Source organism: Barbus barbus (genome assembly GCF_936440315.1).
Source record: "Barbus barbus genome assembly, chromosome: 23".
In the NCBI taxonomy this organism is placed as follows: domain Eukaryota; kingdom Metazoa; phylum Chordata; class Actinopteri; order Cypriniformes; family Cyprinidae; genus Barbus; species Barbus barbus.
In genome coordinates, this window is record NC_136751.1 from 12021051 (window position 1) to 12093139 (window position 72089).

Genomic DNA, 72089 nt, shown 5'->3' on the forward strand with positions numbered 1-72089 from the left:
TTTTTACCCCATTCTCCATGAGAATTACTCTCCATAAGGGCTTTCAGCAATTGAGCCTCAACTCACCTGTTTTCCTGTTGCATGTTCTTTTGCTCCAGTCCAGGCATATTAAAGTCTGCAAAAGGGAAGATATCGTCTAACCCTTCTTTCTTTGCAGGAAAAGTGTGAGCTTGCACTTCTTCACTAAGCCTCTCTCTGTGTATGTTTGTGTAAAGTAATGGGATTTATTATGTAGTTGTGGGTGGTGGTATTTATTGTTGAGATGGCCAGGGTATGTGGTGCAGGCCTGTCCTGCAGTCTGCAGGGCAGATCTGTTTCAGAAAGCCTGTATAAAGAGGGAGATGTGATCATGTTGAAGCACCAGAGCCTGATCATGCTTTCACTCATATACAGCATGGTTCTCGCTGCCAGGGGTGAGCATAAAATGAGTGTCCAAATGAACTAAAAGGCAGAGCTGTAGAGAAGCCATTTATATAATTAGAATGCAACCTTTATATGTAGTTTTTAAGGGAGTTTTCTACCTACAATTTACCTATAACAATTTGTAAAGATAGTGGAAAAAATAATCTAGTATAAAATTAAAGGTTTTTCTTTTTTTAATTTATATTTATCAGTGTAATTGAATGCAGTCAGTTAAATTATATTTTGTACCAGTTAATTTAGATGAAACACAAATTGGGCTATTTGATATTTTTACATTGTATATTTTAATATAATGTCAAGAATAATCTCGGGGAAAATATTAAAATATGTCTCTCATTAAAATGTACATTTCTTGCTTTACCTTAGTGTTGATCTCCGTTCATACCGCTGGCTCAAAACTATGATTTTCACAGTGCAGGAGATTAATCGGGACCCTGTCCTGCTTCCAAATATTAATCTGGGGTACCTGGTAGCTGACTCCTGCCTAGCTGAGGGCACAACACTAAGTGCTGCTTTAGCTCTGGTAACGGGGCAGGAGGAGACGGTGTCGGGAGCAGAATGTAACGGGGCCCCAGTGGTGCCTGTCATTATCGGTGACGCTCGTTCCTCTGCCTCAATAGTGGTGGCTGACTCACTGGGAGTGTTTGACATCCCCATGGTAAAATTAAGTATTCTGTATTTTACAGATAAGTTTCACACTTATTTATTATATTATTTTTGAGCAACAATTTCAGTAATCAGAAATTCATAAATTTCAGTGAAATGCTTGTCTTTCTGTTTTTCCTGTACAGGTGAGTTATTTTGCGTCCTGTGCTTGTCTCAGTGACAGTCACAGATTTCACTCTTTCCTGCGCACTGTTCCCAGTGATGCTTTCCAGGCCAAGGCTATGGCCCGTCTGCTGCACCTGCTGGGCTGGACCTGGGTGGGGGTAGTTGCAGGAGACGATGAATATGGTAAAAGTGGCTCGCATCTGCTTTTGAAAGAGCTTGAAAGTACAAGGGTCTGTGTGCACTATGTGGAAGTTATTCCTAAATCACATTCCCAAAGCAGGATCAGGAGGATTGTGGAGAGGATCCAGAGTTCCACAGCTCATGTTGTGGTAACATTTGCCATTGGCCCAGACCTTGAAGTTGTGTTTAAGGAAGTTGTAGTGCAGAATGTGACTAACAGGCAGTGGATAGCCACAGAGGCCTGGAGCACCTCTATCCAGTATTCTGTCCCAACAAGCATTTCTCTCCTGGCCGGTACAATTGGTTTTGCCCTGCGTCGGGCTGATATTCAGGGTCTTGGTGCTTTTCTTGCCCAGCTGAACCCTGTTAAGCAGCCAAATGAACCATTTGTAAAATATGTTTGGGAAGAAATTTGTGGGTGCTCGCTGGCACAGGACTGGCAACCTTCATCTAAAAGACCACAGTGCACAGGCTCAGAGAATGTCGAGAAATATGGCCGCATCTACACAGATTAGATTAGATTAGATTAGATTCAACTTTATTGTCATTATGCAGAGTACACGTACACCGCTAATGAAATGCAGTTAGCATCTAACCAGAAGTGCAAGAATATAGTGTTTTATATACATATAAGTGCATAGTAAGTGAAGATATGATTTACAGAATGTACAGTGGAATTGCTATATACTGTATTGAGCAGAGTATATTTTGCTATATACAGTATTGAGCAGAGTATATACAGAATATAAATAGGAATGTAATGTAGGGATTGTATGTACATTATGAACAGAGCAATGCAGGATTATATATACACATTATGAACAGCAGAAACGTGAGAACAGTGGTAATAAATACAGCTGGATGAGTGTGCAAAGTATTGATAAAGCAATGTATTCTATGCAAAATAACAGTAGTGCAATATTTTATAGAAATAGTTTACTTAATAGTTTGCTTTGTACAGTAACAACTTATACAATATATATATTACACTATAAACTTAGTTTATAGTGTAATAACTTTAACAATGTGCAGTCTGTGCAAAATATGAGTAGTGCAAATGCATGTATGTAAAGTACTGTGACCAGTGCAGTAATAAGCAGGTGCAGGTTAGATTGGTGGTGTGGCGTTCAGAAGTGTCACAGCCTCGGGGAAGAAGCTCTTTCTGAGCCTACTAGTGCGAGAGCGTAGGCACCTGTAACGCCTGCCGGATGGAAGGAGGGTGAAAAGTCCATGGTTAGGGTGAGAGCCATCCTTGATGATTTTTCTTGCCCTGCCCAGACAGCGCTTATGATAAATGTTCTCAATGGAAGTTAACTGGGTGCCGGTGATCCGTTGAGCAGTTTTCACCACCTGCTGGAGTGCTTTGCGGTCAGATGCGGAGCAATTGCTATACCATACTGAGATGCAGTTCGTGAGTATGCTCTCAATGGTACAGCGGTAGGATTCCACAAGGATCCTGGGATTCATGTGAACTTTCTTAAGGCTCCTTAAGAAGTAAAGGCGCTGCTGTGCCTTTTTGACCAGAGTGGAGGTGTTATGGGACCAGGTGAGGTCATCAGAGATGTGGATGCCAAGGAACTTGAAACTCGACACACGCTCCACTACAGCTCCGTTGATGTAGATGGGTGTATGTGCATGACTCCTAGTCCGCCTGAAGTCCACAATGATCTCCTTTGTCTTCTGGGTGTTTAGTTCTAGATTGTTGGTGGCACACTACACAGCCAGGTGCTGCACCTCATCCCTGTAGGCTGACTCATCGTCATCCTTGATCAGACCTACCACCGTGGTGTCATCTGCAAATTTGATTATGGTGTTGGAGCCATAAATAGGAACACAGTCATGGGTGAAGAGGCAGTACAGGAGAGGGCTCAGTACGCAGCCCTGTGGCACGCCGGTGTTCAGGGTGATGGAGGAGGAGGAGAGGTTATCTAATTTAATGGACTGAGGTCTGTTAGTCAGAAAATCTAGAATCCAATTGCAGATGGGTGTGCTGATTCCAAGCTGGCTGAGCTTGGAGATCAGCTTGGAGGGGATTACAGTATTAAATGCAGAACTGAAATCTATGAACAGCATTCTCACATGTGTGTTTTGACTGTCCAGGTGGGTGAGGGCAGAGTGAAGTGCTGTTGAGATGGCGTCCTCTGTTGACCTATTGTGGCGATAGGCAAATTGGAATGGGTCTAGTGTAGCAGGGAGACAGGATTTTAAGTGGAATGCAACCAGTTTCTCAAAACACTTGGCAATGATGGGGGTGAGTGCAACAGGACGGAAGTCCTTAGGGACCGAGGCAGTGGAGTGTTTCGGTACTGGTACGATGGTGGAGGTTTTGAAGATAGTGGGGACAGATTGAAAATGTCCGTGAAGACCTCAGCTAGCTGCTCCGCACAGGCTTTAAGCACACAACCAGGTATTCCGTCAGGGCCAGCTGCCTTCCGCGCATTCACCTTGAGTGGAGTAAACATCTGATGTGCAGAGTGTGAGAGGCAGTTCACTGGGTTGATGCTCAGCTTTGAGTGAGATCTCCTTATTATTTTGATCAAAACGAGCATAAAAGTGATTGAGCTCGTCTGGGAGGGAGGCAGAGCTGGAGGGGGGCACAGAGTTAGGTGGTTTGTAATCTGTGATAGATTGTATGCCTTGCCTCATACGCCGGGGGTCTGAAGAATTGAAGTGTTCTTCAATCTTCTGTTTGTGTGTGAGTGTGTTTCACAGCTGAGAGTCACTTACAATGTGTATAAGGCTGTGTATGCTATTGCCAGTGCTATTCACAACATGATGGCCTGTCAGCCAGGTAGAGGGCCATTTGAAGATGGAGAATGTCCTTGTCACACTCTGCCCGGGAGCACGGAGACCAGGAGACGAGGAATTCACAAACACGAGAATCTTTAATCCAACTAGGAGCATGGGAGGCACAGGAAACACATCACGGACAGGGAAGACAATTCAACGACCGACAAACATTCATAGAAGGACTGGGGCTTTTAAACATAGGATAATCAGGGAACTAAGGAGACACACCTGGGATCAATTAACACAATTAACATGGGGAAACTGGGTCACACGGGGAGCAAAACACACACGAAACAGTCCACAATCCTGACATATCGCCCAACCTCCCGGAAGGTGCGTCCTCGCACCGTTGAAACATCCAAAGGGGAGGGGCGGGTGGGAACTAGGGTGGCGGCTCAGGAGGAGGACGGACATCCAGGAGGGGGCCGGCCGACAGAGACCAAGGAGGCAACGAAGGAGGGAGGAGCCAGGGAAGAGACAGGAGGGACCCGGAGCAGGAGGCACTCAGCTGGACCCAGGCCACAGCCGTGAAAATGGCCCAAGGTGGAGCCGACGGAGGGAGGAGCCATGGAGGAGGGATGGCCGCCGACTCCAGGGGGCCGACCAACGGCGGCGGAGCAGGTGGTGGAGTAGCCCGAGGCGGAGACGGAGAGCCAACGAGCCAGGGGGATGCCGAGGATCCGGGGGGACAGGGTGGAGCCGAGGGCTCTGGTGACCGAGGTGGAGGCGGAGACCCGGAGATCCGCGGCGGAGCCGGAGCGACTGAGGACCAAGGTGGAGCTGGAGGGAGGAAGGAGCCCAACGGAGCCGGTGGGACGGAGCGACGAGGCGCAGCCAGAGGAGAGGAGTCCAGAGGCGATGGCGGGTCGACGCCCGACCAAGGCGGAGCCGGAGGGACGAGGGAGCCCGGTGGAGCTGGTGGATCGAGGGGTGACGGTGGAGGCGAGGGAGCTAGGAGCCGAGGTGGAGCCACTGGGTCTACGGGCCGAGGCGGAGTCCGGGCCTCGGAGGCTGGAGGCGGAGGTAAGGGATACTCCAGCCCCGGCGACGCTGGAGGATGGCAGACCCACGGGGCTCGCACCGTACAGATAGAGGGCTGAGGGCGAGCGGGGGGGCTGCCAGACGACAGCGGTGGAGGAGGCAGGAGCGGGTGGGAGGGTGGGGATCTTCGAGGAGCAGGCACTGGAGGGCATTTGCGAGGAGCCGGCACTGGAGGGCGCTCGGGCGGTGCAGACTCTCGGGGGCGCTCTTGCAGCACGGAGCTGGACGGAACCAGCGGGGACGCAGGAGAGCTGGACGGGACCAGCGGAGATGCAGGAGGACACTTGCGAGGAGCAGGCACTGGAGGGCACTTGCGAGTAGCCGGCACTGGAAAGTCGGACGCCCCCTCTCTGTCCAGCAGTCCCAGATTTGTCCTCAGCTCACCCTCAGCCGCGGTGCAGGGGGCGGAGCTCCACTCCGCGCTCACACCGTCCACGGCTTGCTCCCTCGTGATGGGCACTGACGCCGGCTCTCGCACCTGGTCTGACGGGTTGGGCTCTACTTCCGGGGCGATCATCCGCTCAGTCGCTCGGCTTCGCGCTGGCTCGCAGATCGCAGCGGGAAATGGCTCTCCGTCATCGGTGGGCTCGGGCTGGTGCTCCGCACCGTGGGGAGATGGTGGGCTGGGCTCTGGGTCTGGAGTGGTTCTGGCGAGATCATCCTCTGAGGAGACTGTGAGAGGCGATCCGTTTCTCACCAGAATCCACTCCACAAAAGCGGCGAAATCCTCTCGAGGACCATCTTCGGACGACAGCGCTCTGCACGCGGTGTTCAGGCTTCCATAATAGAAAGAGCAGAGCACGTCGTCCAGGTAGCTGGTGGCGTTAGCTAACATCAGGAACAGTCTTGTATGGTCCTCGAGAGATCGGTCCCCCTGCTCCAGCAGGAGGAGGAGGAATTCGGGCCGGACATAGGGATCCATGGGTCACAACGGAAAGAAAAACACTGGGTAAAACGGAAAACAAAACGGAAGGTAAACGTAGAGGTATCTGTATTAGGTCGGTCGTTCTGTCACACTCTGCCCGGGAGCACGGAGACCAGGAGACGAGGAATTCACAAACACGAGAATCTTTAATCCAACTAGGAGCATGGGAGGCACAGGAAACACATCACGGACAGGGAAGACAATTCAACGACCGACAAACATTCATAGAAGGACTGGGGCTTTTAAACATAGGATAATCAGGGAACTAAGGAGACACACCTGGGATCAATTAACACAATTAACATGGGGAAACTGGGTCACACGGGGAGCAAAACACACACAAAACAGTCCACAATCCTGACAGTCCTGATGTGACCCGAATAAATCTACATTAACCACTAGAATTGCTACTTTTAATTTTGATAGTATTAACTTTTAGCATTTTTTTTATACATATATATATATATATATATGTATATACTGTTAATACACTACATGTTCTATCATCTTTCCGTTCACAGCTTCTTCACTACTTAAATGCAGTAAACTTCACAACACCAGTGGGTGAGCTGGTCTATTTTGAAGATAACGGTGAACCATCTGCCTCTTATGACATTATGAACTGGCATGTAGATGAAAGTGGAACCGTGAATTTCATCCAGGTTGGACAGTTCGATGCAGCCAAAGCACCAGGCCAGGAGTTGAGCATAAACCTTGAAAAAGTTGTTTGGGGAGGAGGCTGGGCTGACCAGGTAAGTGACTTGATTTTTATTTATTTATTTTCTCTACAGCAGCCCCCAAAACAGGATTTGGACACTTAAGGCATACTGTAAGAATGTTATATTAAATAACAAAAAATCAAACCAAGTAGCATTTATTTTTATAACATCAGCAAACAAAGTTGCAAGCAAGCAATTTTCTTGTTGTGAAAATGTCAAACGTTAATTTGAAGAACTGACCTTTTAGATTTAAAAGTAATTTTTCAAAACATTTTTTAAATTAAAAATGCATGAAAATTTTATTTTTTAAAGCTTAATAAAAATGTGTTTCTTTTGTTATGTGTGAGGTGTATATTTTATTATCCTGTGCATGAACCCTACTTCTGTTATTCTGTAATTTCACTATTCAGAAAACATTGATGTATTAATTTATGTGTACTGTATGTATCCATTATCCTCTCAGTATAGGGACATAGTAGATTAAATCCTTTAATGGACAGACTGTTGAGAAAGGCGACATATGCCATGGAAATTAGTCTATAATTATGTATCTGTCTTGTATACAATATGTGTGTGGATAGTTTTAAACTTTTTAAATGTTTTTTTTTTTGTGTGAAAATTTTATTTTCTATTTTTCTTTATTGTTGTGCTGATGGATATTGTGCTGTTAATCTGACAGACTTTCTTTATCATTCATTCAGGTTCCTGTATCTGTGTGCAGTGCAAGCTGTCTTCCAGGCACTAGAAAGGCTGCACAAAAAGGAAAACCTGTCTGTTGTTTTGACTGCCTCCCTTGTACAGCAGGGGAAATCAGCAATATGACAGGTATTAATAAACTTTGTACAAACATTCATTTAAATAATTCCAAGATTGACATTGTGGGTCATGATTCACAAGCTAAGAACTTCTGGTCTTTCAAATGTAAGACCACAGTTAGAATGTGCAGTGTCTTCATCTGTATCATAATGTTCTTTAGACTCTACAGAGTGTATGAGATGTCCTGAGCGGTTCTGGTCAAACAATGAAAGAACAAAGTGTAATGAAAGTCTTTGCAAGATACCATGGAAATTGTCCTGATAGTCTTATCCATCACTGGGGCGACACTCACCACGACTGTTCTGGCTGCCTTTTTGTGTTTTCGTGACACACCCCTCGTACTGGCCAACAACTCAGAGCTGAGCTTCCTGCTATTGGTATCGCTCACCCTTTGCTTCTTGTGCGCGCTGGTTTTTATTGGCCAGCCTGCACCGTGGAACTGCATGCTACGTCACACCTTATTTGGAGTGAGCTTTGTGATCTGCATTGCCTGTGTCCTCAGTAAGACTGCGGTGGTTTTGGTGGCTTTTCGGGCCACTCTGCCTGGATCTAACTTGATGCAGTACTTTGGGCCCATCCAGCAGAGGACAGGCATCTTCTTTTGCACGCTAGTTCAGGTTGTCATATGTTTATTGTGGCTGCTGCTGGCTTCCCCTCTGCCCACAGAGTAATCCTGCAGTGCACGGTGGGATCTGTTGTGGGGTTTGTACTAGTACTGAGCTACATCGGTCTGTTAGCAGTGGTCTGCTTTCTGCTGGCCTTCTTTGCTCGAAATCTCCCAGACAGTTTCAATGAGGCTAAATTCATTACTTTCAGCATTCTGATCTTCTGTGCTGTGTGGATTGCATTTGTGCCAGCGTACGTCAGTTCACCGGGGAAGTACACGGTAGCTGTGGAGATTTTTGCCATTTTAGCTTATCATTCTGCTTAAACCTGAGAAAAATACAAAAAAGAACATGATGGCTAGATAAGATTTAAAAATCAAAGACATTTATGATTTGACAACATTTTTCCTGAGATCAATATTTAACTATATTTAACTAGAAATCTGCATATCATAACAATAACAATAACTAAATCAGTTTGATGAAACATTGTAACCTAAATATTAGATATGTTTTCTTTTGTATAGTTTTATATATTAATATGAAAAAAACTACAATAGAAAGTTTATTAATACACATTTGAATAATTCTGATAAATAAATAAATAAATAAATAAATTACTTAATTCATTCATTCATTCTAAGTAGATTTGGATGTATACTTTAGGATGGTTGGCCTGCAGGAAAGCCCATTGATCATCAAGCTTCAGTCTCTGCACTCTGCACTTTGCCAAAATGGTCTGATATTTTAAACAATCACTCAAACAGTCCAGATTTCCACTTCGGCAACAGCAAAGCAGCCATATTTTTCTAGTGTTCTTCTTATACTGTTAATTGAAATGTTTTTTCTTCCTTTTACTAGGTCATTTTGCAAGTCTTTGGAAGTAAACTGTTTTTTTTGTATTGTTTAAATTTCATTCTCAGTGATGACATTGTGCTTTTTCTACAATGCCCTCAAAGATTTTCTGGTACAACACATCTTAAACTTGTTAAAAAGGATGCCAGCTGTGTCTTTAAGAATTTGTAGTCTTTTGGAAATTTTCTTGTATCCATAAACTTTCTTATGTAATAAAATAATTAGTTATCTGTAGCTTTTGTGAGAGCTCTTTTGACTTGGCCATGAATAATGAATAAATATGAAAATTGAATAATTGTGACATAACTGTATTACAAAAATATCCTACGACTCAAAAACATTACTTAGGCTGCATTTACACTGCAAGTCTTAATACACAAATCCGATCATTTGACCATATCCGATTTTTTTGGCCGGTCTGTTTACATTCACTTTAGACACGACTGGTATCTGCTATCTGTGTTTACATTAATTCCCATGTGTAATACATGATAGACCCTCGCATTTTAAATGGCTGTGCTATTAAAATTATTTAAACAATTCACGTCGAATGGCCATTATTATTTGCCAGCATGGACAACGGCTGTCATGGATGTTTTGCAGCACAAAATCTGACTGAAAGGATAAAGACCGGAAAATAGCGGTAATTTTAATCTGTTCGACTATTTTATCTACTGCTCGTTAGAGGTAGAATTCTTTAGTGAAATAAAGATGATATTTATTGAAATGAATTTGAATGAATTAACCAGAGAGAGAGAGAGAGAGAGAGAGAGAGAGAGAGAGAGAGAATGAACAAACTCATGCACCCACGTGCGAGCAAGCACCGCAAACAAGCTTGATGGTTTAATTACAAAAACTACTAAGTTATTACCTCATTGCTGAGAAATATAATGTACCTTTTAGATGTTGTATTTTCAAAATTCACGGGGCAGGGGTTAAAACCAGCTCCTGAATGAGCAATTTCTCCAGTGGTGTCAAAAGTATTCACATTCATTACTCAAGTAGAAGTATAGATACTAGGGTTTAAAAAGACTTCTGTAGAAGTTGAAGTATCAACTCAAGTTTTTTACTCAAGTAAAAGTGTAAAAGTACTGGTTTCAAAACTACTTAAAGTATAAAAGTAAAAGTAATTAAAAAAAAATGCCATTAAGGACAAAAGCTTAGGCCGCGGCACAGGGGCCTATTGTGCACTACCCCACCTCCTCAAAAAAACATTTTTCTAAAGGCCATAATGACTATAATGCTATATTAAAATGTTAATGTTGAAAAATGTGGGATGCACTAGGCTACCTGTTTCAGCCGGATATGTGCCCACTGAAAATGAACGCATTTTAGTACAATGCAAATACATTAAAAAACCATATATGTGTACTACTGAGCATTAACGTGTTTCATGGAGCGGAAGATATGATGACTAGTTGCCTGTAAGTATTGTAATGGTGCAAAAAGTCAAACTTCAGAGGCATGTCATCAATAACCTTTATTGGTATAGGTTTATATTCTCATCCAACCACAATTCACTCTATCCGGATGGCGCGATTTATCTGGATAGGTTTTCATTTTATTTTTTTTATTTTTTTGAGCGATGACCAAGGGCGATGCTAGGATTTTCATTTTAGGGGGGCTCAGCCCCCAATGATGGTATAATAATAAAAAATAAATAAATATTTACAAAAAAAATTATTAATAGGGTAGGATGGTATACTAAACTTATTGCAGTATTCCACTGTATTGCATAGATGGGTATAACATCCAAGTACAAGCCAAACACAAGTCTACCTGATCTCACACACACACACCTGTTTACTGTATAATGTCACTTCACTTCACTTCACTCACTTTGAAGGAAACAGCTGTGGTGTGATGAGTGGTGAATGCAGCGAAAACTTTACAGAAGATTGGAAACCGATTGCTCTCCCATGACTTTTTGTAAACTGTATTTAAGACAAAGAACTGCACAGATGTAGATATTATAACAATCTATGGATAAACACACACCTTGTCCTCTCCTCTGCGCCACCGCAGTCTGTGGTTCGAAGAACGCGCAGAAAGATGGGGAGGAGCCGAAGTCTGCTGCTGTTTGAAATTTAAAGGGGAAGAATCGCAAGATCGCTAAAGCCCCCCTAAAAATGACCTAGCAACGCCCATGACGATGACAAGCCGGAATGAAAACGAGCCGAAATGAAATAGGAGTAACGAGGCTATTTTTAAAATGTAAGGAGTAGAAAGTACAGATAATTGCGTGAAAATGTAAGGAGCAGAAGTAAAAAGTCGGCTGAAAAATAATTACTTCAGTAAAGTATAGATACCCACAATTTCTACTTAAGTAAGGTAACGAAGTATTTGTACTTCGTTACTTGACACCTCTGAATTTCTCACCTATAAAAAGTTTCCATTTCAATAAAATGTGAGCGCATATGTAACGAGTTATAGTGAATACAATTTGAATGTAGCACATTGTTTTTCACTAAAATCCTTTTTATTGTCTTACAGGTTTATTTGTTATTGTATTATTGATTTATTTCTGTTTTCCTTTGAGCAATATTGGTCGATTCTGCTGTTCAATGTTTAGAGACTTTTATTTTGAAAATTTCTGCTGGCGCCCTATTGACGCCTTTTTCAAGTGAGTGCGCGCTTCTCATCAGTTCGCATTGAGAGGTGAGAGGATTGTCTTTATGGAATGCCCCTGAGAGAGAGAGATATGAACTTTATTCATGTTAATCCACAGACGGAGTGAAGTCAATGCTGGGCGTGGCTGTCAATAAATCCTCTTTTGGTGAACACAAGTGAAAGTGTCCTGAGCCTTCTTACACACAACGCAGATGATAGTAGCAGCGGTCAGCAAAGGACCGGTTACATTGGTGCCGTGACCCGGATGAAGATTTGCTGCACGATCTACGTCAGTTGGGTCACCGAGGGATGCTGCTTTGAGGTTCACGGTTTTGTGAGTGAAGAACTGTGGGAGTAAAAAAAAAAAAAAAAAAAAAACTGGGATTTTTTATATCGACTGGTGCATTTCCTCATTAAGTGATTATTATTCTCAGACTGATTTTTTCTAATCTGAGTTTATTCTATTCGGACACTTATCTTCTGTTGGATCTATTTTGTGTATGAAACTGAGCATGGCATTTAGTTTAAACGGAGATGAATTTGATGAAACAATGACTGGGTTGGGGTTTGGTAGGGGGAGAATTCTTGGTGAAACTCCAGTTGCTCCGATTGAAAGGGAGAGTAGAGTGAACAGAATGCCTCATGTGTTGTGCTCCACACGTGTAACTGATAATGTTCCCAATCCAACAGCTGACACCTTGCCCTTAGCTGTTCCAGACATAAATGATCCCAACTGGCAAGGGTTGATAGCGCATATCGCTCAACAAGTTGGTCAGACAATGTTAATATCTCAAAGGGAAGCTAGTTATGGGGAAGGAAAGCATAGAGGTGCACAAGCACAGGAGATAGATACCACTAAGACATTTTCAGACATACCTTCACTTAACTTGACTGGAGTGAGATTGGTCATGCAGTCAGACGCAAAAGAGCCCCCAGTCTACCGTGGTGATTCGTCGGACAAGCTTGGCGTGCATGAATGGGAGGAGCTGATGGACACCTATCTGCGAAAGAGAGGAATACCATTAGCAGAGCAACATCAAGAGATTTTAAGTAGATTGTTAGGTAAAGCTAAAGATGTCGTCAGGGTTACTCTTCGCTGTAATTCAGCTTTAAACCCAGTTGAGAACCCAAAGGTTATCATGGACATTCTGAAACAACATTTTAGTGATGTCAATTACTCATGTATGCCCTTGGCTGACTTCTATGGTACTGTCCCATTAACAGGAGAAAGTCCTGTTGAGTACTGGATACGGTTGAATAAAGCAGTGGATCTTGCAGAAGAAGCATTAAAGAGACTTGGAAGACGAATGGAGGATCCGTGTCAAGAAGCGGCTATGATGTTCGTGAAGTATTGCCCTGACTCCACTCTAGCTTCAGTGTTCCGTTTCAAAGCTCCAGAAAAATGGACTGCACAGGAGATACAAGAACAGCTTGACAGGTACCAAACAGAGTTGAAAGAGCAGATATCGACAAAGTCGAAGCGTCATTCTATTTCAAGACATGTCATTGCTCATGCTCAGACATCACACGAGGTTGATGAAGTGGATGTTGGCTCTCCAATAGAGCCACGTGAGTGTAATCCAATCAGTACTGCACACACTATAGATAGTGATGACAATTGTATGAGAACTTTGATTAATCTTCTTGATCGTGCACTGTCTCAAAATGTCCAAAGGCCGTCTCACCAGCCCAAAGGCAAGCTCTGTAGAGTATGCAGATCTCCAGATCACTCCACTGTAGCGCATTGTCGACGAGAACATCTGTGCTTTGAGTGCTTTCAACCTGGGCATAGTAAGAGAGACTGTGACAGGTCGAGACCTGGTCCGGCACCATTCAGGGACTCTTCAGGTTTAAACTAGATGGCTCACGTTTGGAAGGGGGATGCGTGGGCACAAGCGAAGAACCCCTAGAGAGTGTTGATCTCCATCACTTTTATGAAAATGCATGTGCACAGGCTCCCACTGGAACCAAAGTGATAGCACAAAATGTCCAGGCAGTTGAGGCATTTGATGAATTGTTCTATGCGCCAGTCAGTGTAAATAATTTGTTTTCAATGAAGGGAATGCTTGATACAGGGTCCATGGCCTGCACCTTTAGTGACAAAGCAGAAAAGAGGATGTTAAATGAGGATGTATTGCCTCCTCCCACACCTCTTCATCACGAAGTCATTCTAGTAGGGTGCGGGGGTATAGTTACAAGGCCGAAGTGTATGTATGAGGTTGAATTGAAAATTTATGGAGAGAGCTGTCTAGTGCCGATTCTCGTTGTACCCGGCCAGCAGGATGATCTAATCATTGGCACAAATGTGATCAAATACCTCGCACATCGCATGAAAGGGGACAGTGATTATTGGCGACTCGTTTCTAATCAGACAGTGGAGCCGATGGCAGGATGTGAGCAGTTCCTTGATGTTATGGCCAACACGTGTCGGTGGAAGGGCTCAGAGTTGCCAGACAAGGTGGGAACCATCAAGTTACAGCAGTCTGTCACCCTCTTAGCAAGGCAGGAGCACCTTGTCTGGGGAAAGTTGCCAAAAAATGTCCCCATGTCACCAGGAAGCACAGTTGTAGTGGAACCAACGACTTCAAGGTCTGTGTCACGAGATATCATGATCGGGCGAGTTGTTACGCCATTATGGGGTGATCGCTGGGTTCCTGTAAAAGTCACCAACGTCTCTGACAAGCCAATCACTCTCAAGAGAAATCGTAAATTGGCAGACGTATCGCCATGTGTCGCCGTGGAGGATTTCGAACTTTTCCAGGGACTGAGTCGAGCTGAGATGTTTGGGAAGGAGAGTCAGTGCTTACCTAATCCATCCTCTGATTTCAGACAGCGACTGGAAACTGTCGGTCTTGCTGATCTTGACATGCAAACGTGTTCTGTCAGCCATGAGACAAAAGAGAAGTTAGTCCAATTACTGGAGAGATACAACGATGTGTTTTCCAAGCATGCTTTGGACTGTGGAGAAGTAAGGGGCTTCGTTCACCGCATTCGACTAATGGATGAGCGTCCATTCAGACTCCCTTATCGTAGAGTGCCACCTGCACACTACCAAAAATTGCGCCAGGTTCTGTCCCAAATGGAAGAACAAGGGATAATTAGGAAGTCTGTAAGTGAATATGCTTCTCCGTTAGTGCTAGTGTGGAAGAAGGATGGCAGTCTGAGGATATGCACAGATTTTAGATGGTTAAATGCAAGAACGATAAAGGATGCACATCCACTTCCACACCAGTCTGACTGCTTAGCTGCTCTGGGCGGAAACACACTTTTTAGCACCATGGACCTGACATCAGGATTTTATAACATACCCATGGCCGAGGAGGACAAGAAGTATACTGCGTTCACGACTCCTGTAGGGCTGCACGAGTATAATAGGATGCCGCAAGGGCTATGCAACAGCCCAGCCTCCTTTATGCGGATGATGATAAGCATCTTTGGAGACTTGAACTTCAGCAGCTTGTTATGTTATCTCGACGATCTTCTGGTGTTCGCTCCAAGTGAGCAAGAGGCATTGGAAAGGCTGGAGATCGTGTTTAGTCGTTTGAGGCAGTACAACCTTAAGTTGAGCCCTAAGAAATGTCATCTTTTGAGAACCTCTGTAAAGTTCCTAGGTCACATCATAGACAGGGATGGAGTTTCTGTAGATCCTGCTAAAGTTGAGGTAATCTCAAAGCTCTCCAAATTTGATCTGATGGAAGATGACAGATGTACTCCATCAGTTCAAAGAATTAAATCAGTCCTTGGTATGATCCTTTATTACCAACATTTCATTCCTGGATGTTCTTCTTTGGCAAAGTCACTCTTTGCTCTCACGGCTGGGCAGAGAAGGAAGAGAGGAATTAAGGGAGATATTAAAGCAGGAACTTATAGGAAGCTCAAACCCATGGATTGGACGAAGAAATGCGATCATGCATTATTTAGTCTCAAGGAGAGTCTGCTACAAAGTGTGGTTCTGGCACATCCTGACTTCACTCGACCTCTCATTCTTGCAATCGACGCTTCATTGGACGGTTTGGGAGCTGTATTATCTCAGGTGCCTGCAGGCGAAGAGCGAGCTCGTCCAATTGCATTCGCGAGCAAGACTCTGAGAAAATCACAGAGGAACTATCCAGTTCATAAGCTCGAGTTTCTGGCACTTAAATGGAGCGTGTGCGAGAAATTTAGTCATTGGTTGAAAGGCCAAACATTTACTGTCTGGACAGACAACAATCCGCTCACGTACGTGATGTCCAAGGCAAAACTCGACGCTTGTGAGCAACGTTGGGTGTCCAAACTGGCAGCTTACACTTTTGAGCTGAAGCATATAGCAGGGACGAAAAACATAGTGGCGGATGCTCTGAGTAGAGACCCTTTTGTCAAGACTGTGAGCAGCAGGCTTATGAGAGAGCGCTATCGTGATTTGCTTGTGGAGGCTGAAGAGGTTGATGGAGATGGAGTTCGGGACGCTTTTCGTCAAGGAGCTCAGAACTTACAGATCTGCCCTCAGTCCTGTCTTGCCTCTCCCTTTGACAGCACCATTGTCAAAGCCTGCTTAAGTTTACATGATCAGTGGGAAGAAACATCAAAAGCAAGAGCTGTGCAATTAATTCAGTCTTATCAAGATCTAGTACCAGCTGGTGCTGATACCCTTCCTACGATCGCTGCAGATGAAATTCGCGAAATGCAAGAGGCGGATTCAGGCATTTCAAGAGTGACCTTCTTCATGAACTTAAAGCGTCAACCATCAAGGCGAGAAAAGGCCAACATGAGTTCCAGGACCCTAACTCTCTTCAAACAATGGGACAAACTTAAGATTAAGGATGGAATACTGTACCGAGTAACACAGGATCCACACAGTAAACAAAAGCGCTATCAGCTGGTCTTACCCTCTAGCCTCAAGGGTCAAGCTTTAAAGGGTGTGCATGATTTAGTGGGTCATCAAGGGCAAGCAAGAACCATTCATCTAGCCCGCCAACGGTTCTTCTGGCCGGGAATGGGGAAAGATGTTTGTGAATACATCAAGTGCTGTCAAAGACCCTCAATACCACGACCCTCAATACCACGACTGAGGTGCCCTTGAGCAAGGCACCGAACCCCCAATTGCTCCCCGGGCGCTGCAGCATGGCTGCCCACTGCTCCGGGTGTGTGTTCACGGTGTGTGTGTGTGTGTGTGTGTGTGTGCATTTGTTCACTACTCACTGCTGTGTGTGTGCACTTGGATGGGTTAAACGCAGAGCACCAATTTCGAGTATGGGTCACCATACTTGACAATACGTCACGACTTTTACTTTTTTACTTTAAGATGCATCCTAGCTAAGGCTCCAGAACCATCTGCACGAGCCCCACTTGAAAGTATTAAGACCTCTATGCCCATGGAGCTGGTATGTCTGGATTTCTGGACTGCGGAGGATGGGAAGAAACGCTCTGTGGACGTGCTTGTTGTGACAGACCATTTCACAAAGTTGGCTCACGCCTTCCCTTGTGCGAATCAGTCGGCAAGACAAGTTGCAAGGAAGCTGTGGGACCGTGTATTCTGTGTGTACGGATTCCCGAGTCGCATCCACACTGATCAGGGAGCCAACTTCGAAAGCGCACTTCTAGCAGAGTTGTTAAAACTATCAGGAGTTGCTAAGTCTCACACCACCGCTTACCACCCCATGGGAAACGGAGGAGTAGAGAGGTTTAATCGAACTTTAGGTAGTATGCTCCGAACCTTGCCTCTGAAAGAGAAGCACAAATGGCCAGAGCAAATACAAACGTTGACCTTTGCCTACAATGCCACAGTCCATGAAACGACAGGATACGCCCCGTTTCAGCTTATGTTTGGTCGTGTACCAAGATTGCCGGTGGATGTTATGTTCAGACAGGTGCTGCATGACCCTGTAGTTGTTGATCATGGTACTTACCTGAAGTCGTTGATGTCGTACCTCCATGAAGCGGCTGAGATCGCGCAGCGACATTCTGAAAAAGAGCAGAGGAAACAAGCAAAGGGTTACAACAAGAAAGTCAGAGGGACATGTCTGGATATTGGGGATCGTGTGCTAGTAGCGAATAAAGGAGAAAGAGGAAAGAGGAAACTAGCAGATAAATGGGACCCTGTAGTGTACACCATAGTGGACAGGAACCTGCAGACACATACTTACAAACTCAAGGATGAGAAGGGAAAGGTGAGGATAGTGCACAGGAATTTGATGTTGGACATTAGTTTCCTACCTGTTGAGTCGTCTGATGAGGAGGGATGCATCCTGCTTTCTGCGGGAGAGTCAGAGGATGAGACACATAGTGCCAGGAGTGAGTTTGGCGTCGAAGACTTCGATCCATCGGACCTGGAGGAAAGAGTCCATGAGTCTGAAAGACCTCGAGTCCATGAGTCTGAAAGACCTCTAGTCCATGAGTCTGAAAGACCTGTAGTCAATGAATCTGAAAGTCATCTAGTCCAGACCTTTGACGTTGAGGAAACCATGAGTACAGACCATTACAGTTCGGATGAAAGGAAGTCCAGTGATCAGTCACAGTCTGAAGAGGGTAGTGACAGAAATCTTCCTCAGAGTGGAGATGAATCCAATTTGACTTCTATTGACGTTAATCCTGACTGTGACACAGATACACATACACAAGTTCAGACTGACATTCAACCTGACACTGACACCCAAGTTCCAGCTCCTGATGTTCAGGGTGTTAGGACAAGGGCAGGTAGAGTTGTTAAGAAAGTGAACAGATTAATTGAGTCAATGGTTCAGAAGCCCTTTAATCTGCAAGGTGTAGGAAATCATTTGAAAAAGAGATCTGGGTCATTTCTTTCTCTGTTTTAAGGAGTATTCTGTTGTATTTTGTCTTATGTGATGAAGAGACATATTGACTCCAAACAAGAGATATAAGGGGCAGATCATATTATGGTGTACCAGGCATCGTAATGTTCCAAGATGATCTTAGGCTTGATCATCCTGAGGTTTTTCTTGACCCATTAGTGGGTAACTCACAAGTTGAATTAATGAGTGTTTCATTGTGGACCTGTACCAGGTGATTTGGATTCAATTCGGATTTTAGTGAAATCCGGAAGGGGTGAATGTAACGAGTTATAGTGAATACAATTTGAATGTAGCACATTGTTTTTCACTAAAATCCTTTTTATTGTCTTACAGGTTTATTTGTTATTGTATTATTGATTTATTTCTGTTTTCCTTTGAGCAATATTGGTCGATTCTGCTGTTCAATGTTTAGAGACTTTTATTTTGAAAATTTCTGCTGGCGCCCTATTGACGCCTTTTTCAAGTGAGTGCGCGCTTCTCATCAGTTCGCATTGAGAGGTGAGAGGATTGTCTTTATGGAATGCCCCTGAGAGAGAGAGATATGAACTTTATTCATGTTAATCCACAGACGGAGTGAAGTCAATGCTGGGCGTGGCTGTCAATAAATCCTCTTTTGGTGAACACAAGTGAAAGTGTCCTGAGCCTTCTTACACACAACGCAGATGATAGTAGCAGCGGTCAGCAAAGGACCGGTTACACATACAGCACGCCAGCATTAAAACGGCACTACAAATCTTTATGAGGAAACGTGTCGCCCTTGCATTGGGAGTTCTGTGGAGAATCGGATATGTGTGTTTAGACGTAGATCGGATGTCCAGATATCGGATGTGTATCCTATTAAAATCCACATTTGGAAGTGGCTCAAATTGGATGCGAAAAAAACGGATCTCGTGCGGGTTTCTGTGTTTAAACGTGTGCAACAAATTCCGGTCTGTCAGATGTGAGCAACATCTTTGGTTGCTCAGCTGGAGTGACATTTCATTGACTAAATCAATCAATCAAATACCCCTAGATGGATCCAACAATTCATTTTTTATTTAATCGTAATACTACAAATTACCATACAATTAATGTAGTACTAGATGCACTTTTTATAAACTTTCCTCCAATCTATGCTGATACGATGCCTAACATTACTACTTTTTTTCTTTGTGTGTGTGTGTGTGTGTGTGTGTGTGTGCGTGTTTGTGTGGCTATGTAACAAGCATGTAACTGTTACAATATAAACTATATATAGCTTGACTGTCTACAGTTGTAAATCAAAAAGACATTTTCATGTATAGAGTATAGACAAAAAAAAAGCAATCTAGAAGTTAACGTCACCTGTAGGAACACACACATGTACGCTCCTCTAAAAACATTGTTATTTATCTGTTTTTCTAACACATCAATGCATCTACCTACATCTACATGAGAGAGCAAGCCACCATTAAATTAATACAAGAGATGGTCCAGAATGACCCATTTTTGTATGTGAGTGTATGAGTGGATGTATATTTGTGTGCGTATGAACAGATGTATATGCACACTGCATATATACAGGTGCATCTAAAAAAAATTTGAATATTGTGACAAACTTTTGTAACTTGTTTCAAAAAGTTAAACTTTCATATATATTTTAAATTCATAAAATGTAAAGACATTTCAAAAGTTTTTTTTTTTTGTTTGTTTGTTTTAATTTTGATGATTAGAGCTTACAGCACAGTCAAAATCCAGTCTCTCAATATATTAGAATATTTATATTTGAGTTTCATTAAACGACCATCTCTAGAGTATAAATTCAGGTTATCTCTTGTTCTTTGAAACCACAATAATGGGGAAGACTGCTGACTTGGCAATGTGCTAAAGGAGCCCTGACAAAGTATTGAGTGCATAAATGTACATACTTTAAAGAACTTTTCTGCTTTGCAAATCCTTTTTTTGATTGATCTTAGGAAATATTATAATATTTTGAGATACTGGATTTTGACTTTCATGAGCTATAAGCTCTAATCATCAGTTAAACCAAAAAAAAAAAAAAACGTTTGAAATGTCTTATTTTACATGTTATGAATCTAAAATATATATGAAAGTTTCAGTTTTTGAAATAAGTTACAAAAAAATGAAGTTTTTCACAATATAATTTTTTTTTTAGATGCACCTGTATATCTTTTTTATTATATGGAGTGGAATTATTGAATATGTTTATTCAAATATGTTCATTCAAAATATTTTTTGAATGTCTGTTTTTATATCTCTTGAGTATTGTTTTATGTTTTTCTCTTGAAATTTTATCTTTCCATGTACTTTGTGCAATAATCCAATCAGCAGAAAATCAAATAATCTTAAAACTTCATTTTTTACTTTAAATGCAGGCTCCTTATTAGGGTTGGTCCCATTCCAGCTTCTCGTCTTATAAAAATAATTAATTCAATGTAAATACTCAAAAAAATTTATTTTAGTCTCATTTATTTTTGCGCCCATTTCTCAATTGCAATACAAACACTACTGTAAGTGGCGTTACTGACAGCACACAATTGACAATTAAATTATCACTCTCCATAGTGGTCCGGCCAAACAGAACTTTTACTTGCATTTGGCACAAATAGCATGTGTTAATTTTGTGCCCTGGTTTGTTTTGGGAACACAAACCTCTCGCCTCTGTTTATTCATTTTCTCTTTACTGGAAGACATTGCAAAGGGCTGGGTTATATGGCCAAAATATTATACAACAGTTCTTTCTGGTCCTCAAATCTGATTGACTGATAAAAGTGCAATATTAGAGTGATATCAGGGGCACGTTCAGGCTCACATCGATGCCCAACGTTTTGCTATGGCTTCTGGGTTGAACGACATGTTTCCTGGAAACCGTGTGCAACGGGTTTGAGATATGTTTTCTCTTGTTTGGTGGGTGTGTCAAAAATGTCAGCCCAATCTGCAGCAACATGTATATAAACCATTCAGTATTAAAGGGACAGATTGCACAATGGGTCCAAGTGAAGTCATTTAATATGTGTCCGCTGCAGCTCGGTATACGCAACAATTGAAGATATTAGAAGACATGTTTGTCGTAAGAGTTTTATAGTAACATAGCACGTCGACATGATGATGATGAATTTGTAAGTAAATGTAACATCAAACATCAAAATAAATTCACAAGATCAAGTATATTATTTGCACGTTTATTTACATTAAAATTAATAAGGTCATATAGATCATAACACAGTCTCGTAGGTAAGAAGTGGATTAGGCTATTCTTCACCTAAAATTTCTTTTCATCCTGAAATGCAAGGCAAATGTTGGATCACAATAATTAGGAACCACAGGTTCCACAAATCCCTTCACTCGATTGGGATGTTCTCTTTTATTCTGGACGGCAGTGCCTGTAACATCGAGCATATTTTTCAGTATTTAACACGTATTTATACCGATTTCATCAGGCTCCGAAAATTCTTCAAAAAGAACACAAAGAATGGCCTGCTCAGCTGCCATAGTTGCATCACTTGCGTCATCAGAACAGGGTGTTCAACGCATCACCGTTTCCGTTTAATAAACGTTTTGCACCGTTTTTTCGGGGCTGAACGCAGCCCTGTACAGTCTGTGCTGAAACGCTACTGTCAATCAATTGTGGGAGGTCCTTCGTTCGTGTGACGTCACACGGACAGACGGCTCAATTTGAAAAAGGGGTAAAGATTTTAGTAAATTAAAAAAAAAACACTGGGTGGATTTTTATCATTATAATTTTCAGTTTCAAATTTCATATTTCAGTTCAAACAACTTGTAAAAGTGCATGTAGCATTATATGACCCCTTTAAACGTTTGTCATTTTCTCTATGTTCTATTGTGAATAAAATATTGGCTCATGTGATTTGAAAGTCTTTTTTCTAGTTTTCATTTTGTTCAAATGTAAAAAAAATCTCCCAACATTTCCAGAATTCGGGTTCTAAATCTAACGGGCAGTCTTTGGTCTCATTAATATATTATTTGTTCCAGAGAAGTTCTGGTAAAATCCCATGTTTTTGTAAATTCAATGTTGTATATCAGAGCACTGCCTTTGTACTTTTGACTGAATTGCTTAGCAACTGTAATGATGGCTGTTGTTGTTTACTAAATATTATTATTCATTAAATAATATTATATATATATATATATATAATTTTATATAAATAATAGTAGTATTTAATAAAAGCGTTTAGCATTGAGAAACGGTCAGCAATCTCTAAAAGAGCGTCTTTTTAAAGATGTCTTATCACCCGTGCGTTTCTGGGTGTGGTCGTTTCCTGGCACCTCAGGACACGATCGCTGCCTCACATGTCTGGGCATTCAGCACACTGAGGAAGCTTTCGTGGATGGTTTATATTCTTCTTGTGGGGACATGACCATCTCGGAGTTGCATAAAAGACTCCGCAATGTCAAACATGGCGGAGTCCCTCTGCCTCTGCCGCGATCCAGCGTTCGTCCCGGTACCCGGGGCAGCGCTGCGCCCGTAAGGAGTCAGAGGTGATTTGAGGATCTCGGTGAGGTCTTCCCCAAGTGGAGTTCCTCACTCCTCAAAGCACTCCGCAGGAGGTGGAGCTGCCAAACGAGCGCGCTGGCCCTCTGCTGGACAGAGTGCACCCCGCGTTTCCTTTGGTTTGGTTCTTTGGCAAGCCCTCTCTTTCCGGGGATGACAACCCAGCTGCATTGCCCCCTTCTGCTTCTGCCCTCCACGCCATGGTGTTACTGCAGGTCCACCAGGCCAAAACCCTGAAAGACCTGCACAAGGGTGGTCATGACCTTGCGGGTTCTACATGAACCGCGTACCGCGTCTCTGGGTCGTGCGATGTCCACACTAGCGGTCCAGGAGCGCCATCTCTGGCTGTGTCTAGGTGACATGAAGGAGCATGAGAAGGTACAGTTCCTGAATGCTCCCGTGTCGCAGACCGGCCTCTTCAGCGACGCTGTCGAGAGCTTTACCCAGCAGTTCTCGGCAGCACAGAAGCAGACTGAGGCGATCAAACACATCATGCGCCGGAGGAAACTTGTTGCTTTCACTCCGGCTGCAGCCCCTCAGCTTGCTTGTCGCCGTGAGTACCCCCCTGTGGCCAGCCCCGCTCCAAAGCAGCCGCAGCAGCCTTCTACCAGGCAGGGTCGTGGAGCCAGTCGCAGGCAGGACACCCCTGAGACAGGCGAACCAGAAATGGAGGAGATTGCTCATCGGGAGATGGTGACCACACCACTCCCTCCCCTGGAGGAGTGCCGGGTGGAGAATCTTTTATTTCATTTTGTTTTTATTCCGCCACTGGCCCAGCAGCCAGCGGTACCCAAAACTTCAATAAAAGAGCGGTTTCCTCACTCTCTTGATCTCAAGAGGAGGAGAGTTGCGAGCTGTGCATCACGGGTTCGTTTCCCTCTTCCTCTCTCGCCAACAGGCAGCAGTGGGTTTCCCAAGAGCACCCCTCCTGCCCATTCCTGGAACCAGGTATGGGCTGCATCACTTGAGTCCCCGCTTCATGTCGTCACACGCTGGGCTGTCACAAGCCTCAAGCATTGCCTCCCGCACGAGGAGGAATCAGGTGAGTGTTACACTTCACACCCAGACCCCGCCCCCGCCCCCGCCCCCTGCCGTTTCAGGCCCCAGGCTGGGTCCGTGTGTTCCACCACACTGCCCCACCACGGGTATGTTGGTAGCCCCGTTGGTTGCACTGGCATGGTCTCTCGGAGCCTGGCTAGCGCTCCCCAGTCCATCCCAGTGGCTCCTCTGGACCATCAGACTCGGCTACGCGATTCAGTTCGCCCAGCGTCCCCCCAAGTTCAGGAGCATCTGCTTCACTTCAGTCAAGGCCGTCGAGGCCCCTGTTTTGCGTGCGGAAATCGCAGTCCTGCTGGCGAAGGATGTGATAGAGCCGGTCCCTCCAGCCGATATGAGGTCAGGGTTTTACAGCCCTTACTTCATTGTGCCCAAGAAAAGCGGTGGGTTACAACTGATCTTGGATCTGTGGGCTTTGAACCGTGCACTTCACAAGCTGCCGTTCAAGTTGTTGACATAGAAACGCATTTTCGGGTGCATCCGTCCCCAAGACTGGTTTGCAGCGATCGAACTGAAGGATGCGTTCTTTCATGTCTCAATCCTCCTGCGACATAGGCCATTCCTGCGATTTGCGTTCGAGGATCGGGCATATCAGTACAAGATCCTGCCTTTTGGGCTGTCCCTGTCACTTTGTGTCTTTACTAAAGTAGAAGAGGCAGCCCTTGTTCCTTTGAGAGAACGGGGGGTGCGCATCCTCAACTATCTCGACGACTGGCTCATACTCGCACAGTCTCACGATCAGTTGTGCGCACACAGGGACCTGGTGCTCAGACACCTCAGCCAGTTGGGTCTTCGGGTCAACTGGAAAAAAGTGCAAAGTCGTGCCAATGCAAAGGATCTCTTTTCTCAGCATGGAGTTGGATTTGGTCAGCCAGACAGCACGCCTCACCCAGGAACGTGCTCAGTCGGTGCTGAACTGCCTCAAGACTTTATCAGGCAGGACAGCGGTCACACTGAATTTTTTTCAGAGGCTCCTTTGGCATATGGTGGCAGCTGCGGTGGTAGTTCCGCTCAGTCTGCTCCATATGAGACCGCTTCAGCACTGGCTCCATGACCGAGTCCCGAGGTGGGCGTGGCAACATGGTACTCACCAGGTTCAAATTACACCGGCCTGCCGCAGAACCTTCAGCCCATGGACAGATCCCTCATTCTTTCGGGTAGGAGCACCCCTGGAGCAGGTATCCAGGCATGCTGTGGTATTCACGGATGCCTCAGCCACCGACAGGGGAGCCATGTACAACGGGCATGCAGTGTCAGGGGTATAGACGGGTCCCCAACTGCGTTGGCATATCAATTGTCTGGAGTTGCTGGCAGTACGCCTTGCCCTGAGCCACCTCAGAGGGTGCCTTCGGGGCAGGGACGTTCTGGTTTATTTATTTATTTATTTCCAAACACCATAGTTGTTTGGAATTTGCTTGGTGAGCTCATCAACAATGATAACATACATTAAATACATACATAAGTACATACACATACATAAATCCAACTACACATATATGTCCTATCAATTATAAGGAGTGCAATGCGGATGCATAGATACCAGAGGAATTAAGAGCATGGGCAATTCTACAATAAGTACTGTTCAGAAAATGTGTAGACTTAGTTTTAATTGCTCTAAGGCGTCTGCCTGAAGGAAGAGACGTAAGGCGTCTTTCAGGATTTTAAGTTTAATTTTATTTTTATGGGAAAAAAGCTGATATTCTAAGGTTGAATACAAATTAATGCCACCTTAATTTTACTTTGACTTTTGAATTAGATTTTTTATATATATATATATTTTGACACCTGGAACATTTTTTGTAAGGCCCTTTGTTCTATATATATAAAAAAAAAAAGTTTCTATAGAAATATTGTTTCCTATGGGAAAAAATGAAGGCCACATTGATAACTCTTACTATTTTAGTAACTGAATATGCTTTGCATAACAAGGGATTTTTTATTTATATTTTGATATATGACTGTTCCATGGTGTAGATATATGCACTTTGATTTGCACTACATATTTATATAGAGAAATATAGAGTTTGCTGTTCTCATCGGTCTGAGTGCATTTTTGCAAATACTTTTTTGGAGACCTGTTCTATCTACTTTTCCATTAGAGTTTTGTTTCTCTTTTTATGTCTCTATCTATAATTTCGTTTAATACAAGAGGGTTAAGAAACCTTACAAAAAGGAAAGCAATTTTTTTGTATCTTAAACAGTTTAAAACTGACTTTTGTTTCTTGCAAGAATGTCATTCCACCAAAGATGATTGTAACTTTTGGAGATCTCAGTGGGGGTTAGATTTATGGAAGGCTCATGGAACAAGTAATTCAGCTGGTGTTTGTATCCTTAAAAATAAGTTTAATGGGAAGATTGTATGCTCTGATTGTGACCCAAATGGCCGTTATATTTGCCTTGTAATAGAAATTTCAAATTTAATGTGTATTATTGTTAATATTTATGGATACAATCAACAAAAAGAAAACAAAAAACTTATTGTTCATGTTTTGAAGTTACTAACTAAATACCCAAATTCTTTTTTAATTTTTGGAGGGGACTTTAATGTGTCTTTGGATAACATCTTAGATAGATGGCCTCCAAAGTCACCTGATAATTAAATCTTTATTTAAAGACGTTTATGGAACGATTTTCTTTAGTTGACAGCTGGAGAGAGACACATCCTTCTCAAAAATGTTTTACTTGGTGCAATAATTCTCTTTCAAAGCAGTCTCGGATAGATTTATGGCTTATCTCTAGAGATTTAACTAATTCTCAGTCTGACATTATTCCATCACCACTTTCTGATCACAAATGCATCTCTATATTTATTCATTTTTCAGATACTCTTTATCAGCATAGAACTACTTCCTATTGGAAACTAAATATTTCATTGCTTAATTATAAAGAAGTAAAGGAAAAAATAGACTTTATAATTTGCAGTTATTGGAAAAAGGCTAATAAAGAAAATAATTTTGGTAGTAATTGGGAGTTAGCAAAATATGAAATTGGTACATTTTTACGAACATTTAGCAGTAAATTGGCGAAAAAGAATGATGAGAGTATTATAATATATAAAATTTCAGGTCTTTTATCCAAGTCTATGTTGTCTGATACTGAAAAAGTTGAACTTGCCCATTATCAACATATATTAGATGAGTTTTACAAACAAAAAGCTGAGGGAGCATTTGTTAGATCGCGGAAAAGATGGATGGAAGAAGGTGAGCAAAATTCTTCTTATTTTTTTAGATTAGAAAAGCAACAAATAAAAAAAAATCTGATTGGAAAGCTTATGATTGATGATAGTCTCTGTGAGGACCAGAAAATCATTGCCAATTTGTGTACCAAATTTTATAATGATTTATATACATCTAAATTTAATAAACAACATGCTTTTGATTTTTTTGAATCTTTATCTTGTATAAATAAATTGAGTAATGCTGATCAAAATTTTTGTGAGGCTACCATTACTTTAAAAGAAGTTGAAGAAGCAATTAAATTATTAAAAGTAAATAAATCTCCTGGCACAGACGGTCTCACATCAGAGTTCTATCATATGTTCAGTAAAAATATAGCTCCCTTCTTGCTCAGAGTTTATATGAACAGTATAAATAAATCTTTTCTTCCTCCTACTTTATGCCAAGGTTTGATTACCTTAATTCCCAAGCCAAATAAAAATACTACTTTATTAGATAATTGGCGTCCAATAACGTTGTTAAACAATGATTATAAAATAATTGCTTTAATATTAGCCAAAAGATTAAAAGGGATATTACATTCTATCATTGATGAAACACAATCTGGCTTTATGCAGGATAGACATATATCTAATAATATAAGATTAATATTAGACATTTTGGATTATTCTGATATAATTAATGATGATGGTTACATCTTTTTTTTGGACTATTATAAAGCCTTTGATACTTTAGAGCATGGTTTTTTATTTCAAGCCCTTAAAGAAATCGGTTTTGGTGCTAATTTATGTAAAATGGTTAAAATGTTATATAAAAATGCAAATAGCTCAATCAAGTTAAGCAGTGGTACTTCTCCAAGGTTTTTTTTTTAAACTGTGGAGTTAGGCAGGGATGCCCTGTGTCTCCTTATTTGTTTTTAATTGCAGTGCAATTTCTTAATTTGTATGTTAAAAGGAGTAACATAAAAGGTATTACAATTGGAAATGTAGAATTAATTATCAGTCAACTAGCTGATGACACAGCATTGTTTTTAAAGGACTCCTCTCAAGTCTCGGTAGCTTTATATATTCTCCAAGCATTTACCAAAGCTTCTGGTCTAAATCTTAATGTAGATAAATGCGAATTATTGCCCATTAAAAATTGTTGTGTTCCCTCAATCTGTGGCGTAACTGTTAAAAACACAGTAACATACCTTGGCATAAATATAACGAAGAATAAAAACAGATGTGCTACAAATTTTAATCCAGTCATTGCAAAGACAAAGAAAAAATTTAATGGCTGGCTTCAAAGAGATTTATCTCTTAAAGGAAGAATTTTGCTCACTAAAGCTGAGGGGCTATCGCATCTCTCTTATGCAGCCCAATCTCTCTATGTAGATAAGCCATCGTGTAAACTGATTGATAGAACTTTAACAGACTTTGTCTGGAAAAACAAATGCCATTATATGAAAAAGTCTGTTATACTAAATTCCTATAAAAAAGGTGGCCTAAATTTTATTGATTTCAATTCTTTAAATTATGCCTTTAAAATAAATTGGCTTAATAAGTATTTTAAAAATCAACATTCAATCTGGTATATTTTTCCACAGCAAGCATTTTCATTCGTTGGAGGTATTACATTTCTATTGATGTGCAATTATAACATATCAAAAATACCTGTTAAGCTTTCAAATTTCCATCAACAGGTACTTTTGGCCTGGGTGTTAATTTATAAACACAATTTTACCCCCCATACATTTTTTATTTGGAATAATCAAAATATTTTATATAAAAATAGATCTTTGTTTTTTAATCAGTGGTTTAATAATGGTTTGCTTTTAGTAAGTCAGTTATTTAACAGCAGAGGTTTATTAATGACTTATATAGAATTTATTTCAGAATATAACATACCAGTTAGTCCAAAGGAATTCGCCATTGTTATGGGAGCAATAACATCAGGAATCTGTATGCTCTTCAAAAATAGCAATCACTCCGAAATTAAAAAAGCTTCTTCTCCTTATCCAATAGATACCACTATAGGTAAAATATGTTTTTCTACTAAAAAAGATAGAAATTATAAAATTAGATCTCTTTTTATTGAAAATGTTACTACTTTGTCGCCTGTAATTTCTTACTGGAATAGTTTATTTAGAAATTTGAATTGGAAAAAAATATGGTCTCTACAACAGTAATACTTCCTCACTAATAAAGTAAAAGAAGTTTCGTTCAAATTAATTAATAAATTTTATCCTGTTAAACATTTTATGGAGAAGTATAAGGCTAACATTGATACTAAATGTTCATTTTGTGAATTTCATTCTGAAACTGTTTTTCATTTATTCTGGACTTGTCATTATACGGTACAACCTTGGAAACATATTGGTTCATTTATTAATGAGAATATCCAGCAAAATGTATCCATTAATTTCAAATGAATTATGTTTGGGCATTATGAGTCTGATTCTACTAAAAGCAATGCTTGTTTTGTTATAAATTTTATTTTTTTTCTTTGTAAATTTTACATTCACAAATGTAAATTTGCCAACAACAAACCGCATTTTATTGTTTTTTTGAAAGAATTTAAAAATTACCTAAATACCATTTCATTGTCAGAAAATAAGAAAGCAAGAAGAACTACTTCATTCTGCAATGACTTTAATTTGTATACTGTAATTGATATTTAAATGTCTTACCCTCAACTTCTTATGGTTTTGTCTTTGTTTTTTTGTTGTTTTTTCCTCCTTTCCTACTTTTCTCTTATAATCTGTAGTACTTGATTTCAGTTGACATAATGTATATTCATGATACTTTGTATATTGTGTACAATCATTATTTGAATGTCAACTGTGTTTTTGTATTGCATTAATAAAAAAAAAAATAAAAAAAATAAAAAAATAATAATAAGCAGAGAAAAGAGTGAAAAAAGAGTTGATTTTGCAGTTGAATAACATAACTTTCCTGGTCGGGAACTGACGGGGATTTTATGAGAACTAAGCCACACCGGTTTTGGTGAGTTTGAGTTGTTTCTCGCACTTTGCCGTGTTGTACTTTTTTTTTTCGTTCTTCCTTTTTCTCTGGCGGAGAGCTAACGTTAAAACTCAGAGACTGTGAAACATTCATTTGTGTAATTTGAGGATTCAAAAAGAGATTTATTGTGTTTATGACCTGTTACACAGGTCAGGTTTTCTGCTTAGTTTGAAGCTTGGTCGGAGCGAGGATTGGTCTGCAGTGTGCGGGTGTGCGCATGCACAGACGGGATTCAAGATGGCGAGCCAGACCCAGACGTCCAACTTTTCTCCATCGCATCAGGAGATTGAGGTCTCTGCAGAGTAAAAGAGGGCGTTTCTGAATTTGTGGGTGTTTTCAAACTGCTGGGAGTTTCTCAATCATACAAACACAATAGGTGCGTTCGACTTCATGCAGCACTTAGCAGACCGATCGGCGGCTGACTTGAAGCAGTGCATGCCGGTTAGAAATTTAGTCCGACTTGAACCGGCGCCGACCACACGTCACTGTCACGTGTGGCATCAAAGTACCGCGATAGCGTTTCGAGAGCAGCCGGTTGACTCAGCCGGCGCAATTTCTCCAGAGCGACTGCGGGAGAGCTGATGACGACACAGCTGTTTCACGATTGGCCAAATTCACCACATGACAACAACGACGTGTATTTCGGGTTTATTCTGACAACTTCAGTCCCACTAATGGTCATATACGGACTTTCAAAAAAATAAAAATAAATTAACTTTTCATGTCATCTTCATCTCGTAAATCATGTTTATTAAAAGATTACAATTATTTTTACTGCAATCACTTTTTTGTTAATTTGTTTATATAGGTTTTGTGCATAGGTTTATTTTGGACCTTTTTCATACAGACCCTTTACAGTATTAAGCTGCATAACCTATTTAGATAATCATTTTTTATGGAATAACTCAAATGTCAATCTTACAGACTTTTAATATAATGTGGTCATCATGGATTCTGATCGATACTAGTTGCTGGGTTCATCCATCTTCACTTGCATGTGATTACTGCCAACAACTCTGGCTGGATGTCAACTTAATACAACATTCAGATCACTTTTATAAGCTGGTATAAATCATAATAGAAAGGCAAATAAATTGGGCTTATCCGTAGGCCTGTTCATGGTGTTTTGTCTTACTAAAATGTGCTTACCTAACTGGAGAAATAGTACAATAAGTAAACAAATATGTAACATCCTAATTCTTTTATCTGTAATGAAAACCACATTTAGTACATACAATTATTATCTTCATAGATTATTTTTATTAAGTTGCAGTAGCAAAAACACACATAATGAATCATACTGCACAAGTCAAATTTTCAATATGTTCTGTTTATTTACTTAAAACTTGTTTCTGTCGTGATGACACCCTTTCAAAATATTAAAGGTTTATTAAAACAATACTTATCACATTGAACCTTTACTTACTTTCGTTGCTCATTGTGCTCAATTTCATACAACAATAACGGCATTTCTATAGCTTCCAGTTCGTCTGCAATAAAGCAAGCAAACGCCACGTGATCTGCCATGACTGAGGTAGATGCAGCAAACTACGAGCCCCGAAGTGTCCGACTTGACGTTTCCGGTTTCAACTCCGCCCCTGACTGCAAGCGGCTACTCTCGTTGACCACCGTCTGTAGCCGTGCTTCAAGTCGAACGCACCTGTTGATCCCCCTTACCTAACCCCACCCCTAAACCTACCATCACTATGACGTCAGCCAATCAGGACACATGGTCTAAAAACGCCCCGATCTGGTAACTCCCATTACTTTGCTGCAGAGACCTATACTTGCATCAGTGAGGAAATCTCCTGCGTATGGTGACTCACTGCCAGAGTGGTAGGAGTATCAGGAATTGGTTTTGAACTGAACTGGAAACTGATTGAACCATTATTTTTTAAATGAACTGGAAACTGATTGAACCATTATTTTTGAACTGAATCGAACTGAAGCTCTTCGTTGAACTGAATAATTGAACTCGCATTTGGACTTGAACTTGGGTTTAAGGTGTTATACTTTTATTTTCATATTGAGTTCATATGTTTGAATGTGATTTGAAATGCTTGTGGTCCACTTTGATTTGGTTGTGTAAATTGAAGGTGTTTTCTTACCTGTAAAAGAAAGGGAAAAAGAGTTAACTCAGGAAGAAAAATAGGAATTCTAAAATAGGTGCAACCTAGATAAAGACTGGTCTAACCTAGACTAGCCTGACTAAAATAACTTAGGTGAACCAAAGAACAAAAAGGAAGTGAAATACCTTTCCATTTATTATACCTACCTCAATACTGAAAATCTGCAGGGTATTATTTTTGTTTGTTTTGCGTACTGTATATTCTATGTGTTTTGCATTCAGTAAATTGCCGGCCTTTTGTATTTAAAGCAACGGTCTCTGGTGTATTTTTTTGTTTTTGCTCCCCACTTCTTAGAACCTAGAACTGGCCCGGTGGCACAGTAAGTGGTGTGATACCGGTGTTACTTTAACTTTGTCCCGTTTCATTTATTCTATTAGAAAACAATGACACATGCAAACAAAGAGCGTTCAGTGCGACGTCGCTCTGGTAAACGTTAACAGGTTAAACCTTTTTTTCTGCAAACGTGAGACATAGATCTCATCAATAGTGGGAAGATCGCAGTCAATAATTTTTGAAGCAGCCCGAATGATATTACAAATCTGACTTCTCTGCTGTACTGTGGAGCTACCAAACCATACTGTAAGTGAGAAAGTCAACACGCTTTCAATAACAGCTCTATAAAAGTTGAGCATACAGACTTTAGATACACCAAACTTTTTAAGCTGTCTTAAGAAACAAAGATGCCTCTTAGGTTGTCGTCTCACTTTAATGTTGCAGAGATGGTAGTCCCGAGAAACTTAAAACATTGAACATTTTCAGCATTTTTCCTCCGTCGGAAATCAAACACCATTTCCTTCAGATTATGAGTACATTCAACTTCAGATTATGAATACAACTCCATTCAAACAGTGTAGAAACCTCGCTTCTACAGTCTTATTCGTCATTATTTGTTATTAAACCAATATAGTGTCATCTGCAAACTTAAAAATTTGCACTGATTTACAATGTGAAACACAATCATTAGTGTATACAGAGTACAATAATGGTGACAGGACACATCCTTGTGGGGCCCCCACACTAATTGTCTTAAGACTTGAAAATGTATTATTAATTTTAACTACTTGTGTTCTGTTCTGCAAAAAATTGTTGAATCCCCAATTGCTTTACCTTATCAAAAAGTTTAACTGGAATAATTGTATTAAATGCAGATTTATATAGGTGAGAATCCAAACAAGGCGGTTTATGCTCCAGTCGCAACTCACCCACCACCTCCTCCTCTGGAGTCAGAAGCATCTGAGGTCCCTTCGTGCCATCCACATCCCAGGAGTGTTCAATCGGGCAGCTGACGAGCTGTCTCGAGCAGCACTTCCAGGCGGTTCGGAGTTGCTCAGGTAGACCTGTTTGCATCTCCAGAAACCACCCACTGCCAGTGGTTCTACTCCCTAGCTGAGGCAACGCTTGACACGGATGCACTGGCACACAGCTGGTCCTGGGGCCTGCGCAAATATGCGTTTCCCCCAGTGAGCCTACTAGCACAGACACTGTGCAAGAGGAGGACGAGGAGCAGGTCCTCTTAGTGGCTCCATATTGGCCCAACAGGACCTGGTTTCTGGAACTCATGCTCCTCGTGACAGCCTCTCCCTGGCCAATTCCTCTGAGGAAAGATCTGCTTTCTCAGAGCCGGGGCACCCTCTGGCACCCACATCCAGATCTGTGGAAATTTCACGTGTGATCCCTGGATGGGACAAGGAGGTTCTAGGTGACCTACTCCAGAAGGTAGCGCTCACTATCGCTTCAGCATGAGCACCGTTCACTAGACGGGCCTATGTTCTGAAGTGGAACCTGTTCGCCGAATGGTGTTCCTCTCAAGATGAGCACCTCCGGAGATGTTCGATCAGAGCCGCACTTTCCTTCTTGCAGCAAGGGTTGGGGCGTAGGCAGTCCCCCTCCACCCTTAAGGTTTACGTTGCTACTATTTCCACCCACCACAATCCCGTAGAGGGGAGGTCGGTGGGGAAACATGGTCTGGTCGTTAGGTTCCTTAAAAAAAATCCTGGTTAAATCCTCCTAGGCCTCCCTCCCTAACCTCTTGGGATATGACATTGGTGCTAAGAGCCCTTCAAACTGCCCCATTTGAGCCTTTGCAGTCAGTCAAGTTGAAGTTTCTTTCTATGAAACCATACTCCTGACTGCTTTGGCCTCAATCAAGAGGGTGGGGGACCTGCAGGCATTTTCGGTCAATGAATCGTGCCTTGAGTTTGGGCCAGCTGACTCCAGTGCAACACTGAGACCCCAACCCGGCTATGTGCCCAAGGTTCCTACCACTCCCTTCAGGGATCAGGTGGTGAATCTCCAAGAGCTGCCCCTGGAGGAGGCAGACCCAGCCCTAGCTTTGCTCTGTCCTGTATGTGGGACAGACAGTGACCTCAGAACAGGATCTCAGAACAGCCCTCTGTCTGTTACCGAGGACAGCAGAAAGGGAAGGCTGTCTCCAAGCAGAGGATGGCCCACTGGATAGTGGATGCCATCACCTTGGCCTGTGAAGCACAAGGTGTGCCCTGCCCGCTCAGGCTGCGTGCTCACTCCACTAGGGGTGTCGTATCATCCTGGGCTCTGGCTCGTGGTGCCTCGCTAGCAGACATTTTTAGAGCTGCGGGCTGGGTGACTCCTGAGGGCTGAGGTTCTATAGCCTGCGTGTCGAACTGGTCCTGTGTTCTCACCTCAAATGGGTAGTGGCAGTAGTGGCACTGAGAGGCCTGTTTCAGAGGCGGCTTATGGCGTCCTTAACGCCTAAATTCTCCAGAGAGTTCCCTACAGGGCTAACCCTGTCGAGTCCTCCAGCACTCCAGCAGCCAGACGTGGCGGAGCGTCCGGCGCCAGGCCTTTCAACCAATGAATTCTTGAAATCTGGTGTGATGCTAATGCCCATATGAGTGACCCTGTTGGGATCCCATATGTTATTTCCATGGTACACTTAGTAGGACCACGTTCTGCCATCTCTAAATTATGCAGCCTGAGCCATCTCAGAGACTTCCATGTGCAATAGGGCTCTACAAGGTTACTTCCCATGTCACTTAACCCCCCTCTGGGAGGAGGTGACTCTGCAGTGTGCCTCTTCCAGGTGGAAGGGCATGCTTTCCCAGTGTTATCCAAGTCCTACTATTTGGGTTGCTCGAGGAACAGCATTAGTCAACCTTTTTTGTGGTCCTATCGTGTGCCTTATAGGAAGGTCTACACAGGGCACTGGAGGGGGCAGCTCCTGTGGCGCTTTGGTTAGGGGGGCCCATTTCGTCGATCACCGACGTGACTCGGAGTGACCGACTGAAAGGGAACGCCTCGGTTACATATGTAACCCTCGTTCCCTGAAGGAGGGAACGGAGACATTACGTCACATCACGTCGCCATAGTCGCTGTACCACAGCTAAGCTGCCGGGTCACCGGCTCGGCTCCTCAGCGAAAACATGAATTAATGCAGTGCACCTGCTGCCTCTTATACCCACGCTGCCTTTCTTAATAATAATGTTTATATGATCAATACTTTGTATTCTAAGGATCGAAAGATTACTATTATGCATTAATTTAAAATGTTTTCCCATAGGATATTCTTCATTACCCCTTCTAATGGCATATTTGTGTTTAGCCAATCGGTCCAGTAAACGTCTTTTTGTTCTTCCAACATAAAACACCTTACATTGAGGACATTCTAGTCTGTAAATAACATGGGTAGTTTGACAATTAATAAAATGTTGTAAGAAAAAGTGATGTTGAAGATTATTGCAGAATAGCAGTGATAAAGTTCATGTTGTACCTTGGGTTCAACGGAGTTGGAATGAACCCAGAACATCATAAGTTCAAACCTTTTATACATGTTCAGTTTACTACCCTTCATGTAAATGAAGTTGCTCCTGTTGTAACAGCTGTAGTCTGTATGTTAATTAAGTTCTGACACCCCTTTGTCTGAGGTGGTTCTCAGTGTCCCACACCTGCTCCCATTCTACAATTGGTCACGAAGTGCTCAGGATGTGATCATCCCAAATGGTCTACAAACAACATTCTGTAACTGTTGACTTTCTTCTTCTCTAAAATAATTAAGCTATTTTGGGAAATGAGTATGATCAAACAACTTGTGGAGTGGAAGCTGGGTCGAGGCAGACTATAGATTCTTACAATGTCTAATAGAGTAAACCTTATTCGTATTTTCATCTAAGAATGTTTTACCTTGTACCACATTATTACAATGGTTACAGTGATAACATTTAAAACAACCCTTAGGTTTATTGCCTAAACAAGAACTTACCCGGTTAAGTGGTAAATAATTATGTACTAATTTGTCCCCTAAGGTTGTGCATTTTCTAAAACTAATCATTGGAGGATCTGAAAATATGTTTCTTGGCAATTCATCACTTTGTAGAATACCCCAATTTTTTCTAATAATTTGTTTAATTTTCTTAGCATTCGTGCTATATTTTGTTACAAAATTTACCTTATTAGAATTTTCTACTCTTATTTTTCTTTGTAACAAATTGTCCCTCGTCATATTTTTTGCCCGTATCTTATTTTTTTAAATAGTTTCAAACGTGTATCTATTTAATTACTCTATTTAAAAATTGTTTTTCTAGACTCTTTATTTTCAAAATCTTGCTCTTTATTACAAATCCTACGCAATCTTTGAAACTGCCCCAAAGGTATATTATTTATCAACTTGGGAGGGTGAAAACTTTTAGCATAGAGGATGGCATTTCTGTTTGTGAACTTTCTAAAAATTGATGCATGTAAAAATCCATCTTTATCTTTAGTAATTTCCAAGTCCAATTTTTTTTTTCTTTGTCATGTTCTAAAGATAATTTCACATTGGGATTGGTATTATTAAGATATTGATGAAATGAAATTAAATCTTCCTCTGAACCTAAAAAAATTGAATGACATCATCAATGTAATGTCCCCACCAAATAATATTATGTAAGTAAGGAATTGATCAAGAGTTCAGTACATTATCTTTTTCCCATTTTCATAAAAACAAGACAGCATAGGAAGGGCTATAACATGCCCCCATAGAACATTATGTTGCCATTGATCCTTGTCGTGTATTGATGTTGTAACCTGCTGTTGGTGAGTCTAGTTTGTCCATGTCAAGTCTGTTCAAGTCAAATCACGTCTCGGATTATGTTTGTATTTTTGATTTCACATTTGTAAATTAACTGCACTTGGGTTCATCACTACGCTCGCCTCCAGTGGACTCTTGTTACACATGGTTACCATATAGGTGGAATCACTAATGTTATTCAACTCTTGAATCTTTCTTAATACATCAGTAGTGTCTTGAATATATGCTGGTGTAGCAGAGGCTAGCGGGTAAAACCTCACTCCCCGATCTCAAGTGGCACTCTTGCGACTGACGCTAGAGGCCGTGGCCTTTAGCCTCCTTGTTAGAGCGCCCGCCTCCCACGCCTGAGATCGAGGTTCGAAACCTGCTCGGAGCGGGGCAAGTGGGACCGCGGCATTGCTGCTGTGACCCAGATGGGAGTGAGGTTTAAGGGGGTGAGAGTGTAGCAGAGGCCAGCGGGTAAGTGCTGTGTAGGTAAAACCTCACTCCCCAATCTCAAGTGGCGCTCTAGCGACTGACATTAGAGCCTGTGGCCTTTAGCCTCCTTGTTATAGTACCCGCCTCCCACGCCAGAGATCGAGGTTCGAATCCCATTGAGATGAGGAGCACCTTAACGGCAAGGCCTCATCCAGTTCTTTTTTAGCCCCCAGAAAATAAATTTGCAGAGAGTGGAGCAGAAGAGAGAGAAGAGGAGTAAGACAATACAGCAAGTATTACATTTTGTTGCCTGGGGTCTCTGGAGAAAAAAATTCTAAATTCATCTAAAATTCCAAAGTGCACAGGCTCAGAGAATGTCGAGAAATATGGCCACATCTACACAGATGTTTCACAGCTGAGAGTCACTTAAAATGTGTATAAAGCTGTGTATGCTATTGCCAATGTTATTCACAACATGATGGCCTGTCAGCCAGGTAGAGGGCCATTTGAAAATGGAGAATGTCCTGATGTGATTCAATTAAAGCCCAGGCAGGTACAGACGTTCTGTCTTTAAAAACAATAAAAAAGCAATAAAAACAAAATCATGAATTTAATGCAAAATTTCTAATAATTTATTTCATTTACGGCATATGTTCCTCTGTTTTCCTTTTACAGCTTCTGCACTACTTAAATGCAGTAAACTTCACAACACCAGTGGGTGAGCTGGTTTATTTTGAAGATAACGGTGAGCCATCTGCCTCTTATGACATTATGAACTGGCATGTAGATGAAAGCGGAGCAGTGAATTTCATCCAGGTTGGGCAATTTGATGCAGCCAAAGGGCCAGGTCAGGAGCTGAACATTAACCTTGAGAAAGTTGTTTTGGGAAGGGGATGGGCGGACCAGGTAAGAATCCAGTGACTTCTAGTGCTTTATTATAACAGTTAAACTTGAAATACAACAGTCAAAAATGAAATACATTCTGTATATATGGATAAAAATACAAAGTGCTGTAAAAGTAAACATATTTGCACTACAAACCAGCATGTTCATGATTAAAAAAATAAATTATAATAATATGATTAAAAAGAAAGGTTTGCAATATCTGTTCTGTTCAGCTAAAATAACTTAAAGAAAGTGACACCAGACGCCTTGCATATTTAAGTTACAAATTGGCACACCTGCACTACTGTTAAAAAAAGGTGGATAATGCTTCTGAACCCCCCCCCCCCCCCCACACACACACAAAAAGCAAGCAAAATAGCTACTTCCTCAGAGATCTAGATAGATAGAGACAGTAGATACACATATTCTATTATTGTATTACTTGTATTTTTTATATTTTATTCTATTATTGTATTACTGAGGAACAAATCAGTAGGCGAGAAACAATTTTATCCCTAATGCCTGTTTGTGGTTTAGATTTACTCTTTTTTTTCTGTACAGCACATGAACAGAATGTATGAGTTTGCGTGTAAATGTTTGTTATCAAGTGCATTCAAATGGTATGAGTAAGTGTGCAAGTGAACTCTATTAAATCCTCCTGCTCCCCTGATCTGGAATTTCATATGCTTCTGTGTTGACCATTCTGGCTACCGAGGGAATTTACAGCGATCATAATCACAGCTGTTTACATTCCCCCTCAAGCCAACACAGACCAGGCACTCAAGGAACTGCATGGGAATATAAGCGAGCAGGAAACCGCGTACCCAGACGCGGCGTTTATTGTTACGGGGGACTTCAACAAAGCCAACTTCAGAACAATAGCTCCAAAATACTTTCAACACATCACCATCAACACGCGTGGTGATCGTGTACTTGACCACTGCTACTCTCCATTCCGGGACGCCTACAAATCGCTCCCCCGCCCACCTTTCGGAAAATCGGATCACACTTCCGTTCTGCTCCTGCCTGCTTATAGGCAGAAACTGAAACGAGAAGCACCCGCCCTCAGGACAATTCAATGCTGGTCGGACCAATCAGACGCTATACTACAGGACTGTTTTGATCACGTGGACTGGGACATGTTCCGGGCAGCGTCTGATGACGACATAGAGGCGTACTACGATACTGTAATGTGTTTCATCAGGAAGTGTGTAGAGGATGTAGTACCAACAAAAACAATCCGCATCTACCCCAACCAAAAACCGTGGATTAACAGCAATGTTCGAGTAGCCTTGTCAGCGCGGACATCTGCCTTTAAATCCGGAAACTCTGACGATCACAAACATGCCAGTTACGATCTCAGGAAATCAATCAAAGCTGCCAAACGACAATATAAAAACAAAGTTGAAGAATAATTCAAAACCAACAACGCAAGAAGCATGTGGCAGGGTATCAATAACATCACAGATTTCAGAGGGAATAAACCAGCTACTGTGAACATTGCCGCCTCTGTACCGGACGAACTTAATCACTTTTATGCTCGTTTCGAGGCTCACAACACCGCCCACACAGAGCGCGCTCCCGCGGCTGTAGCAGAAGAGGCGAGCGCACTTTCCTTTTCTGTCGCAGATGTAACCCGATCCTTCCGACGGGTGAACATCTGCAAGGCTGCGGGTCCCGATGGCATCCCAGGCCGTGTGCTCCGAGCATGCGCATTCCAACTGGCCGGTGTTTTCACAGACATTTTTAACCTTTCCCTCTCTCTGTCTGTGGTTCCTGCATACTTCAAAAAATCCACCATTGTGCCCATACCAAAGAAAAATAAAATCACATGCTTGAATGACTGGAGGCCCATTGCTCTGACACCCATCTTCAGCAAGTGCTTTGAGAAACTCATCAGAGACTACATCTGCTCTGTGCTGCCTGACTCACTGGATCCCCTACAATTTGCATATCGCAGAAACCGTTCCACAGACGATGCTATTGCCTTCACCCTGCACACTGCTCTCTCCCACCTGGGAAATAAGAACACCTATGTGAGAATGCTGTTTGTGGACTACGGCTCAGCATTCAATACCATAGTGCCTGCCACACTGGTTGAGAAGCTCCAGACTCTGGGACTAAACGGATCTCTGTGCAGCTGGATCCTGGACTTCCTGACAGGCAGATGTCAGGTGGTCAGAATGGGCAACAACACTTCATCCCAGCTGACCCTCAACACTGGTGCTCCTCAGGGCTGCGTCCTCAGCCCACTCCTGTACTCCGTGTACACACATGACTGTACAGCAACACACAGCTCCAACGTTATCGTCAAATTTGCTGACGACACAACGGTGATAGGCCTGATCACTGACAACGATGAGACGGCCTACAGAGAGGAGGTGAGAACCCTGACTAAATGGTGTCAAGAGAACCACCTCTCACTCAACATCGACAAGACCAAGGAGCTGGTGGTGGATTTCAGGAGACAGAGCAGAGAACACACACCCATCACCATCGACATGACACCTGTGGAGTGAGTAAACAGCTTCAAATTCCTCGGTGTTCACATCACTGAGGATCTCACATGGTCCGCTCACACAGATGCAGTGTTGAAGAAGACACACCAACGCCTCTTCTTCCTGAGACGGCTGAGGAAGTTTGGAATGAGCCCCAGCATCCTCAGATCATTCTACACCTGCACTGTGGAGAGCATCCTGACAGGCTGGATCACCGCCTGGTTTGGAAACAGCACTGCTGGCAACCGCAAAGCTCTGCAAAGGGTCGTGCGAACTGCCCGTCACATTGTTGGAGGTGAGCTTCCCTCCCTCCAGGACATCTACACCAGGCGGTGTATAAAGAAAGCCCGGAGGATCATCAGTGACTCCAGCCACCCGTCCCACAGACTGCTCTCTCTGCTGCCCTCAGGAAGACGTCTCCGCAGCATCCGATCCCGCACTAGCCAACTGAGGGATAGCTTTTTTCCTCAGGCTATCAGGCTAATGAACAGTTAAAACTAATACACCCTACAGCACACTCCCACTTTACAATATACCACGCACTGCACTTTAATTCCATACAGTTCAAACTGGACTACCAGTACACTACTGCACAAATACAACAATCTTTTTGCCAGCACTGGATACCATCCAATGCACATCCATGACATTTGCACATCTGGTTATATATAATCTGCTGCATCTTCGCATATTACTGTGTGTATATAACGTAGAATGTGCACTACATACTGTGTATAATGTGTATCGTAACTGTATGTCTGTCTAATAGTACACTATGTGTACTGAGTATATGTCAAAGCCTTAAATTTCAAGAATTCAAGAATTTCACTCACGAAGGCACATGTGCTGTGGTGATGTGACAATAAAAGTGATTTGATTTGATTTGAATGCATCCATTATCTAACCTCTCAGATACAATGGTGCAGATAAAATCTTTTAATGGACAAATCCCTGCTCAGAGGGGAGAGATGTGGCATAGGAATGAGAATGAATGTGTGCATGAGTGTTTTTTTTTTTAATAGAAAAAAAAGGAATGCATTTGTGTAAGGCAAGAATTTTATTCTTTCTGCTGTTCTTCATGTGCTTGTGCTGACAGATATTGTGTTGTTAGGTTGCTGTGAGTCTGATGGAGTCCCTTCTTGTAACATGGAGTCCCTTCTTGTCTCCTCTCCACCTGTAGCTGGTGTGTGGTGAGCGCACTGGCGCCGTTGTGCTGTGGCTGCCGTCGCATCATCCAAGTGGATGCTGCACACTGGTGGTGGTTGAGGAGAGACCCCCCACCATGATTGTAAAGTGCTTTGGGTGTACAGCAATACACAATAAAGCGCTATATAAATGCATCATTCATTCAACATTCAGGTTCCCGTATCTGTGTGCAGTGCAAGCTGTCTTCCAGGCACTAGAAAGGCTGTACAAAAAGGAAAACCTGTCTGCTGTTTTGACTGCCTCCCTTGTGCAGCAGGGGAAGTCAGTAACAAGACAGGTATTAACTTTTTAACCTTACCACAGACATCAAACAAGAGGTGCAAGTACCATTATAAGATCTGTACAATGTAAAACCAACCCTAACTATGAGCCATAATGTTCTTTAGACTCTGCAGAGTGTATGAGATGTCCTGAGCGGTTCTGGTCAAACACTGAAAGAACAAGGTGCATCCCAAAGGTTGTTGAGTTTCTGTCTTTGCAAGATACCATGGGAATTGTCCTGACAGTCTTATCCGTCACTGGGGCGACACTGACCACGACTGTTCTGGCTGCCCTTTTCCATCATCGTGACACACCCCTCGTACGGGCCAATAACTCAGAGCTGAGCTTCCTGCTATTGGTTTCGCTCACCCTTTGCTTCTTGTGCGCGCTGGTTTTTATTGGCCAGCCTGCACCGTGGAACTGCATGCTACGTCACACCTTATTTGGAGTGAGCTTTGTGATCTGCATTGCCTGTGTCCTCAGTAAGACTGTGGTGGTTTTAGTGGCTTTTCGGGCCACTCTGCCTGGATCTAACTTGATGCAGTACTTTGGGCCCATCCAGCAGAGGACAGGCATCTTCTTTTGCACGCTAGTTCAGGTTGTCATATGTTTATTGTGGCTGCTGCTGGCTCCCCCTCTGCCCACAGAGAGTGCAGGTTTAGCTTCAAGTTATGGCTTGTTGCTGTGTATATTCACCCCAAAATGTTACATCATTCTGCTTAAACCTGAGAAAAATACACAAAAGAATGTGATGGCCAGATAATGTGTACAAATGAAAGGCTTTTGTGATGAGACTGCATTTTCAAAAGGGCAGTATCTATAGATATGTACAAACAAATTATATTAATCAGTTTGTGATGATATAAGCATAGACCTTGGTGCTGGGTTCCCTCTAAATGTGTGTGTGTGTGTGTGTTTTAATTATATTTATGTACTGTGTCTCAATCGTCAACATGAAATAAATACAATAAAAAAAATACATTTTGATTTCTCAAATTGTGATTTCCAAGTAATATTCCTTCTCCCTGACTTCCACAGAAAACAAGAAAACAGCAATATGATCAGTTGCTTGGACTCATCAACTATTCAGCACACATCTCAAACACAGCTCAAACAAACCTCCTTTTTAGTTAGGGTCCTATAAACCCCAAATTGTTCCATGTGCCACTTGGGTCCCATATGTCTGATAGTAGACAGTGGGAGAGAGAGACATTTACCATGTCTTCACACTAAACTGGGCCTGTAAAAGGCGGAGATGATAAAAGAAGACAAATAAATATATTAATAGCTGTTATGAGATCAGCATATATGAACCATGACAACAGTGGCTTGCATAGTGTTACGAATCCTGGCCATGCACTTCAGTTTACTTACCACCAGAGGTCACCCGCTCACCACATGGACTTTCACACTACACAGCACATTGGACTCCATTTCCCACCATCCATTGCACTCACTAATCACTCACAGCTGTTCGCACTGATCACGCCCACACCTGAGAACCATCTCGCAATCACCATCACCCAAACACACACTATTTAAGCCTGGGACTTGCTCTTGCTCGCTGCCGAGTATTGTTAGCCAGTCTACCTTACAAAGCGTTTCCCTGTTTTCATAGTCAGTTTTCCTGTGTCTTGATTCCTGCCCGTGTTCCTGGATTATTCTCTCTGCCTTGCCCTGTCTGGATACTGTACGATCGTCGACCCACGCTGCCCTTCGGATTGTTCTGTGTCTTGCCTCTGCCATACCAGTCTGTTGTTATTTGACCCTGCCTGTCTTGACCATGTTTACTAATAAAGCCTTGCGAATGGATCCGCACGTCTCACGTCTCGTCAACCCCGTAACAGAATACTCGGCCACAAGAGGATCCAGCGGCTTTTCTAGTAGACATTGGCCAGGTATGGACACTGCACGACTGCTGTTAATCCTCGAGCAGGGTTTGAGACCGCTCGAGGAATACATACAAGAGTTTTTAGAACTCGCTTATTTTTCTGATCTGCCGGACTATGCACTAATAGACTTCTTTTGTGAGGGCGTTAATCAGCCGCTCAAACGACTGTTAATCCGTGAGGGTCCCCGTGCATCACTCGCGCAGTTTATGGACTATGCTTTGCTGTGTGCGGGCTCTTCTTTTACTGTGGGTGTCACGGAGGAACGTGACACTGCACTCACTCGCGAAATGGCGGCAACAACAACATCCCTGCATGTCATTGCTACCAAGCCCGAGTCTGCTCACGTCACGCCTGTCAAGCCCGAGTCTGCTCACGTCACGCCTGTCAAGCCCGAGTCTGCTCGCGTCACGCCTGTCAAGCCAGAGTCTGCTCGCGTCACGCCTGCCAAGCCAGAGTCTGCTCACGTCGTCGCTGTCAAGCCAGAGTCTGCTCACGTCGTCGCTGTCAAGCCAGAGTCTGCTCACGTCGTCGCTGTCCAGCCAGAGTCACACCACGTCTCAGTGCTCCAGCCAGAGTCACACCACGTCTCAGTGCTCCAGCCAGAGTCACACCACGTCTCAGTGCTCCAGCCAGAGTCTCTTCACGCCTCCACCGAACTGCCAGAGGCTGTTACCACAGATTCAAGGTCAGTCCTTCGAGTTCTGATATCCAGTGTGATGGACCCACCACTGACGTCGGTGCGAGTAGCTGGCATTCCCAGGGCCTCAACCCTGGCTGTTACAGAGACTGTTCCCCTGATGTCAGTGCTTCCCGTTATGGCAGTCGCCATTTTGAGTGTGTGGGCTGCACACTGTGCTCCTGAGGTCTCTCCTGTTCACGAGTCTGCTCCAGTGCCTCCAGAGGTGGCAGCTTCCTCTGCAGAACCTCCCGAAGTGGTGGCACCTACTCCCGAATCCCGAGAATCCAGTTCTCATGTCACGGCCACGGAGGCCGTTCCTGACCTCATAGTCTGCCCTGTGACGGCCATGGAGGCCGTTCCAGAACTCACGGTCTGCCCTGTCACGGCCACGGAGGCTGTTCCTGAACTCACTGTCTGCCCCGTCACGGCCACGGAGACCGTTCCTGAACTCACTATCTGCCCCGTCACGGCCACGGAGACCGTTCCTGAACTCACTGTCTGCCCTGTCACGGCCATGGAGATCGTTCCTGAACTCACTGTCTGCCCTGTCACGGCCATGGAGACCGTTTCTGAAGTCACTGTCTGTCCCGTCACGGCCACGGAGACCGTTCCTGAACTCACTGTCTGCCCCGTCACGGCCACGGAGACCGTTCCTGAACTCACTGTCTGCCCTGTCACGGCCATGGAGACCGTTCCTGAATTCACTGTCTGTCCTGTCACGGCCAAAGAGGCCGTCTGTGAGCTCACGCCCTGTCCTGTCACGGCCAAGGAGGCCGTCTGTGAACTCACACCCTGTCCTGTCACGGCCAAGGAGGCCGTCTTTGAGCACACGCCCTGTCCTGTCACTGCTGAAGAGGCCGTCTGTGTGCTCTCGCCCTGTCCCATCACGGCTAAAGAGGCCGTCTGTGAGCTCACGCCCTGTACCGTCACGGCTAAGGAGGCCGCCTGTGAATCCTTGTCCTGCCCAGTCACGGCTATGGAGGCCGTCTGTGAGCTCACGCCCTGTCCCGTCACGGCTAAGGAGGCCGCCTGTGAATCCTTGTCCTGCCCAGTCACGGCTATGGAGGCCGTCTGCATATCCTTCTCCTGTCCTGCCACAGCCATAGAGACCGTTTACGAGCTCTCGACCTGCCCGGTCCCAGCTCCTGAGACCATGAGGACTCTCTCTGTGTTGTCTGTCTCTGTTCTCCCTGTGGTGTTTGTCTCTGCTCTCCCCAGATCCCTGATCCTGCCCTGGCTTCCTGGCCAGTCCACTCTACCGTGGAGATTCTCTATCCAGTCTACGCCACACTGGTGGGCTCCGGCTTTGTCTGTTCAGCGGTGGTGGTCAGCTGTCTGGTTCTGGGGGTCTCCTGCTTCGCCCAGGTGCACTCTGGTCCCGTCCTGCCCTGCAACAAGGACTCTCTCTGTGTTGTCTGTCCCTGCTCTCTCTGTGTTGTCTGTCCTTGTTCTCCCCAGATCCCAGTCTCTGTCATGGGTTTCTGCCCTGTCTGCCTCCCTGTGGTGGTCCTCTGCCCTGCCATGGTGGTCTTATGCTCTGGTCTGGTGGTCATCTGCTCCGCCGTGGCGGTCCTCTGCTCCGCCCTGGTGGGCTCTGGTCTCGCCTGCTCCGTCCTGGTGGGCTCTGGTCTCGCCTGCTCCGCCCTGGTGGGCTCCCGTTCCGCCTGCTCCGCCCTGGTGGGCTCCCGTACCATCTGGCTCCGCCCTGGTTTCCTGCCCTGCCGGCTCTGCCTCGATCCCCGGCCTCTGCACCTCCGCAGGGATCTGGCCCTCCATCCCTCCCCCTGTTCCGCCTCCGCTCCACCGCCCTCCTTGATTTGTATCGGAGCGTCTAGAAGCCGCTCCTTGGGGGGGGGGCTATGTTACGAATCCTGGCCATGCACTTCAGTTTACTCACCACCAGAGGTCACCCGCTCACCACATGGACTTTCACACTACACAGCACATTGGACTCCATTTCCCACCATCCATTGCACTCACTAATCACTAACAGCTGTTTGCACTGATCACGCCCACACCTGAGAACCATCTCGCAATCACCATCACCCAAACACACACTATTTAAGCCTGGGACTTGCTCTTGCTCGCTGCCGAGTATTGGTAGCCAGTCTACCTTACAAAGCATTTCCCTGTTTTCATAGTCAGTTTTCCTGTGTCTTGATTCCTGCCCGTGTTCCTGGATTATTCTCTCTGCCTTGCCCTGTCTGGATACTGTACGGTGATCGTCGACCCACGCTGCCCTTCGGATTGTTCTGTGTCTTGCCTCTGCCATACCAGTCTGCTGTTATTTGACCCTGCCTGTCTTGACCATGTTTACTAATAAAGCCTTGCGAATGGATCCGCACGTCTCACGTCTCGTCAACCCCGTAACACATAGACCTCCGCAGTGCAAGGGGAGAAATCACATTTCGAGGGCCACTTGAAAGGGCCTTCAGAATGAATGATTTCAAAGGGTACAACTGATGGACACTTCACACCCATACATTTTTGTACATGTTTAATCTGTGATGATGGTCCCAGCAAAATGGCACAGAAGTGCATTCCAAGGAACAGTTTTTTAGTCTACTAAGTCCTTCATTCCATCAAAGCTCTCACACTGGAGGGTAAAACCTTCACAATAGAACGCAACGACTCTGTACACTCAGCTTACACATGCATCTTACTTTTTTTGCATTCTTTAGTCTGTCCACAAGGTTGCAACCTTGCCCTGGTCCGTTGTTTCACAGTTAAGAAAGAAATGGACAAGACTGAACAACAATAAACTACTGCAACAACAACAAATGCCCATGTTGACAAGCACTTGTATGAGGGTATAAAGAGATGGATCTCTAGTTTAGAGAAGTACAAAAACATTTTGGCACTCATAACATTGAGAGTGAAATAATCGATGAAGGCCTATGTTCGTGCATGCTATCAAATAAAGTATACTTTTGAAAGGCTATGCGTTCAACTGTGCGTGTGCACTATCAAAGTTTGGACTTTAAGGCTTTGACATTCTCATGGCTTTCTCACAAGTTTTTTTTTTTTTTCGTTCTTTACTTGGGGGGTAAAAAATTAGAAATTCTTTGCAGTGGTATACTGTTATCTGACACCCCAACACAATGTAAGTGTGCTGTGCACTTTCCTCTCAATAACAAAATAAAAATGTTAGCAGTGAGAAAACAGTGATTAAGAAAGCATCTGATCAAGTGGATACATGTTTGAACATACTCTGCAGTTCGGCATTCCAGTAAAGTCTTGTTACAGTCAGTGTTGGGCTAGTTACTCAAAGAATGTAATATATTACTCATTACTAGTTACTTCTTTCAAAAGTATCATTGTTACTTTACTTATTACTTTCTGGCACCAGTAATTAGTTACATTACTTTTTCTTCACTTTTTACTTCAAGTTGTAACTGAGTAACATTCTAAAATAATTTTATGTGAAGATACAAACAACATATTTCTGCCTCATCATTTGACCAAAATCCACATTGGATCACAGTCAGAAGTTATTACAAACGCTCAATAGTGATTTTCAAGTAGAAGCATTGTACTAATCTCGCTAATTGTTATGTGTAGCTTGAAGCTAATTGTAATTTCTCCGTTACCCATATACGATGATATTTTATTATATATTTTATCAAATCAAGTAAGTTTGTAAGAAACTGTTTAATTTTCCAAAAAGATGTTTAATTATAGTAATATAATGTACCACGTGCTGATCAGAGGGATATGGGTGGGAAGTAAAGCCACAGCTTACACATCAGTGTTCAGATCATCTTTTTTCCTGACAAAATCAATATAATGCAATATTTCTGAATGTAAGCTTTTCCATATTCCAAGCTTGCCTGCTGCACTGGGGACATCACATGCATGTGCGAGTCATGATAATTATGAAAATAAATCTAGGAATTATTTGATTGTTGGATTTTAAATCAGCGGGGTTGAGGCATCAAAAGTAACTAAGCTGTTTTATGGATGGTAACTGTAATATTACTGAAATCTTATTAGTAATTAGTTACACAACTAGTTACTGCAAAAAGTAATATTACAGTATCTAAAAGTTACTAGTAACTAGTTACTGCCCAACACTGGCTACAGTGACAGTACTGCCTTCGATTAGAATTACAACTTGCACTCCAGTAAGTTCATTTTATTTGCATCTGCCCTCAGAGACAATTAAAACATCAAGGCAGAGCACTAGAGCGCACCTACCTATTACATATAAAGTACATTTAAGCCCAAGCAAACTTTCATGAATATTTACTTTGGCAAGCTGATTTGAACTTCTGAAATGAACTCCAAACAAATTTGGTTCAATTTTACCCTGATATTGTTTGAAATTGTTACAGGGCGAACGAGACGTGAGACGTGCAGATCCATTTGCAAGCTTTATTATGTTGTCAAAAACACAGGCAGGGTCAAAACATCAGCAAACAGGTATAACATAGGCAAGACAAAGAGTAATTCTAGGGCAAGCGTGGGTCTTTGATCAGCGAACAATATCCAGAGGGCTTGAGAAGAGGGTTAGTCCAGTAACATGAGCAGTAGTCCAAACAGATTCCGAATGGCGAGACAAGGGTTAATTCAAGGTACACGCAGGCAGGAATCAAGAAACAGGGAACAAGGCAACACAAAATGACTAACTAGAACTGGAAACTAGACTCAGTAAATCAGCTATCACTAGGTGAGTGATAAATGCAGAACAATACTAGAGACTAAACAGAAACACAGAACGGCTCGGTAAGGCAGCTAACACTAGGAGAGCGCCAAACACTAGAACAATACTCAGCGATCTGAAAGAGGAAGTCCAAGGCTTATAAAGCATGTCTGAATGGATTAAACTGTGGCTGTATCCGAAATCGCCCCCTATACCCTCAAATAGTGCACTATGCCATTTTAAGTGGTGTTCGAAACCTTAGTGGATGTTCTCGAGTGCACTCATTCAATCCCACAATGCACCGCAAAAACGAGTGTACAACCGATATACACTCAACGGCTAGAGAATCCCCAGAATGCACTGCGAGAGTCGCACGCCGAGTCAATTCCCACGTCTCACCAGAAGATGGCGCCCGCAGCTGAATCATCCATTCATTGATTTTAGAAGCGCTCGTCCACGGCGTAATACAGTGGAATACAACAAAGGAACAAAATTAATTGTAAATTGACTATTAGGGTTTATACATAATTTCCGTGACTGAGTTCTAGATAAATCCTTCAATCTTACTATTGGAGCTGTCCGTTTCAAATGATTATTTAACAGGAAGCAAACTATGCAAAAGCGGCAGTTCTTCCGGTGCATTCAGTGTCCGAATTCACTCACTCGTTTTCATTCACTCCTTCAAGTGAACTATATGAGTGGACTAATGTAGGGAATAGTGAATGAGGGTATAGGGGGCGATTTCGGATACAGCCTGTGTATGTGTAATCGGTGCCTTCAGCTGTGTGTGTGCAATCAGTGCTATGGATCATGGGAACTGTAGTCCGGCGTGATGTAAAAGTCTGTGTGGTGTGAGAGTCAATGTAAAGAGAAGACGACATCTGGTGGTAAGTAGACGGAAGGCTACGGACTGGATTCGTGACAGAAATTACATCACACCAGTTAATTATTTGATTTTGCTAGAAGTATATTGGGCATTTAGTAGTAGTGAGGATCTATCAGTGATTTGCAGGTTAAGTGTGCCAGTAGGTAGTTGGGAGCATGGGACTTTCTCTTTGATTGGATCTGTTGGCCATTAATTGAACCAGTTCCCTTAAAAAAATGCTGATTCATTCAAGAATGGTGTTCAAATTATTTGAACTTTGAATACAACCTTACAAGGCTCAAATGATGAGCAAGGCAATGTCGGGTAATGCTTCACTTTATTGTGATCAGTACTTATGTTGAGTACTTATATATTAGTTTCTTATACTAAGCATATACAAAGTGACAGGAACAACCACAAATAAACAAAACATTTTGAAGAGAAGCAAAATCTTGTTCTTCATCCCTCACACTGAAGTACACACATTCAATTGACATTAGAGTGAGTAAATAAATAAATTCTTTCACCTAATTTTGGAGTCATCATTTCAGACTCCAATGAGAGTCCATGAAGTGAACAGCAAAGCTTTTCACATGATAGATAGCAAAGACTGGCCAGCTCACATATGCTCAGCATTTACAGCCATATAGAGACTGTAAACAGCAATGCTGTAAAAACAATATATTAACAATCCAGTAGCGTAATGATTTGCACATCAGTAATTTCCCTTTTTTCAAAAGATGAGAGTGATAAAGTAAAAATGATGCAAAGTGGATGCAGGGATCATTTTGACTGAAGTAGAAATGAGTTATTACCAGCCATTAGCGGCACAAGGCTGAGCTTCAGAGCCCTTAGGCTATTTACAGTCATTTTCCAGCACATCAGAGATGTGGAAATGGATTCTGTTCTCTTGAACATGCCAGAGGCAGGATCACACAGGACATCTCTGTGATGTTGTGTTTATCAGCTTGAGGGAGAATAAGGACAGAATTATGAATGTACAGGTTCTTAAGTTGACAGAAAATCAGGTCAACATAATTTTCATGTTTAAACTTGAAGTCTAACATAATTTTTAAACTCCTTGTAAGTAGTGGAATTTCATGTAAAATTCAAAGATGGAAGTTATGTTTAATCTGACCCTTTGCATGTCCGTGTAAAGTGCAAAATTATTGGCACATTATTATACAAAGTATGATGTAAGGCATAGGTCTACGACTGTGCTATCAAATGAGGTCTGTCAACATAACTGTGGTTTCATTATTTCATAAAGAATGGACATAAATGAAAGAGTTTGTTATGTCTTGTGCATAGATTTCAATCAAACTGTCTAAGGGCAAATTGAACATTTCAGTGTCTCATTTATGTGAAATGGTGGAAAGGGATTTATTCACACAGTCCGCCCTCCTTAAGATGAGCATTTTCTGAATATACACTCTGTGTTTTGGAAAATGTGCTAAAATGAACTCAACATTTCAGACCCCAATAAGTATGGTGCAAGTGTCATTACATCTTAATGTCTTATCAAAGAGTTTTAATAAAACACTAGTGCCCTCTAGTGGCAGAACAACATACGGTAACACTTTATTTTAGGGTCTCTTAACTAGTTGCTTATTAGTATGCATATTACTAGAATATTAGCCATTTATTAGAAGTAATTAAGCACATATTAATTCCTTATTCTACATGACCTTATTCTGCATCCCTAATCCTACCCAATTCATAAACTTAACAACTACCTTAATACCTATTAATAAGCAGCAAATTATGAATTTGTTGAGGGAAAATTCGTTGTTGATAGTGAATAAGTGTTCCCTATTCTAAAGAGTTACCCAACATACTTGCATGGATCTCTAACAATAATAAAATAATTTACTTGAATTTATTATCACAGGCTTCACAAAGAGATTCAGCACATGTAGTTACATCATTATTATTATTATTATTATTATGTTCATCCACAAAAGTAAACACATAAATGTAAACGATCATTAAAAGACATGATTTAGAATAATAAATCATTTTTGGGACATGAGATACTTTTTAGAATTTCTTTCAGGCAGGAAAATTATTATGTAACATTTAGGCGCAAAAATACACAAAAGTACTCCGTAGCTTGAAGCTAAAATGGCAAATATCTCCACAGCTACGGTGAATTTTCCAGGAGAACTAACATAAGCTGGGATAAAGGTGATCCAAACAGCACAGAATATGAGCATACTGAATGTGATGAATTTTGCTTCATTAAAATTATCTGGCAATTTGCGGGCTAAAAAAGCCAGGATGAAGCAGAAGACAGCTAAGCAGCCAATGTAACCCAACACACAACAGAAAAGGGCAACTGAACCCAGGTGACATTCTAAAATGATCCGGTCGCGGTACAGCCAGGTGTTCTTTACTGGATATGGAGGTGCTGTGGTAAGCCAAGCTACACAAACCCCACCCTGCAGGACCGAACATAAGAACACGCCCAGTCTCTGCTGAGGCGGGCGAAACCAACGAGCTGTGTTATTACCAGGCAATGTAGCTTTAAAGGCCATAAGCACCACTAGGGTCTTACTGAGGAGACAGGAGAGGCAGAGGGCAAACGTCAGGCCAAAAGCAGTCCGTCTAAGAGGGCATGCCCAGCGTGATGGCTGACCCAGGAAGGTTAGTGAACATATGAAGCAAAGAGTGAGAGACATCAGCAACAGAAAGCTCAGTTCTGAGTTATTAGCACGAACTAGGGGTGTGTCGTGATGGCGAAAGAAGATTGCAGCAACTGTCATCGCAGCAATTGCACCCAGAATGGCTATAGCTGCTAAGGCCATACCAAATGGCTCAGAGTAGGACAGGAACTCAATCTGCTTGGGGACACAATGGTTGCGATGCTGATTGGACCAGAAGTCTTCTGGGCAAAGAATGCATTCAACTTGATCTAAAAATGGACACACACACACACACACACACACACACACACACACACACACACACACACACACACACAGAAAGAGACATATTCACCTCACTTTCGTTCAAGGGCAAGGGTTTTAATGGTGGGTACTTTGCATTTAATGGTTTAAAAAGGTTAACTGGTGCAAACAGACACTTAATAACGGTCACAGTATGTGTGTCAGTCTAATACCAGTAGTATTGCTGATGCTACCCTCTGCACAAAGCACACAGTCATAGCAGCACACAGGCTGACCCTCTCGTGTAACCTTTCTGTATCCCTGTGGACAGCTGGCGGAGCACACAGACACTGGTAGCTGTAAGAGAGAGATAAAACATTATAATGATTCTTTTTTTTTTTTTGTGATTAGACACCAGATAGCCACAACACAACAAACAAATAAATAAATAAACATAAATCAATACAAATAAGAAGAACTGATAAAAAGCATTCCATTAATACAATGTGCATATTTTTTAATAAAATGTCTGCTAAATGAATATATTTAAAAATGAAAACAATTATTATCAAACACCATAAACAATAAGTTAAATAGTCTATTCAGAAAAATAAACAGTGATTACTTTGAGTATGAGACTACATCATTTTACCTTGTTAGCTCCCCCATGCCAGATGATTTTGTCCTGGTTCAGCACTAACTGCTGTGCTGTCAAAAGAGAGGAGTCAAAGCGACCTACTGTAACATATTGTACCGGACCCTCATCTGCCTCTCTCTGCCAGTTCACTATGTCATATGACCCAACAGGGTCTCCATTTTTATCAAAGTGGATCACATCTCCAAATGTGTTTGTGTAGTTCACTTTCTTCAGGACCTCAACAACCTGGAGAGGATTAATGCACATAAAAATGCTACCTTTGGCATAACGTATAACACAACATAAAAAATTTAACATGACATAAAGTGTAAAGACTAATGTCAAACTACTAACTAAATAAAAAAAATATAAAAAAATCATGTAATAATATAAATAATAAAATATAATAAATAAATAATTAAGCAGGAAATAATAATAATAACAATAACAACAACAACACAGTGATAAACATCACAATACTATGACACATAAATGCTTCTCTTAAAGGTTGCATTGACACATGTAAGCAAGGTATTCCTGTACCTGCCATGGTTGTAGATTATGGATATCAGGGCACTGCTGTGTCAAAGCAGACCCGTTCTCTCTTTGACACTGTAGCAGGTTATGCAGTGCATGTGCCACTGTGTAAATAGCTTTGTGCATGTTATATGTCACCCTGAGCTCAGAAACATCATTATAGATACTGTGAGTGTCCTGGACTCTCTCCATGCCAGTACAGCTGTGGCTGTAGTGCACTGGATCAGTTGTGGAGGGAGTGGGAAGACTTGTGTTTACTGTGCACTGGAACTGTGTTTCCCAGAACTCCCTTGCAAAGGCATTGTAAGGCTCAGCCAGGGGCTGTATGCTTTCAAGGAAGTGTTTGAAGCCAGGTATCTCAGCTCGGCGGATGGCAAAGCCAATGGTACCACTAAGGGAGGGGTAGTTTTCTGTAGTAGAGATGAGAGTGGAGGTTACCCAGGCTTCACTGGCCACCCACTGCTTCCCAGTCACATTCTGCCGGACTATTTCATCCACTACTGGTTTGATGTCTTCCTCGATGGCAAAAACCACCAAAACACGTGCTGTAGAATCTCGAATAGTCCTGACGATATCTTGCAGCTGTTGCTGAGTTGGCAGCTTGGGTATGATTACTCGATAAGCCACACATACACCCAAACGCGTCACTGCAGTGGTGAATAGATCTATGCCAGTGCGCCCATAAGCATCGTCAGCCCCGACTGTGCCCACCCAGGTCCATCCAAAGTGCTTGACCAGACGAGCAAGAGCACTGGCCTGATTAAAATCACTGGGAATTGTGCGAAAGAAATAAGGAAACTGGTGCTTGTCACTTAGGCAAGCACATGAAGCAAAATAACTCACCTGAAGCAGAGATGTGGAAAGAGATTGAAAGAGTAGTAAACACAGAGAGATTTTCAGTGGCAAAGAGTATACAAATACAGAATTCCTTTATTTCAAGTAATTTTGTCTAGCTGATCTGTCCTCACCAGTGGGATACGGAACAGGTTGAGTAGTCTGGAAATGGCCATTGACAGCGTAGATCCAGAGTCTCCAATAATGATGGGGATGCTCGGGGAGAAGCACTGCCCTGAATCTCTCCTCTTCATAGGCTGAGAAACTACAGACAATGCGGTCCTCAGAGACAGAGCAGTCAGCCCACACGTGTCATACAGCCGATAGCCCAGTGTGATGTTTGGCAGAAGGGCAGTATTTCTGTTGATCTCCTCAATGAAGAAGATCATTGCCTGAGACCAGCGGAACACTCGCATGTTAAACCTGGATGAAAGATCAGAAAAATCTATTATGCAAACTAAATAAAATGTATTAAGAATATAAATACATATTCATATTTTACAACATAAACTGCTTTATAAGTCTGATATAAATGCTTTTTTTTTTACCCCCTACATTTCCTCTGGTCTGGCTGACTTCTGTAGTTTATTTCCTGGTCGATGCCTTTGGAATGGATGGGAAACATCCCAGCCAGCACTACATGACCCTCCTTATAGACCACAGTTGAGTCTAGGTTTTTCCAGAGTTTACAATCTGTCTCTGAATTGCTTTGCATGGGGTAGAGAAAAGAAAATACTAAATGTACTGCCTGGAGAACTGGCATCTTCATCTCGATCTCTGCACAGTGTTCTGCTAAGCCAACTGGAAACTGGGTGAAGGACTTTATAGAGGTAATGTACCGAAGGTGCTCCCTGCAGGGACATGAAAGACGACACACACTAGTCATATACACATACACAGATAATACATGACACAATGTAAAACCTAACAATCAAATTTATTAATTAATTATTAATTATTATTTAATTTCAATGATATATTCCTGAACGTTTACTGCACTTAAGAGAAAACGCTATGTGAACTCAATAACTAATTATAGGGTCTAAAACATATTTTCCTGTACTGTACTGTATTTATTATTATTATTAAATATTTTTATTATATTTATTATTATTAAAATATTAACAGTAAAATTGCTTTTTTTTAATTCTGAGAGAAAAACAACAGGGAAACCTCTCTTTTTAAATGCTGTTCTTTTGTTGACAACAGATTAAATAAATCTTGAGAAGATGTTTGGCGTGTGGTGCATTATCAAAGGCACGTTATAAGTGCAGAGAAAGAGTCTGTGAGCTGCATTTACAGTGAACCGCACTGAGACACTTGAGTGTTTTTTAAATGAACCAGACCCCTTAAAGTGGACCAAGAGGTTGACCAAGTCAAATAGGATCCAGTTTTCTTTACACTGTCCATGTTTCTGAAAGAGGACTCAGGTCCTTTTTTTGGTCTACTTAAGCAGTAATGGTGTCTTAGACTTCTTTGTGTTCAGACTGTTGCTTTTTCGATCAGTTGAGTGTTTGATGGCCTATGGCCTCCAAAATTTGATCCTATTCACTTACAATGTATGTGCCTCACTAACCAAGAGATTTGTTTGTAAAGATTATTGTTGTTGTTAGTATTATTATTTTGTAAAACAATACTCCTACAAATACTGTTGAATGAGCTTACATTTGAACATGGAATATTCTTCTACTCCTCTTTGGTTTTGTACACCTTTGTAAATTATATTTACTTTGAATTGTTTTCCTAGTTCATGTAATCATGTTTATTTTATAGCACCAGGCATTGATGACATTGAGACAGAAAAAAAAACACTACAAATAAAATAAACTGCTTTAATTTTTTTCAGGTACAGTAAGAAATTGAATAATCTAATGTACAAACATTAACTGCATATTACTCATTGTGTGAATAATACCGATTCTATTGAAACTCATATCAACATACTTTCTCCCCTGGTACGGGTTTTTTTTTTTTTTAAGCAGACAGCCCACTTTTGGTGGTCCTGGCAAATTACAGTGGGTTCCATTTTCTAAGAACATGACTGACTGAGGATAACTACGTGCTAGCTCAGTGACTGCTCCTCTGCTTAGGGTTTTTAAGTCGCAGCCTCCTTGAGCCTTTGCCTAGACCAGGGGTGTCAAACTGAGTTCCTGGAGGGCCAGAGCCCTGCAGAGTTTAGATGCAGCCCTAATTAAACACACCTGATCCAGTTAATCAGATCCTTCAGGCTCATTTGAAAACTACATGGTTTGTGTGTTTGAGCAGGTTTGCAGCCCTCCAGGAACTGAGTTTGACACCCCTGGCCTAGACTGTGCTATCACCCCTGTTAGGATTGTCAGCAGACTGTCCACTCTCTATGGTCTCGACAGTTTTGTGGGAAGGTATAGTCAGAAGCATAGCATCTGAGGATAGCTGTGCTTTTAACTTGGTTTGGATGTCCCTCTTTCATCTGAAACTGGGTTCCCCAGCTATGTGAGTGGCCCGGGGTGTCAGTGGCTTCACTGTTAGACATTCCTGTAAGTTCTACAGTTATTTACTGTATATCACTCAGTATAATACTGCAAATTCCCTTAAATAACTGTAAATACCCTTTGCATCATGGGAATTTTATGTGACGGCAAACCCCACATACAGAGACTTACTGTATTTTTTTTAAATTGTCCTCACAATTTAATTAACAAATAACAATTCATGTTATTTGCCGTAACGGCCTCTTTGGTCTCTCATTACTTGTAATGATGGGAAAATCCATTTGTCGTTCCTGTCAGAAACAGTGCGAGTGCTTGGAGTACATATGTACGTCAGAAGGACATCACTTTACTGTCCACATCCACTGTAGATAGTATAATAGGTTCTATATTGTCTTTTTGAGTCTCGCTGCGCCATGCCGCACCACGCCGTGCCACTTGTGTCCAAGAAAGACATGGAAGCAGCGTGGCAGTGCCACGGGTTTTGTCCGAGGATGAACCCGTGAGAGTGGAAGAGCTCTGGAGAACATCTGCGCTGTGTGTCAGATTTTTGCACACCAGTTTAACCTAGTAACATTTACCCATCTTTACTAACATTAACAAACTTTACTATGATAAACTGCGCTGTCGTTACAAATGACTTTTGTCAACTTAATTAAGTTACCAAATTAAAGTCATTTTTAACTAGCAATGCTTATCTTATATTAACATTAAGTTAACTGTGATTTTTTTTTTCAGGTGTTAGTAGTTAATGTTGGACAATAGCCTATTGAGAAAATAAAATCGTATGTTAGCTAGGTTAAACAAGTTTTATGGCTAGCTGCCTTTCTACTCACTAAAAAATGTTGGGTTAAAAATAACTCAACTAGTAACCCAACTATGGGTTTGTGTAGCACCTTCCCATCTATGGGTTATTTTAACCCAATGAATTGGGTTAAAATTCAGTTGGGTTAAAAGTTACCCAACAGTTGAGTTAATTAATTATATGAATTCAGATCAGTATTTTTGTATACAATTACTTAATAAAACTACATTATAAAACTACTTTGTTTTCAAATACAGAGTTTATTTAAATATGCAAATAATAAATTTTTAACAAATATATTTTGAAATATAAAACATTTTTAGTAAGTACTGTAAATTCATATGTTTACAAAATAAATGTACAAGAATGCGTAAAAATATTAAATTCAAACACAAAAGTGCACATACAACTAACATATTTTCAAGATGTACAGGATGAGACGTTTTTACAAGATGTCCTTCGGATGAGACGTTAAACCGAGGTCCTGACTCTCTGTGGTCATTAAAAATCCCAGGATGTCCTTCGAAAAAGAGTAGGGGTGTTACCCCGGCATCCTGGCCAAATTTGCACATTGTCCTCTGACCATCATGGCCTCCTAATCATCCCCATACACTGATTGACTTCATCACTGTCTCCTCTCCACCAGTAAGCTGGTGTGTGGTGGGCATTCTGGCATACTATGGCTGCCGTCGCATCATCCAGGTGGATGCTGCACACTGGTGGTGGTTGAGGAGATTCCCCCCTTGTATGTAAAAGCGCTTTGAGTGCCTTGAAAAGCGCTATATAAATGTAACTAATTATTATATAATAATTATAATTCAGAACTAACAAATGTGTCTCAATTCATATTAGTTCATATCAAAACATACACAAATGTGCAAATACAGTACACAAATAAAACAAACATAACATCCAAACATATATCAATAAAAATGTATCATAAACACAAGTTATACAGTTTTTTTTTCAACTGCATATACACAAAATCTTTACTTGTTACACAATTTCTAAAAGCTGACACTCAAACAGCAGAAGCACACACCAAATCTGCAAAGATAGACACTAATTCTCAGCCTTTGACTCAATTTTCAAGTTCATAAAACACTTTTTGCAAAACACAACACACCGTTCTCTATGTAACACACAACAATTTAACAGGAATTAATATTATGGTAAAGGTGTATGCAAATGTTTGCTTTTGAGATGTTTGTGATATTTTGAATGCAGTGCTTCATTTTGCAAGAAATGTGAAGCATTTTGCATTTTGTGTCTGCAATTCTTGGATTTGTGTGTAAAGTTTTGAAAAACAAAGAGGCAAAGTTTTGAAAATGTGTTTAAGTAGTTGAAAAAAAAACCTGTAATAATAATAATAATAATAATAATAAAAACAAATCTGCTGGCTGCTGGACCTACTGATGATCAGTAAAATAAAAAGCTTTTACTGATCACTAAATTAAACATTTTTAAGGTGGAGGCAGTGCATTGAATTGAAATCTTGGAATATTAAAGACTGTGCTGCAAAAACTCCCAAAAGGGACCAAAAGGCTTTGGGTATTTGATGTCATACACACAGAAAAGTTTGCAACACAGATTCACTGCTTGTAGTAAGGTCTTCTGTTCCATTGTCTCCTCGTCGAAAGTTCTTGGAATTAGTACGGCAATGCTGGTGTCATCCAGTAGTGTAAAACATTCACTCATCCACTCCTTCCTCTGTGATAAGATGAAGCAGAAGAAACATTTTACAGATGAACTTGTAAACTAGTTAGAGCAGAAATATCATGAACACAATTATTTTAGTCAATATTGAAATCATGATTATTTAGCATGATTATTGGTAGGCGTTATGAACAGCGTTATGAAGTCTTTCATGAAATTAGTAATTTTAAATATCAGGGAAGTTTCACAATTATCAATACTTAATCAAAAACTAGTTCTAGGTTAACTCATGTGAGTAAATATTACCACACTTACATATTTGACTGATTTGGTTGTTAAGTTTGGACTTGTAAGGAGGAACAAAAGTACACCGCTGTGAACGAAAGGAAGCAGTGCTGGACGGAATGCGGCAGCAACACACTAATCATTTCACCTCATTTATCTTTTTTCATAATTGTTGGAAGTCATAAGTTGAAAACCTCACTACCAGTCAAAAGTTTTTGAACAGTAAGATTGTTATTTTTTAAAGAAGTCTCTTCTGCTCAACAAGCCTGCATTTATTTGATCCAAAATCTTTTTGTTTTCTATTTATTGTATTTAAATATATTTTAAAATGTAATTTATTCCTGTGATCAAAGCTGAATTTTTACTTCAGTCATATGATCCTTCAGATATCATTCTAATATTCTGATTTGCAGCTCAAAAACATTTATTATTATTATTATTATTATTATTATTATGTTGAAAAACACCTGAGTATACTTTTTTCAGGTTTTTGATTAATAGAAAGTTCAGAAGAACAGCATTTATCTGAAATATAAATCTTTTGTAACATTATAATTGTCTTTATCATTATTTGTTTTTAGCAATTTAATGCATTCTTGCTAAGTAAATGTATTAATCCCCCCCAAACAAACAAACAAAATATACTGACTCCAAATGGTATGTGTATAACGTTACAAAAGCTTTTTATTTCATATAAATGCTGATCTTTGGATCTTTCTATTCATCAAATAATCCTGAAAAAAAAACCTTATAAATATTGATAATATTAATAATAATAATAAATGTTTCTTGAACAGCATATATGCATATTAGAATGATTTCTGAAAGATCAGATGACACTGAAAAATTCACGGAAGAATTCATTGTCTAAAACATAAGTATAAACACATTTAGTACAACACATTACAAAAAACATGCAAATCTGTTATAGCTTCATATGAGAAATGGCTGTAATTAGAGGCTGCTCTAATAGATGCATAACAATATTCAATATCATATGAATAAACCATAAAAACACTTTTAGTGTTATTAGTGCTGGTAGCTTTCCAAACACTTAGTCTCGCATAGCCAGACCTTCAGACTGACGGCTGAAGGTCTGGAATATACACTCACCTAAAGGATTATTAGGAACACCTGTTCAATTTCTCATTAATGCAATTATCTAATCAACCAATCACATGGTAGTTGCTTCAATGTATTTAGGGGTGTGGTCCTGGTCAAGACAATCTCCTGAACTCCAAACTGAATGTCAGAATGGGAAAGAAAAGTGATTTAAGCGTGGCATGGTTGTTGGTCTGAGTATTTCACAATCTGCTCAGTTACTGGGATTTTCACGCACAACCATTTCTAGGGTTTACAAAGAATGGTGTGAAAAGGGAAAAACATCCAGTATGCGGCAGTCCTGTGGGCGAAAATGCCTTGTTGATGCTAGAGGTCAGAGGAGAATGGGCCGACTGATTCAAGCTGATAGAAGAGCAACTTTGACTGAAATAACCACTCGTTACAACCGAGGTATGCAGCAAAGCATTTGTGAAGCCACAACACGCACAACCTTGAGGCGGATGGGCTACAACGGCAGAAGACCCCACCGGGTACCACTCATCTCCACTACAAATAGGAAAAAGAGGCTACAATTTGCACGAGCTCACCAAAATTGGACGGTTGAAGACTGGAAAAATCTTGCCTGGTCTGATGAGTCTTGATTTCTGTTGAGACATTCAGATGGTAGAGTCAGAATTTGGCGTAAACAGAATGAGAACATGGATCCATCATGCCTTGTTACCACTGTGCAGGCTGGTGGTGGTGGTGTAATGGTGTGGGGGATGTTTTCTTGGCACACTTTAGGCCCCTTAGTGCCAATTGGGCATCGTTTAAATGCCACTGCCTACCTGAGCATTGTTTCTGACCATGTCCATCCCTTTATGACCACCATGTACCCATCCTCTGATGGCTACTTCCAACAGGATAATGCACCATGTCACAAAGCTCGAATCATTTCAAATTGGTTTCTTGAACATGACAATGAGTTCACTGTACTAAAATGGCCCCCACAGTCACCAGATCTCAACCCAATAGAGCATCTTTGGGATGTGGTGAAACGGGAGCTTCGTGCCCTGGATGTGCATCCCACAAATCTCCATCAACTGCAAGATGCTATCCTATCAATATGGGCCAACATTTCTAAAGAATGCATTCAGCACCTTGTTGAATCAATGCCACGTAGAATTAAGGCAGTTCTGAAGGCGAAAGGGGGTCAAACACAGTATTAGTATGGTGTTCCTAATAATCCTTTAGGTGAGTGTATGTCCGCTTTCATTGGCCAAGGCCTGCCCATGAGGCCGTTTGACCGACATATCAAACAACCAATCATAGTTCGTTTTGTTTAACATCACATTTCGGGGGGTGGAAATGTCGCCACAATAACAAACCGGTGAGTGAAACTCTCGGATGTATTTTAAAGATTTTATGCTGCAAACTTTAAGTATTTCCAATACTTTTGAAAATCCAGCGTTTAGTTGACCCTGATAAGCGTTGATCGATATGCATCAGACGTTTAGCCAACGTTCTGAAGGCGTGACGTTTGAGGCTGAGACTACCAAACACTTGACACTGGTCCTGTTTTGACCAGCAGGCGTCACCACTCTGTCACGAACGCTTGTAAGCAGTGAATCATTTTGAGAAGCAATTGGTTTAATTGATTCGAAGCTTCGTTTCTCCAATCACGCCTTTTTTATGGGAGAATTGGATTATTGGATTATGCCTCTGTGCTAACGTTATATAATGGACAAGTTAAATGGTCCGTGCGGTGCGGTTCAAATGAACATCACTGCATTTGCCGTTTCCCATATATAAATGTGATAGTGCGACCAATCAAACTGTAGTCAGAACAGATCTGCAACCCTCCATTAACTGTAAAATAATTTCAACCTGGCGTAATGGTAGATAGTGATTTCAGTAACATACTTAAGTGTCTATGTTAGTAGCCTAACACAGGCTTAACGTTAACGTTATACATTCTACTAACTTTGCACATTATTAACGTTGGGTAACTGTAATACATCTCTAAACAGTTTCGCTAGTCTTTCTGTTAATTTTTAATTACTTTATTACTACTAGCAACCTAACTGGGACAGCTATAGTTAGGCTCTTTATTTACAATCGAGCTCATACTCCAGAGAACAATACACTGACTAAAGGGTACTACAACTTCATTTTTAAAAAAACCAACAACTTTAAAATGCGTTTAACGTTTCTTTATATGTTATAAGAGCTATATCAAAAACCGATATTACTTACCTCATACTGATACAGCAGCAGTTTCTTCTGTTGTCTTATTGTCAGTCATTTTGTCCTCTGTTAAAATTTTAACTGTCGCCGCGGGAACCAATTTAACTCAATGCTGGGTTGTAATTTAAAATAACCCAACGATTAAAAAAAAAAAAAATAACCCAACGGTGTGACCCAATATGTGTAACCCATCGGTTGGGTAAAAAAACAAAAAAAAAAACATTTTTTTTGCTGTGTAGTTTGTTATAGTTTTTAACAGAATTTAAGATTTTTTTTAGTATGTGTATTTTAAAGGCAACTGCAATGAACCATCAAGAAAGACATGAGCATGCCAGCCAGCCACCCTGAGACTGATAATTCATGGTAAGAGAACAACTATATGGTTTTGAGAGGTTTGTGTATTTTATATGGGGTTTGCCTTTAAAAGCGTGTCATTTCTACTTCTTGTTTTTCAGATTTCTGTCACTAACAAAGTGGATGGTGAGCAAAGGTGGTGACCACGTTTTGGAGCAACACCTGGGTTTTGAACATGGCTATGTATTTTTGTGAGCATAAATCCAGAGGATACAACATAATGCACTGCAAAGCATCCTAAGACAGGAGAAATTGTGAACCTTTCTGAGGAAAGGTTAGGTAAGTCTGTCACTTCCTTAGTGCTTTCCCACGCGGTGGACAGGCATGTGCCGCAGTTGGCATTTAGTTCCCCAAAGTGTTTACTAGAGGATGTCTCGAAGGGGGAATGTCTTGGGTTGTGCATGTAACCACGGATCCCTGAGAGTGAACAAGACGCTGTGTCCCCTCGCCATGCCTTCGGCCTGCTTGTTATGCCTCCTTCAGACAACTAAGTTGGTGGCTAAGATGGTTCAGAAGGCACACTTTTATACTTCCGGGTGCCCGCCTATGACGTCACGGGCTACGAGGACCAATAAGACTGGAATTTTTTTTAACACATGCTTCAGACATAGATCCTTTTGACGAAAGTGTCACCTAGTGGATGCAGCATCCCTGAGACAATTTCTTTCCCAGATGTTTATATTCTATTGAGACAAAATAAACTGTGTTTATGTGAATCATGGGTATTTTTTGAAAGTTTAAACACAATAGTACAAGTGTACGTTGTGAGCGAATAATGTGTAGAGATCTGCCAGTAGAAGCAGCCATTAAGAACAGTTGTTTTGTACAGAGACATTTGATGACCTCAATACATCAGTGAACCCCAGCCGATTTGCGTTTACAATGCATGTTTTTAGCGAACAGTAGATTAAAGGCAGGGTAGGTGATTTGGTTCAAAAACATTTTTTTTGTTTTGTTTTGCTGGTTGAAAGTCTCTTCATAGAAATCAATAAGTTAAATGGTCTAAATGTGTTTACAGTATATGTGACCCGGGCCACAAAACCAGTCATAAGGGTCAATTTTTTTTTAAAGATTATATATACATCTGTAACCACTAAAATACATCTTGGGTGTACTTCTGTACATCTGAAAGCTGAATAAATAAGCTTTCCATTGATGTATGGTTTGTTAGGATAGGACAATATTTGGCAGAGATACAACTTTTTGAATATCTGGAATCTGAGGATGTATATATATATATATATATTGAGAAAGTTCTTAGCAATGCATATTACTAATCAAAAATTAAGTTTTAATATATTTACGCTAGGGAATTTACAAAATATCTTCATGAAACATGATCTTTACTTAATATCCTAATGATTTTTAACATAAAGGAAAATTTATAATTTTGACCCATACAGTGTATTTTTTGCTATTGCTACAAATATACCCATGCTTCTTGAGACTGATTTTGTGGTCCAGGGTCACATATGTATTTATATCGTCTGTGGAAAGCGTAGGACCATGAAATGTTCAACGAATCAGATTGTTTAGTCCGAACATTATAATAGGTTGACCTACCTGCCTGTCAATGCACAATTTTTTTCCTCCAAACAAGTTCAGTGAAAATCCCGCCCAGCAGATAATTTCATTGGTTAAGGTTAGGGTGAGGGGTAGGGCTAGGGTTTAGTGTTTGGTGTAGGCATTCATCTCTATGATTGTCATGACCAATGAAATCATTAGAATCAGCTGTGTGGCGAAGTTTTCACTTGAACTGATTTAGGGAAAAAAGTCACGCATTTGCAAACCTCTGTGCACCTTGTTCACGCAGACATCATAAGTCATCAGCGTGTTCCATTACGTGACTGCAGACCGAGCGAAAATTAAATGTTATTATTGTAATATTATGTGCTTTGTACTGGAATGTTCCCGCACCAGTGAATGAGAGAGGAGCTAACTTGAAAGCGTTGCATTCATTTGTCCGCTGTCTCTCATCATGTGGCTGATTAGCCTCTGGTCTGCCTGGGCACATTCATGTGTTTTGGTGGAGGCATGGCTTTGCAGAATGATTATGCAGGGATAGTGGGATCTTGCTTTTAAAGCTAGCTTGCTGTTGCTAGCCTTTCCAAAATCACCTACCCTACCTTTAAGCTGAAAGTGAATCGTACTCAGACCACCTCCCGGGATGGTCTCAGTTGGTTCACTTCTGGTTCACTTCACTTGTTTTGAGTGTTCACATGTGGGCCAGTAATCATGCAAACCATGCTCAGACCCCTAAAAGGGACCAAGTGTAAAAACACCCCTAAACACTGTTATCATGAGTGGCTCACATGAAGAGATCACAGAAGCGCATCCGAGTTTATAGATTTTAGATTTTACCTTTATTTATATAGCGCTGTTAACAATACAGATTGTGTCAACGCCCTTAACAGTATCAAATTGGAGGATCGAGTGTCAGTAATGTATAATAATAATATTAAACACTCAATTTTCAGTTAAAGGCATTTCATTATTGAATTCAGAGATGTCATTGTCTAGCTCAGTTTAGTTTAAATAGTATCTGCCAAATCAAATTGATGATAATCACTAGAAATTAAGTGTCCCCAACTGAGCAAGCCAGAGGCGACAGCGGCAAGGAACAAAATCTCCCTCTGTGACAGAATGGAGAAAAACAAAACTTTGGGAGAAACCAGGCTCAGATGGGGGGCCAGTTCTCCTCTGGCCAGGAGATTGTTGTTTATTTATTGTTTTCTTATTGTTTTAATTAAAATTTTAAATGTATTTTATTTCTATTTTATATTGTTGCAATTTCTAACAATAATAGTATTATGTAGTTAGGTATTTTATAATATTTTTAGTTAATTTCTTTGATTTTTTTTTTTCATTGTATTTAAGTCAAGGTCTTCACTGGGGCTATGTCCCCGGGGCTCATCCAGGTGACGATCAGGGAGACATCATCTCCCGGCGCTGATCCACCATCTGATCCGGACACGGACTGAGAAACAGAATAAGAAAGAAACAGACAAATATTAGCGTAGATGCCATTCTTCTTATGTTGTAACGATTACATCATGTGTTATGGGGAGTGTCCTCGGTTCCGGTTGATCTAATTAATGCAGCCTAACAATCCTTTAACGGATTTGAATAATAGAAGTGTATTAGTGTGTTATGTGTAAGCCAGTTTAAAGAAATGTGTCTTTAATCTAGATTTAAACTGACAGAGTGTGTCTGCCTCCCGAACAGTATTAGGTAGATTGTTCCAGAGTTTGGGTGCTAAATAGGAAAAGGATCTGCCGCCCGCAGTTGATTTTGATATTCTAGGTATTATCAAATGGCCAGAGTTTTGAGAACGCAGCGGATGTGGAGGACTATAATGTGATAAGAGCTCGCTCAAGGACTGAGGAGCTAAGCCATTCAGGGCTTTATAAGTAATTAACAAGATTTTAAAATCTATACGATGTTTGATAGGGAGCCAGTGCAGTGTTGACAGAACCGGGCTAATATGGTCGTACTTCCTGGTTCTAGTAAGAACTCTAGCTGCTGCATTTTGGACCAGCTGTAGTTTGTTGATCAAGCGTGCAGAACAACCACCCAATAAAGCATTACAATAGTCTAACCTTGAGGTCTTAAACGCATTAATTAGTATTTCTGCATTTGACGTTGAGAGCATAGGTCATAATTTAGATATGTTTTTGAGATGGAAAAAGTTTTATAGATGCTAGGAACATGGCTTTCAAATGAAAGATTGCTATCAAACAGCACACCTAGATTCCTAACTGATGAAGAAGAATTGACAGAGCAGCTGTCAAGTGTTAGATAGTGTTCTAGGTTATTACATGTGGGATTTTTAGGTCTGATAATTAACGCCTCTGTTTTTTCAGAATTTAGCAGTAAGAAGTTACTCGTCATCCAGTTTTTTTATATATTTTAGCTCAGTCACCATCATTGTCCGGTCTCGTATCTACGAAGAGGACTCTCTGACTTAGTTCAGCATTCTATATGACTTACCTGTGTGACCTACCTCCTGTGTTCCTCCTTAGTGTTCTGTGTTTCCATGCTCTCTCCAGTCTCCGTGCTCCTGAGGTGTGTGCTCCTTCTCTGTGTCTCCTGTTCTCCGGGTCATCTGTAAGGAAAGGATTTCAAGTTACTCTACACCGATCTCCAAGGAAGAAGTCTAAAGACTGTGATACTCACCAGTGCATCACCCCACTAGCCGTCACAACTCCTCTGTGCTAAATAAAGATCATTGTTTTTACTTAGCATCTGTGTCACGCCACTTCTGTTACAATGTGATAATCAAGCTAAAGCATAACACATTCTGAGGCATTGTTAGAATTAATTAATCAGATACGGGCCAACTGGCTAGTAATTAAATGTTATTTTATGTGTTTTTAAACAAGATTAATATAAAGTGAGATAGAGATGATAGTCTCTTTTTGTATGTGATTGAGGTTCTTAGCAAACTAACATAGCTATAAAAGAGAAAAAATAATTAAATTAATTTGTTATTAATTATTAAATTCCTTTGTTTTAATCAATACAGCTAGGTTTCAGCAACATAAAATAATAAAGTGAAGGTTAATTGTATTTTAGGAAATATTCTTTTAGTGAACTCATGAAGTTTACAGTACTCATGATTATTGGATTTTTGTTGACAGCTACTTTGTGACATTCATAACGTTTCCAGTGTTGTCACATTATCTGTCTTTAAAGAATAGAGTGTGTATTCCTCCCTTGATGAAGAGGCAGATATGATATGAACTTGATTGCAAAAATGTGTGGTTGAAGTAAGAAAAAAAGTGTAGTTGTTATTGCAGTGTTCGATGAGTGAAAGAGGATGGATGTTTACATGTTTAGCTGTAAGATTTTTTTTTTTAAATTATGGCACATGGGCTTTTTATGCTCAGGGGACATAAAACTGTCCTCTTTCATTTCATCAATGAGTATAGAATGAGCACTGAGAGAGCAAAGAAAGGATGGGGTCTTACAACTAAAATGTTGAAAAGAATTTGTCTTTTGCTCCAAATATTAATGCTGTCTCAATCATGTTTAATGTGAATGCTGGAGATTCATATTCTTTAATATTTTCAGGATAAAACAACAACAACAACATCGATATATATATATATATATATATATATATATATATATATATATATATATATATATATTTATTTATGTTGGTGCAGTTATAAAAGTACAAAAACAATCTCTAAACAGTTTATTGAGGGGGTCAGGTGGAAATCAAGAAAAAAAGTACCGTAATATAAACAGTGAAAATCATTCATTTTCAGTTGAGTCAACTGTCAATTTCAATATTTTCTTTCTGAGTTGGATTTGGACATCAAATATCTTTTTGTATTTTTCTCAGGTTTAAGAAGAATAATGTAACACTTCGGAGTGAAGATACACAGCAACAGGCCATAACTGGAGGCAAGAATGGCAAAAATCTCTACAGCCACGGTGTACTTTCCTGGTGAACTGATGTAGGCTGGCACAAATGCAATCCACACAGCACAGAAAATCAGCATGCTGAAAGTAATAAATTTAGCCTCATTGAAATGATCTGGGAGCTTTCGAGCAAAGAAGGCCAGCACGAAGCAGACAGCTGCAAGCAGGCCAATGTAGCCGAGCACCAGGGAGAAGGCCAGCTGAGAGCCCACATCACAAAAGAATAATCAGTTTCTTCAGTTCTTATTCAAAAGAATAAGAGTTTCACGAGTCATGAGCTTACGTGGGACGGGAGGTGCCACACTCAGCCATGTGCAGCAAATCACCACTTGTACAGCCGTGCACAAGAAGATAATGCCACGCTGTTGTAGAGGGCCAAACTATTTCATTACATTACTGCCAGGTAGAGTGGCTCTGAAAGCCATGAGCACAACCATAGTCTTCCCCAGGATGCAAGACAGACAGAGAGAGAATGCAATGCCAAATGCAGTGTGGCGAAGCCCGCAAGACCAGGATGTGGGCTGCCCAATAAAAGCTAGTGCACACAGAAAACAAAGCCACAGTGAACTAAGAATTAGGAAACTGAGCTCGGAGTTGTTAGCTCTGACTAGGGGTGTGTGCCGTTTAAGGGCAAATATCAAAGCAACTGCGAGTGTGAAACAGAATCCCAGCAGAGCCACAGCCAGCAAAGTGATGCCCATAGTATCGCTGTAGGAAAGGAACTCCACCAGCTTGGGGACATAGGTGTCTCGTCTAGTATTAGACCAGAACTCATGCAGGCACTTTTCACACTTTAAGGCATCTGAAATAAAGCATAAGATAATACGTATAATTTTAAGAAAGACCACAAAAGCTGCCCTCCACTATAAAGCTGTATTGTGCACAGTAGCAAAATATGTTTTAAACTTATCTAAATCAATCCTTCAAAATGATAATTTTGTTATACACATAAACATCAGCAGGACAGAGGTGATTTAGGACACACCTGTCTGATTGCTAACCTCTCCAGCTGCACAGACAATGCAGTCAAAGCAGCAGAGAGGAAAGTTTGGCCTGGTAGCCTTTCTAGTGCCTGGAGGACAGCTGGTGCTGCAGACAGACATAGGGACCTGCAATTTAGAGAGAAGACCAACTACAGAGATTTACATCAAAACTATATTGGTATTCAAGGACAGGCTTTAAGATGGTTTAGATCCTACCTGTCCGATCGCTACCACTTTGTTCATTTAAATGGAGAGTCATCTCAATTATCACCAGTAAAGTATGGAGTACCACAAGGATCTGTCCTAGGTCCTCTGCTATTTTCAATTTACATGTTGCCCCTTGGAAATATTATTAGAAAACACGGGATAAGTTTTCTTTGCTATGCTGATGATACTCAATTATATATCTCAACAAGACCAGATGAAACTTCTCAACTATCTAAGCTAATAAATTGTGTAAAAAATGTAAAAGATTGGATGACCAATAATTTCCTCCTACTAAATTCAGATAAGACAGAGATATTACTTATTGGACCAAAAAGCAGTACACAGAATCTCATGGATTGCAACTAGACGGATGCACTGTTACGTCCTCTAAAGTCAAAAATCTGGGTGTTATTTTAGACAGCAACTTTCCTTTGAAAATCATATTTCCCATGTTACAAAAACAGCATTCTTCCATCTCAGGAACATTGCTAAGCTTCGAAGCATGCTACCTGTTTCTGATGCAGAAAAGCTAGTTAATGCATTCATGACCTCTAGACTGGACTATTGTAATGCACTGCTAGGTGGTTGTCCAGCATCTTCAATAAACAAGCTACAGATAGTCCAAAATGCAGCGGCTAGAGTTCTTACCAGATCAAGAAAATATGATCATATTACTCCAATTTTACAGTCTCTGCACTGGCTACCTATTAAGTTCCGTATCATTTACAAATTATTATTACTTGCCTATAAGGCCCTAAATGGTTTAGCACCTGCGTACCTAACTTGTCTTCTACCACGCTATAATCCAACCCGCTCTCTAAGGTCGCAAAACTCTGGACTTTTGGTAGTACCTAGGATAGCAAAGTCCACTAAAGGAGGTAGAGCTTTTTCACATTTGGCTCCCAAACTCTGGAATAGCCTTCCTGATAACATTCGGGGTTCAG

The 72089-nt window shown here is 41.5% G+C and overlaps 1 protein-coding gene and 2 pseudogenes across 3 annotated transcripts in view; 1 reads left to right on the forward strand and 2 right to left on the reverse strand.

Moving 5' to 3' along the window:
* Positions 1-262: 262 nt before the first annotated feature.
* On the forward strand, positions 263-43455 carry LOC306842986 (extracellular calcium-sensing receptor-like; annotated as a pseudogene). The gene is made up of 9 exons: positions 263-278; positions 359-413; positions 790-1081; positions 1215-1883; positions 4075-4239; positions 6652-6882; positions 7551-7674; positions 7826-8573; positions 43349-43455. The product of its transcript is annotated as an extracellular calcium-sensing receptor-like (transcript).
* A 9330-nt stretch (positions 43456-52785) lies between these two features.
* Positions 52786-56333, reverse strand: olfcw1 (olfactory receptor C family, w1; the record flags this gene model as incomplete). Its single annotated transcript, XM_079374452.1, has 6 exons — positions 56215-56333; positions 55801-56089; positions 54839-55675; positions 54311-54541; positions 53892-54015; positions 52786-53684 (listed from the first exon to the last, which is right to left on the reverse strand). Exons 1-6 carry the CDS (start codon positions 56289-56291, stop codon positions 52786-52788), a joined length of 2457 nt encoding a protein of 818 aa, XP_079230578.1. The 5' UTR covers positions 56292-56333.
* A 13483-nt stretch (positions 56334-69816) lies between these two features.
* Positions 69817-72089, reverse strand: part of LOC306842987 (extracellular calcium-sensing receptor-like) — a 5187-nt pseudogene continuing 2914 nt past the window's right edge. Inside the window, exons 5-6 of the transcript in view lie at positions 70941-71064; positions 69817-70757 (exon numbers count right to left, since the gene is read on the reverse strand). The product of the transcript in view is annotated as an extracellular calcium-sensing receptor-like (transcript). The remainder of the gene's footprint in view (positions 70758-70940; positions 71065-72089) is intronic.